The sequence below is a fragment of the Abramis brama genome (genome assembly GCF_963993115.1).
Source record: "Abramis brama genome assembly, chromosome: 14".
In the NCBI taxonomy this organism is placed as follows: Eukaryota; Metazoa; Chordata; class Actinopteri; order Cypriniformes; family Leuciscidae; genus Abramis; species Abramis brama.
In genome coordinates this window covers 17,757,470-17,817,103 of record NC_139976.1, presented here as the reverse complement: position 1 = coordinate 17,817,103, position 59,634 = coordinate 17,757,470, and the positions used below count along the sequence as shown (strand labels likewise).

The 59,634-nt window shown below is 37.9% G+C and overlaps 5 protein-coding genes across 10 annotated transcripts; 2 read left to right on the top strand and 3 right to left on the bottom strand.

Moving 5' to 3' along the window:
• Nucleotides 1–407: 407 nt before the first annotated feature.
• ep300a (EP300 lysine acetyltransferase a) lies at nucleotides 408–32,720 on the top strand. 4 transcript variants are annotated; one of them, XM_084135915.1, is made up of 31 exons: nucleotides 408–882; nucleotides 5,238–5,860; nucleotides 10,261–10,437; nucleotides 10,540–10,858; nucleotides 10,976–11,089; nucleotides 11,321–11,527; nucleotides 12,018–12,123; nucleotides 12,299–12,430; nucleotides 12,622–12,739; nucleotides 12,814–12,970; nucleotides 17,524–17,589; nucleotides 18,393–18,481; nucleotides 18,614–18,766; nucleotides 19,012–19,425; nucleotides 20,650–20,880; nucleotides 22,543–22,711; nucleotides 23,118–23,236; nucleotides 23,952–24,191; nucleotides 24,464–24,552; nucleotides 25,900–25,980; nucleotides 26,765–26,821; nucleotides 26,898–26,975; nucleotides 27,078–27,145; nucleotides 27,249–27,399; nucleotides 27,626–27,772; nucleotides 27,870–27,983; nucleotides 28,100–28,265; nucleotides 28,370–28,537; nucleotides 28,637–28,798; nucleotides 29,012–29,293; nucleotides 29,602–32,720. In XM_084135915.1, the coding sequence occupies exons 1-31, from the start codon at nucleotides 789–791 to the stop codon at nucleotides 32,584–32,586; spliced, it is 8,076 nt and encodes a 2,691-aa protein (XP_083992041.1). In that variant the 5' UTR covers nucleotides 408–788; the 3' UTR covers nucleotides 32,587–32,720. The 4 variants fall into 4 exon arrangements, with proteins under 4 accessions (XP_083992041.1, XP_083992040.1, XP_083992039.1 ...); XM_084135914.1 differs by having other exon boundaries at nucleotides 10,537–10,858; XM_084135913.1 differs by having other exon boundaries at nucleotides 596–882; nucleotides 17,509–17,589.
• A 2,124-nt stretch (nucleotides 32,721–34,844) lies between these two features.
• Nucleotides 34,845–39,151, bottom strand: cbx7b (chromobox homolog 7b). 2 transcript variants are annotated; one of them, XM_084135916.1, is made up of 6 exons: nucleotides 38,850–39,151; nucleotides 38,137–38,180; nucleotides 37,866–37,931; nucleotides 37,710–37,776; nucleotides 37,308–37,617; nucleotides 34,845–36,203 (listed from the first exon to the last, which is right to left on the bottom strand). In XM_084135916.1, the coding sequence occupies exons 1-6, from the start codon at nucleotides 39,015–39,017 to the stop codon at nucleotides 36,004–36,006; spliced, it is 855 nt and encodes a 284-aa protein (XP_083992042.1). In that variant the 5' UTR covers nucleotides 39,018–39,151; the 3' UTR covers nucleotides 34,845–36,003. The 2 variants fall into 2 exon arrangements, with proteins under 2 accessions (XP_083992042.1, XP_083992043.1); XM_084135917.1 differs by lacking the exon at nucleotides 38,850–39,151 and adding an exon at nucleotides 38,621–38,773.
• Nucleotides 39,152–41,228: 2,077 nt separating this feature from the next.
• Nucleotides 41,229–45,644, bottom strand: josd1 (Josephin domain containing 1). The gene is made up of 5 exons (XM_084135674.1): nucleotides 45,498–45,644; nucleotides 44,399–45,073; nucleotides 44,177–44,305; nucleotides 42,795–42,989; nucleotides 41,229–42,704 (listed from the first exon to the last, which is right to left on the bottom strand). The coding sequence occupies exons 2-5, from the start codon at nucleotides 44,680–44,682 to the stop codon at nucleotides 42,605–42,607; spliced, it is 708 nt and encodes a 235-aa protein (XP_083991800.1). The 5' UTR covers nucleotides 44,683–45,073; nucleotides 45,498–45,644; the 3' UTR covers nucleotides 41,229–42,604.
• A 900-nt stretch (nucleotides 45,645–46,544) lies between these two features.
• xrcc6 (X-ray repair complementing defective repair in Chinese hamster cells 6) lies at nucleotides 46,545–51,849 on the bottom strand. 2 transcript variants are annotated; one of them, XM_084134379.1, is made up of 12 exons: nucleotides 51,601–51,849; nucleotides 51,364–51,476; nucleotides 51,107–51,248; nucleotides 50,782–51,033; nucleotides 50,511–50,697; nucleotides 49,440–49,626; nucleotides 49,122–49,290; nucleotides 48,835–48,996; nucleotides 48,407–48,536; nucleotides 48,221–48,321; nucleotides 48,016–48,132; nucleotides 46,545–46,958 (listed from the first exon to the last, which is right to left on the bottom strand). In XM_084134379.1, exons 1-12 carry the CDS (start codon nucleotides 51,668–51,670, stop codon nucleotides 46,759–46,761), a joined length of 1,830 nt encoding a protein of 609 aa, XP_083990505.1. In that variant the 5' UTR covers nucleotides 51,671–51,849; the 3' UTR covers nucleotides 46,545–46,758. The 2 variants fall into 2 exon arrangements, with proteins under 2 accessions (XP_083990505.1, XP_083990504.1); XM_084134378.1 differs by having other exon boundaries at nucleotides 48,835–48,992; nucleotides 49,118–49,290; nucleotides 51,601–51,840.
• A 2,460-nt stretch (nucleotides 51,850–54,309) lies between these two features.
• Nucleotides 54,310–57,991, top strand: desi1b (desumoylating isopeptidase 1b). Its single transcript, XM_084135488.1, has 6 exons — nucleotides 54,310–54,690; nucleotides 54,879–54,900; nucleotides 55,100–55,169; nucleotides 55,681–55,790; nucleotides 56,547–56,669; nucleotides 56,762–57,991. The coding sequence occupies exons 1-6, from the start codon at nucleotides 54,603–54,605 to the stop codon at nucleotides 56,850–56,852; spliced, it is 504 nt and encodes a 167-aa protein (XP_083991614.1). The 5' UTR covers nucleotides 54,310–54,602; the 3' UTR covers nucleotides 56,853–57,991.
• The last annotated feature ends 1,643 nt before the right edge of the window (nucleotides 57,992–59,634 follow it).

The following is a 59,634-nucleotide window of genomic DNA, read 5'->3' as shown; positions in this document are numbered from 1 at the left end:
GGCTCGTTCTTAAATCATTTCTTGGCTTTGTTTTTTGTATATTGCCTAATAAGTTAAAATACTAATCAAAGTGGGATATTGTTGGTTATTTGTTCCTCTTTTTAAAGAAGCTTGTTTCAAGCCATTGCATCTAATAACTAAATCCTGCTAAGATCAACAATGTAAATCTAGTATAAGATTTTAGTGACTTTTGAAATTTTCCCATTAAAACGTGAAAGGTGTATTTTCATAACAAATTTATTCTAATAAGCTAATAAGTCTTTAATGGAAACATTTTCAGGAACTAAAATAACAACTGACGTCTGTGAAAATTAAAATGCACTTATTGACACGATTTAACTTCCATTTGATATTGACAACCTCATCCGACTCAGTCTACAAAACACACCTCTGTTGCGAACAGACATGACAGACGAGCAAAATTATTTCAAATACATCATCGCTCAATCCTGTAACTCTTGACGGGACTAGATGAGTTCTTGTAGAGCCGCTGCGAGTGTCTTTTTTATCATTTCTTGCCGAGCCGACTCCCCCTACCTCCTCCTCCGCTTGCAGAATTGTATAAAGAACAAAAATCGGACAGGGGAGGGGGGTTGATACGCTGAAGCTGAAATCGAGAGGCGAACCCAGGAAAGAGGAGTATTTTGTACACGGGACTTTCCCCCCCTTCGTCCCTAAAAAGGAGGGGGAAATGTCATATTTTTAAAAGCGATATTTTTAAAATCGAGGATTACGAATAGGCTTACGCGCCTATCTCTGAGGATATATATTTTAATTCGTTAAAAAATATGGCCGAGAACGTTCTGGACTCTGGCCCGCCTTCAGCCAAGAGGCCTAAACTGTCCTCCCCGGCACTATCTGCCTCAGCCAGCGATGGAAACGGTAAATATTTATTTTGTTTAATTTTCACGATACCGAGATATTTGATTCACCGATTGCTTGTTTTGTATGTACCGTTGCACACTCAATGCGTTTAAGCGGGGAATGTTTTTTTTCCTCTTAGTTTTGTCACAGGCTAGCAAGCTCAGGCTAGTTTGGGAAGCTAACGACGTCGTATCCGCACGAGACTTAGCTTTAGCTTGTCATTCCAGCTATGTTAGCATTAGCGCTTCTCCGATCGCTGTTGGGATTCACTCACAGCGGCAGACCATCACACGCTGTCCCTCAGCCTGGGTCTGTGCTTAGTGTCAACTGGTGTAAATGTAAAACTGACGGGTGCAATGAAAAACATAATAGTTGTACGGTGGCAATAACAGTAGTTGGATTTGTTGTTTGTTTTCAGTGAAATATCAGTTTCGGTTTGGTTCCTACTTGCAAAGAGTTTGGATCACTTCTTTAATTATAATTACAATGTACTAAGTTTTATACAAAAAAGTAACAACTAGACAATGGCTTCTGAAAGCTATGTCTTGACATTTCATCTATTTCATAATTTACTAATAATCGACAGTGATTAACATGAATTAGCCTGCTAAACTGTGAGTCAATCAACTTGAAAACTTTCTGACTGCACTTAAACACTGTTGTTTTCATAAACTGCTCTTGTGCAACGAGCACAACTCATTGCGTTTTCAATAACATAATATTCTATTCTCTTTAACGTTAATAAATGTGATTAATATTAGTTAGCTAGCTGGTCAGCTAATAACAGACTGATGCTGAAGGCCTGCACAACAACTCCCTGCCATTGTTAGCTAGATGCTTATTAACTCATTCCTCATTATTTTAAGGTCCTGAGTCTTTTTCACTGGGTTTAGATGAATTCGTGAACTCATTTATGGAGCTTGAATTGACTTCACGATTGTGTGATTTGGAGGATACAAAAGTACTTGTGTTGTGTTATAGTGAGTTCGCTTGCTGGCTCAAATAGCCCTTCGTGCGTCGGTCATTTTTTTTTTTTCGGATCTTGATTTCCATTGTTCAGCCATAACAAAACTGACGAACCTGTCTCTTAAAAACAAACCATAAAACATTTAATGCTGGGCGATGCGAATTATTATCATATAGGCGTCCTGTTGTTTCTTATTAAATGTTAAAGCTTCGAGTTATTATACTTGCACGTATCTTCAAAAGCGAACTACGTTCCCTTTGTTGATGTCTCATGTTTTCAACCTTTTGTTCAAAATCGAGTTTGATCCGGTTCTGACACTAAATGGAGTTTATTAAGTTGCACAAATGCATCAGAGTCTTACGTTTTTCACACACAGTATGCTTGGCGTCAAATTGTTTTGTCTGTGGAGTGAATGTGTCGTCTCTATCAAAGCTTCTGCACTTCATTTTAAGACCAGCACAATTTCATGGGCAAATTGACCATTTTCACCTGTTTTACCAATGGCTGATTTGTTGGAGGAGACAATGCTATATTTTTCAATAAAGTGTACATGCATGTATGTTAGGAAATTACATGCTGTTCTTGTTTATTTTAAAAAAAAAAACTTTTTGAATGGATGCAAATGGTGATTGCAATACTTCCTAAAAGAAGAATCTAAATAGTGACTACATGAATACTTCACATCATAATTCAACAACATCTCTCATCTTTGTTTGGCTCCCTGTCAAACCACAGCCTGCCATTAAATGTAAGTCATTAATAGGGATGCGCTGATGATCAGGGCCGATTATATCCTGGCAATAAAATGGAGGCGGAATTTTGTTGAATTGTTTAACGTGACAATAATGCATTAACAGTTTAAAAAATAGCAACGTTAAAGCAGGCTCTATTTGATCCTATGAAACATCTGTAGTTCAAGCAGATTTTTCCCTACACCAAACATTAATTGTAGAGCGTCTTCCATACAATAATCGCAAAGAGCTTTGTGCTTTTTTTTTTTTATTGATAAGAAACAAAGTCTCAGCTTTCAAATTCTGTCCATTTTATTAGGACTGTGCGATTAATCATGATTGTTTTTTGATTTTGGTTTCCAACGATTATGAAAACAAGATGATCAACGTAAAAAACAATTATTGTACCACTGCCACTGTCTATATTTAATGTACACAACAAAATTACTTTAAATTTTATTAGTTTATTCAATTTCTATAGGATATTATTTATCTGAATACCACTGTTAGTACATCTTGCTGAAAAACTTAAAGGGTTGGTTTACCCAAAAATGAAAATTCTGTAATTTCTCACCCTCATGTTGTTCCAACCCCGTAAGACTTTCGTTCATCTTCGGAGCACAAATTAAGATATTTTTGATGAAATATGAGAGCTGGCTCACCCCTTCATAGGCTGCTAGGTTATCGATATCTGCCATCCCAGAAAAGTTAGTAAAGACAATGTTTAAAATAGTCCAAGTGACTACAGTGTTAGTGACTACAGTGTCCAAGTGACTACCTTAAGTTTATCAAGCGACGAGAAAACTTTTTGTGTGCAAAAAAACAAACACGTATATCGATTTTATTCAACTATTAATTTTCTTCTGTGTGGGCCTCTGAGTGAGTTCACGTAGTGTAACAGCGCAGCGCTTCTGGGTTGTACATCAGAACGTAGGCTCACTATTGGCCAGCATCACACACATGATCAGCGTCGGCCAATAGTGAGCCTACGTTCTGACGTAACCTAGTATTAATTTTTGCTGAAGTATCGACAATTGTGAAATTTCACATACATTTCAAATTACTCGTATGAAATAAGACTTTGATCATATCACCCACCAATATTTGTGTTAAATAAGCGTGATTTCAAAATTGACCAAAATAATCGTGATCATGATTTTTGTCATAATCAAGCAGCCCTACATTTTATCACAAAATTCAATCAATAAATGGCGTTTTGACGCTCTTAAATGTGATGTGATCGATGTAGTGATATGACAAGCGGCAGCGCAAGTCTACTCTTTCACTTTAATACAAGTTATACCATGAAAAAACATGCATGAACATAAAAAGATGTGTTGAAAGATACAGTACAACTTACCGAAATGCATCATGTCTCATGTAATCGCTCAGTGTTTCAACTGCAGAAAGATGTCAATAAAACAGCTTGTGGACAATGCTGATAGAAAGTGTTCACAATGTTCTCTTTGATCTCATATTGAATGACAAATTACCATGTAAAAATTCTTCTGATGGGAGAATTTTTGGAGTCCTTTTTTATCCATCTCAGCTGCCCATGCTCTATATTCATGCTCTCGCTTAACGGCCTTTAAAACCAAGAACAGTAACTATAAAGATGACTATAACGATAATTATATATAGTGTCCACACCAATGTATGATAACATTCTGCTTCTAATAAGTGTGCACTGCAGGTGTTGTCTGCCACTTTAAATGCTCAAGCTCTTTAAAAATCTGGTACTTTAAAAATTCTGATTTGCTGTCAAGGTTTTTATTGTTCATCAGTCAGTCAGTCTTAGTTTTCGGTATCAAATTAGGCTAATCTACGTTTTTATGTAACTGGTTTAAAAAAGCTATGAACAGTCATAAAGAAAAAATTTGATGTCTAACTTGTAAGACTAGTATTAGAGATTTATGCAACCAGCCCCAGAGATGTCAATGAGTTTGACATATTGTTCTCAGACTGACTGTAAATCTATAGAGAGACCAAGGGCCAGATTGATGAAAATCTTCAAAGAAGGAAGTTAAGAAAATTCCTTAGATAAATTCTAAGAAGGTTGTAAGAATGTACATAACATAACTCAAATTCTTGAACAATTAAGAAGTTCTAAAATATTTCTTTGAGAACATCTTAATTTTTTTCTTAAGAAGAAAATTACAAGATTTGGTGTTAGTTGATTGAAAGGCTGGTAATGCAGAATGAAAAAACAGCTCAAAGCCCTTCTTTTTGTGCTGCCTGCAGATTACCGTAGTTATCATAATAAGCACGCAGACCATTTTCGTCGCAACTGGCTTGACGGGTATTAATCACTCAGCGGCAAGTTTTTTTTTAATGTGCCGTGTCAAGTTAAAACAGTTATTTTAAAAAAGCCTGTCTCAAGATGCAGCGGTCTTTCCCATTCATTTGCGTTCCGTCTTTTTTGTGCTCCCTTTAGAGTGAATGAGTCCTGTATATGTATGTGCTGCCTCGATAGTTCTAGCTAGAATGAACACATCAAGTTTTTGGAAATACAAAATAATCGTATTTTTTAACTTAAGAAAAAAGATGAGAAAATAGCAGTTAAGAAGAAATGTATTCTTAAGAATGTTTTCGTGAATCCGGCCCCAGGACCAAAAATATAACTTAATATTCTCTGATCATTAATCTCGCTTCTAATTTCTCATTTCCTGCTGTAGATTTTGGCTCGCTTTTTGACCTGGAGCATGACCTTCCAGATGAGCTGATCAGTTCCTCAGAGCTGAGTCTAGAAAATGGAGGGGACCTTGGCCAGTTGCATGGCAGTTTGGGTAGTGGGGGCGGGGCCATTGGAGGAGTTGTGTCCAGTGGCCAGGATGCAGCGGCCAAGCACAGGCAGCTCTCAGAACTCCTTCGGCACGGACCCGCACCTGCAGCACCGCAGCAGGGTGCGATGGGCAGCCCAGCAGGAGCCTCGATGGGGCTTTTTGGGAATTTGAAGGCTTCTCCGGGTACCCAGGGCATGGGCCCCCAAGGGCAGCAACATCTTACCCCACAACAGGCTGCCCTTATGCAACAGCAGCAGATGGCAGGGATGGGCAACATGAACAGGAATATGCTCGGACCTCAGAAAGGCAATGGACAGCAGCAGCAGCCAGGAGGGCCCGTACAGCAGCAGCAAAACATGCTGGGAGCACAGATGATGAACGGATCGCCCAGAATAGGACATCACAACCCGGGCATGGGCAGCAACAGTAACCTGTTAGCAGAGGCTCTTCAGCAGCAGCAGACAGTAGGAGGCCAGGGTGGACTGAGGGCACAGCAACCGGGAGCAATGAACAAGGTAATGACATCATCATAATCAACATTGACCCGAAGTGTCGCACACACCTTAAAAAAATGCTTTTAGTTTAGCCATGTTGGAACTATACTGTTAATTTATTAGATATGCACAATAGATCTTTATCATGTTATTAGTATTGGGCCAATATATTTAAGACTAGGGATGCATTTTATATATCAGCCACCACCATATCGGTATTGGCCGATATATGTTCATTTTAATGTTATTGTTTTCGGTCTGTTAATCTTTTTTACTGTAAAAGAATGTTGTGAATTCTTTGTACGCCCGTGTTTTACCGTGTTGATACGGGAAGAGCGCATCCACAACGGAGTTACACAGTCATGAGACTAGCACAGTCAAGTTTGCTTGTGCATTCGGAGCCTTTTGTTTTGTGCAATTTTAAGTTGAAATATGTTTATTTTGTGTATATATATATATATATATATATATATATATATATATATATATATATATATATATATATATATATATATATATGATATATATGAAGAGTTCAGATGCAAAGCCTCTAAGTGCCATCTGAAATTTTCTTCTAGAATGATCATTTTTATCAAGCTCGTATATTTAAATTCAGTAATTTCATTTAAATGGCAATGAAAATGACCTATTATTGTCATTTAAGTGAAATTACTGAACTTAAATATAGAAGCTTGATAAAAATGATCATTCTAGAAGAAAATTTCAGATGGCACATGTATATGATTTCTCTCATATAGGAAGTGTTTAAGTTAATTAACACGGTAGTAAAGTGCTTACCGTGATCATCTTTAGCTAACAGTAATGAATGACGACATTAATTACTATGATTAGGAATGTCATATTACGTAACATTATAAAGAGAACACTATTGTAACAAAACGCTGTGAATTATTTCGGTTTAGCTGCCATGTTTCAGCGCGTTGTTACGGGAAGAGCGAATCCACAACAGGAATTACGCATTCTGACTAGCAAGTAACTTAGTTAAAGTTCACTTGTGCATTTGCATCATTTTGTGCAGATATAAGTTGTAATATTATGTTTATTATTTATAAATATCTGATTGTTCTTATATAATGTATTTCATTAAGTTAAGTAACCTGCTACCAAATCGCTTCAGTTTCCCGGTGTTCATTCAGCTCTTCAGCTTCAGCGCTCGCAGCTCAAACAGAAATGCTGTTATTTTTAAGCAGTAATATTAATTTTAGATTTTTCTTTTGCAAAAACATTGATGCATTATTAATAATAACTAGCAGTTTTTTATTTTTATGAACAATATGGTTTAATTAATATAATTTCATTATTTATATGCAAGTAATGATGTCCAATAACTTGTTTGCATTATTTTATTTATTTGCAAGGCAATATTTCTTTTATAAACAAAGTTTGGCCATAGGAGTGTAAAATTAATTTTGAAACTTGCACTGGTTCAAACTGTATTGTATGTTTATGTTGAAGTACTTGGGACATGGCTTTTAAAGGGTAACTCTCGCCAAAATGCAACCTAGGGTCTTTTTGTTAATCTACCCAAGGAAAACTTCAGTTTAAAAGCATAATTAGAATGGAAACGCCACTTTTAAGTTTGACCGTATTTTCGTTTTCGGTCAGATTGCCTTTTGAATGGGAGTGCTAGGGGCACTTCTTATAATGGCATCAAAAATCGCTATTTTTAAAACACTAAGAAGGCTCGACAACATGAAACTTTGCTCGAAGTATCACCAGGGGCTCTACACATAAACACGAGCATTGAGAACATTGTTTGTGTACACAGAGTTGACTACAAAGAAAGATTTAGAAACAACTCACTGTAGCTGTGTCCGCTGGCATTTTGACATTTTGAAAAATAGTCGATCTCCGAATGCAACGTAACAGGGAGGAGAGTAAAGATGGAAAGCTCCTAAAGCTTAGTTCCATATAAATTCACGGATTATTTGTTGTTTTGTCGCTAGTGAAAATCAATATTGACCTTGTATTTGAAAAAGGATGCTCATATAAGAAACAATACTAAAATTCAGAGTCAGTTCATTCACATTCAGAGGTTGACTATTTTTGACTGTCAAAATGCCGGCGGACACAGCTACAGTGAGTTGTTCAAAATCTTTCTTTTTAGTAAACTCTGTGTACACAATGTTCGAGTTAACGAGTTAATGTGTAGAGCCCTTGGTGATACTTCCAGCAAAGTTTCATGTTGTCGAGCCTTCTTAGTGTTTTAAAAATAGCGATTTTTGATGCGATCATAGAAGTGCCCCTAGCACTCCCATTCAAAAGGCAATTTGACCTAAAACGAAAATACGGTCAAACTTAAAAGTGGCGTTTCCATTCTAATTATGCTTTTAAATAAAAGTTTGCCTCGGGTAGATTAACAAAAAGACCCTCGGTTGCATTTTGGTGAGAGTTACCCTTTAATGGTGAGACTTTTGTTTTTGTAACCAGGCTCTTAAAAATTCTTTTAAAATTTGGATTTAAATTTATCAGCCAAAATATTGGTTATAGGCTTTCAAATATCAAGAATTATCGGTCTTGGCCTAAGTTTTCATATAGGTGCATCTGTACTTTTTAAGCAAAATAAAATGTATTTTTAGATTTTATTTACACAAAACACTACACAAACAAATAAAAACATCTTTATGTCACTCACATGAGATCACAGCAATTAGCAAAAGATGACAATCCGACATTGCAATCAGTTCCTGATGGACAGATCAGTGCTGCGTTCCAGTCCACTTTTAGACACGCACTTGCGAACTTCCCTAAGCACTTCCCCTCGGGGGAATCCCTGCCGCCATTTTTAAGTGCGTTCCACTTCGTGAAGTGGACGAGGGAAGTTTATGTGGACAGACCCTCGTTCCCTCGATTTTGACTGAGGGAGCGAGTCTACTTCATATGTACACTTCAGGCACCTATATGTCCCACAATGCAGTACGATTGTGACGTCACCACAGATCTCGTCTAATCACCATCACAACAGACAACTCTATGATATATTAATTATATATTGTTTTATTTAAAACAACAGAAACACACATATAAACATTTGGATGCTGCATTAAACAAATTCTTAAAGGAAAAAAAATGTAAATAATAAATCAACTCCATAGCTGATTCCAAGTGATCAAGGGCTTAGGGCGTTCCAGTTCAGCCCATTGCAGTTTCCGCCAGTAGTGGGCACTCGTGCAACGTAAGCAATGACGTACATCTGAGTGAACGAGACGGAGGGAAGTTAGCGAGTGAAGGGCATGACAATTTTGGACTGGAACGCAGCACAAGTCCCTTTTTCAGGTGTATTCAAACAAAGTTCCAAGAGGTTGGGTATCTCTATATTTCCTTCACGGCGTTGGTCCAGATAATACTTTTTTGGAATAACTATTCCAAAAAAAGTATTACCTGGACCTCCGCTGTGAATATATTTCCTTCTGGGCCGCAGTAGTGCTTTGTAAAAGGAAAAAAAAAAAAAATCCTAAATAGTCATCAGAGATGAGGATATTGGGTGCCGAGAGCCAAAGCAGTGACATCTGAGAATTAAAAAATATATTTCATCAGTTGAGCCCATCTGAAAATGTATTAAAAGGTAAGATCAAATGTTTTATCAGTCTGTTATTTTTACATTTAGATACCAATGTATGGAAGAAGGCCATGTGACTGATAAAAGATACTGTATGGATGTTCAGGGTTTTCCTTTTTGAAGTCTGGACATTTTATCTCGCATTCCGGTTGGACCAAACCGGGGTCTGGGTCAAATGAACAATTCCTTTCAACCTATTTCATTTTTTTTGGCAAACAGAGCGCTGCACAATATAGGTTTACGGTAAAAAAAAAAAGTTTGATATGATATACCTTAAATGTTTTAAGAAATTGTATTTCTTAATACAAGAACATTCTTCTGTACAATAGTTAGCCTATATTTCTATTATAATATATAATTTCTTCAAGTTACACCAACCTTTGTTATGGTGGGTTGTAGTCAAGACCTTTGAATTGCTTTGTGTATCTGACAATATAGTTTTAGTGAAATGCTGAAAAGTAACATTTCAGAGCAGCTCTGGAGATGAAGTTCTTATAAAGCATCCTCATATAGAAAGACAGCACACGTTAAAACACCACAAGTGTCACGTGCACTTAAGTGTCACACAAAGAGCAAAGACGTGCAGAACATGCATACTTCATATTTCAGTAGCGGTTTAATATTAACAGACACTAGTTCATATCACAATTTGATTAAGTTTACAGCCCTACTCTTGAGTTATTCATTCAAATTTAGCTAAATGACATGACCTCCATGGAAGTAACTTCCATTTGTATGACTGGATTCCGCAATTCTATCAGTGTTTTCTCTACTACTTTCATCCAGAGGTTTTTCTTTTCTTGGAAAAGTGTTGTTATCTCCCTCTGTCTGTGTGTTGCAGATGGGGATGAATGCAGGTTCAGGCCCCTATGGAGGCCCATATGGTCAGCCTGCCAGTCAGGGTCTTGGTGTTGCAGGGCTGGCCCCTCAGCTCCAGAACAAAGTAGGTCTGTCCAACAATCCGGCCCAGTTTAACCTGGACAAGAAACCTCAGCCTATGCAGGGCATACCTGGCATGGTTTGTATTCGTTCAGAGCCTTATATGCAGACATTAGACTTGTTCCTTTTAAAGCAATCACAAGATATCTTAATGTGTGTTCATTTGGGATTTCCACAGCAGGCTTCTCCGCTTTCCCCAGCGGGCGCTGCCGGAGGCGCGGGAGCAGGCGGCATGGTGCCTAACGCCCAAGGAACTCTCGGCCCCGGATCGGGTGCATCAGCCGTGTCTGCAGCAGCGGTGGGAGGTGTTCCTCCAGCGGCTGATCCGGAAAAGCGCAAACTCATACAGCAGCAGCTGGTGCTTTTGCTCCATGCCCACAAGTGCCAGCGGAGGGAGCAGGCCAACGGGGAAGTACGGCAGTGTAACCTGCCTCACTGTCGCACCATGAAGAACGTCCTCAATCACATGACGCACTGCCAGGCTGGCAAATCTTGCCAAGGTGAGTGTTTAAACTGCACAGAACTGAAACTACGCGACACTTTTGTTTCTGTTGTTCTGCCTATTTAAACAACATGGCACTTACTAATATTGGGTTTGTGTTTTTATTGCTTTTTAGTGGCGCACTGTGCCTCTTCCAGACAGATAATCTCTCACTGGAAGAACTGCACGCGGCATGACTGCCCTGTATGTCTACCTTTGAAAAACGCAGGAGACAAGAGGAATCAACAGAGTGAGTGTTTGTATAGATTCAAAACATGCTGTTTCATACATCTCAACCCATCTCACTTTTTCAAACATAGAAAATTACTTTGTAACTTTGTAGTGTCGTTGCTATTAGAATCTTTTCATTTAATGTAGCAGAATTGGACATTGCAACAGTTTTATTACTATTTTCAAATTCCAGCTCTATGGTAACTGTCTCTTTTTTCGGTTTATTTCTGCTTTCTTTACATGGCTTCAGCTCTGCTAGGCACTGGAAGTGTGGGGTTAAGTTCTTCTTTGGGTAGTGTAACTGGTGGTTCGCCCAGTGCCCCCAATCTCAATACCCAAGGTCAGATAGACCCCAGCTCCATCGAGAGGGCTTACGCGGCCCTGGGTCTCACATACCAGGGAAACCAGGCTTCCCCTCAGCCTGTCCAACAAACACAACGGGCAATGAACACCATGGGTAATGACAGAGGCTTCAGATTTTATTTGAACTATGAGTTTGGGGTCTTTTTTCAAGAAATTAATATTTCTTTATTAAGCAAGGACACATTGATCAAAAGTGAAAGTTAAGACATTTTATAATATTACAAAAATCTGTTTCAAATAAATGCTGTGCTTTTGAACCTTCTATTCATGCAAATATTTAGCAGCACAACCATTTTCAACATTTGATAATAAGAAATAGTTCAAACAAATCATAGTAATATTAGATTTATTTAAGAATCACTTGACACTGAAGACTGGAGTAATGGCTGCTGAAAATTAAAATTTAAAATTGATAAACAGTTATTTTAAATTGTGATGTTATTTATTTCACAATATTACTGTATTTTTGGTCAAATAATGCCTTGGTGAGCATGAGAGACTTCTTTTTAAAATATAAAATATTACCAACCTAAATTTTTTATTAGACTTGTAGTTTTCTCTTCTCATGACCTTTCTTGTTACAGGAGCGAATTCCATGGGCGTAAATGGGGCCGTGGGTGGTCAGTCTCAGAATCAGCAATCTAACCTTCTCCAGGATACAATGCTGCATCTGAACATGAACTCACAGAGGTAAACAAACCCTTTGGTACATCTCACGTAACTAGTCACCATTCTATCCTCTGTGTTCACAGGGTCTTAAAATCTCACAGTAACACTAATCCGCTGCAGCAGGCGTCTGTCGGTTTTAATAAGTTCATATTCAAACATAAAGTGGTCCTTATTTGTTTCTATCACCTTTCACCAGTCTGATGAATGACAATGCTGTGGGCGGTGTGGGGTGTATGCCTATGGCCAACCCAGCTGCCAGTGCTGGCATGAGGAAGAATTGGCATGAGGACATAACCCAGGATCTACGCAACCACCTGGTCCACAAACTGTAAGTTGTACACTGGTTTGAAAATTATGAAATAAGTTACAGTAACATTTGTCTTTTTTATTAGTCACCTTTTATAGTGGAAGATCTTTAAAACAAGTGCTTAATCAGTTATTTATTCATTATAACCACCGACCAAGGCTTTTGATTAATATTTCATTTCGGTGTCCCTTGCTGTTGTCCTCTTTCTTCAGAGTCCAAGCCATTTTTCCCACCCCAGACCCAGCTGCACTGAAGGACCGGCGGATGGAGAATCTAGTGGCCTATGCGCGTAAAGTCGAGGGGGATATGTATGAGTCTGCTAACAGCAGGGTGAGTCTATTGTCTGTTAATGATTTGTCTTTTATCATAATCACTGGTTTATAAGTCACTATCACACTTCTCAGGCGGAGTATTATCACCTGCTGGCGGAGAAGATCTATAAGATCCAAAAGGAACTGGAAGAGAAGCGAAGGACACGGTTACAGAAGCAGGGTATGATGCCCACTCAGCAAGGGCCCACTGGGATTGGTCAGCCAGGGCCACCCACAGGACTGCCTACTAGTGAGTACTCGTCTACGAAAGTTGCCTCCCCCATAGTGGAGCTATAACCATAGATTTTAGTTATGGGGTGGACGTATCACAACTCCTTTTCGCAAGTAGCAGTCAACCGTTCCAGTGGAGATTACAAGAACAATACCATTAATAACATTTTAAAAATCTAATTCACTTAACCAAATCTAGTAATCAAAACCCTATGTAAGCATTCGTTGTCTAGAATAAATTCAAACAGAACAGTAAATAGCTGTGTTTCCACTGTCGGGCCAAAAGCGAGTGTACTAGTGCGTGCCAGGCAAGGTTATAATCGTTAACGAAAACGAACGAAAAAACGAAAACTAGGTGCGAAAAAACATTGTCGTTAACTGAAATAAAAATAAAAACGAGGCATTACAAAAAAACGATAACTAACTAAAACTGTAATGTGTGTTTGGCAAAACTAACTAAAATTAAATTTAAATTATAGAGTAAATGTCCTTAGTTTTCGTCTTTGTCAAGGTCTTTCATTTTTTAATGCTATTTAAAACACGCAGCGTATTCCCTGCTCACCCTCCGTCTCTCTGTCACTCATGCGTCTCTCACATGCGCGAGCGCGCACACACACACACACACACACACACACAGCCCCTCCCCTCCGTGCACACCGTCTCCATGAGAACGAGTGTTCGTTCGACGTTGCAAGTACGCGAAAGGTTGGTATCTCCATCTCGTGAACACCTTTACACAATCACACATTAAAAAGTGGTATAAACATATTTTAAATTCTGAATATAATTTTGTCAGTGTGTTAATGTTGACCCGAGAAGCGATTGCGCCTTCTTTAGAAAGTTAACTAGTCGCAAGTTTGAGGTAAAATGCACTTTTTGGTTGTGGTTGTCGATGTCAAAACACTAACGTTATAGGCTATAAGCTGTGATTCAAATATTAAATAATGTTATGTCATTTTTTTACTTTTACACTGAATGTTTGCTGCTTCAATCCAGATGAGTAGGCTATTGACTATATAGGATAAATTAAGTATAGGGTGTGAAAATTGTACAGCTGTGGTATTTGTATAGGGTGTGATTTCTGTATAGAAGATGTGTAGATTTCTGGTACAGCGTGTTGATTTTGTAAGAGGTGAAGGAATTTCAATGGGGTGTGAATTTTTTCCTAAAATTGTATGACATTTTTGTTGAGTTAGTATTACACAATACTTTTTCTGACCTTTTTGAATCTTGCCCCTGACAAATAACCCAAATTACAAAAAAAGACTAAAACTAACACTAAAACTAATAAAAACTAAACTAAAACTAAGCATTTTCAAAAAATAAAAACTAAACTAAACTAGCAAACCCACTTTAAAAACTAATTAAAACTAAACTAAATTTGAAAACAAAAAGTCAAAACGAAATAAAAATAAAAACTAATGAAAAATGCAAAACTATAATAACCCTGGTGCCAGGGCCAGTTGCATTTCCACTGTCACTTCCGGGGCTTGATCGAGCTTCATCTGTTTCTCCTCGTGGTCAACCGCCAGGGGTTTTTGGCCCGCCAAATACCTTGGTCCAAAGTGGGCCCACTGGGGCTTGAGGACTGGTTTACCTCAAAAGAAGGTCAATACCACTGTTCATTTCCCATGTTATGATATCAGGCTACTAGCAACCTTCAACATTTAAAACATTTCAGCTTAACTCACTTTCAGACACCAGCGAGTGTTTGAAATAACTTCCTTGTGATCTGATGGGGATTCTGATCACTGTGTGAGGCAGAATATATTTATATGCGATGCTAAAGGCTACTTGTGCTAACCATTGCGATAATAAATACACATATGTTTATGGTAAATACCAGAGACTGCTTGAAGAACGTAGACTAATCATATATGATTATAATCGTGTATTAATTTGGTTTCATGTTTTATCTGTCTCTTCCCTGTGCTTTTGTTGATACCGGACTAATGCATCCTCATCCTCATTCTCATGCATCCGCATCTGTTTAACTCGTATAACTCATAACTCCTGTTTTCTTCTCTGTTGATCTGACTGAAAGGATAACAGTTATAGGGAGATGACAGGGATCGCTCAAACCTCCTCAGATCACATAATTTTGTGGAGAATTAATAGAAATGCTCACTCTTTCTAAAGAAATGTAATGTAAACATATTTTATCAATATTGTTCTAAATGTGTGAGCCTTTGGACTTAAGGCCTTAATGGAGTTGTTGTGCATTCTTGTAATCACAAATAAATGGAAGCAGGTGCAACCAAATAGGCATGTGTTCTCTTTTTATGTGAAATGGTAAATAGCATGATTCAGAATGATTGATGTCCACTCTTGACTCAAATTAATAAATTACTTTCACTATAAATTTTTTTTATTGCAAAACATTGCTCAAATATTGATGTTGGAATCTTAAGTCTTCAAGCAAAAACCAAACTTTCGCTTCTGTCAGGTTTCAGTCAGGTGGTGAAATGGTGGGGTTGTGTGACGTCGTTCTATGGAGACATGTTAAAGGGATAGTTCACCCAAAAATGAAAATTCTGTCATCATTTACTCACCCTCAAGTTGTTTCAAACCTGTATGAATTTATTTTTTCTGCTGAACACAAAAGAAGATATTTTGAAAAATGTCGGTAACCAAACAGTTGATGGACCCCATTGACTTCCATAGTAGGGAAAAAAAAATACTATGGAAGTCAATGGGGTCCATCAACTGTCTGGTTACCTACATTTTTCAAAATATATTCTTTTGTGTTCAGCAGAAAAAATAAATTCATACAGGTTTGAAACAACTTGAGGGTGAGTAAATGATGACAGAATTTTCATTTTTAGGCGAACTATCCCTTTAAGGGCGGATTTTAGGGAAGCGCTGTTGGAATACTGGCCCGACTGGAAAAGCAACTTGATTTTGGTCTCGGTGCTTGAGGTTCAAGACTATTGGCGAGACGTTAGCCCTGGTTCACGCTGGCTCGATAGTGGAAAAGCGCCTAATGTCAAAATTGTATTAGATCTGTGCTTTTTCATGGGCTGTGTGCAGACTTTATAATGCAGTAGGCTACTAATACCTCAAACTTCATTATAAATTAAATCTTAATAACTGTTATGTTATTTTCTCCTTGCAATAAAATAAACTATAGAAAATGTGAATTATTTAGGGCGGCTACACATTTAGTTGTAGACTTTGTCAATGTTGTGACCACATTATTTAATATTTGTCACAAATAAAAACGTTTGAAATGTACATTTAATTAGAAAAAACTTTCCAATGCTTTATTCTTTGTTATTTTTATTAGTAGTGTTTATTTTAATTGATACTTAATGACAACTTAAATATAAACTTATTTGCTAAATATTTGCTCTTAACTGATGTTGAAAGACATGTTGTTTATGCTGTACCATTCTTAGTGACATTTAGAAATAAGAGACATTATTTGACAGATATTATTGTCAAAATAATGGCAAATTGCAACATTACAATACATTTTCTACATTCCATTAGAGACTGTTGCGCTGTACCACAGCTGACAAAACCTTCTGAAGGAGCTCAATGTATCTGTTGCAAGCAGTTTTTGTCAGGCGGTTGCACAACAAAGTCGCAATGGCTTGAAGAAGCTTGTCTTTAAACCTCTAAACTATTGTTTTGTGAATCACTCATGAAATTGAGAAGATTAACAGAATTTCAAATTTCAAAATAGATCTGTGCATTAAACAAATTGGCTTTGGGTGAATGTTTAGTGTAGATTTAGTATAGCCTCTAATCACTGTCAACTTAGAACAAAAATGTTTAGATGCATTTATCTGACTTGAGCATGTTGCATTCCTTATGTGAATGATAAATAATATATCAGTTAAATCTGTATATTTGTTTTAATAATTGTTTTAATAACTTTAATAATTTAATAATCTCAGTTAATAAGCTGGAGTAGGCTACTTAGAGGTTAATCATTAAGACTAAAACGAAAATAAAAATGTAATAATAAATAAATAGTATTGCTATAAATACATTAGTCAACATTTGAAGTGGATCAAAAGCTTTCATCAAAGTTATACATGAATTTTGAACAATACCCGTTCTTGTCTTAGGACAACTTTGAACTTTTTTGATCCACTTCAAATGTTGACTTCTGTATAAAAAAAATAATACAAAAAATGTAAGATGCTAAAACTGAAATTCGGTTGAAAACCGAAAATGATATAAAAAATAAAACTAATTTAAAGAACCAATACTATAACATTGGTTAAGTTTACATAAAGTCTTGGAAAAGTTTTTTTAGGCTACTTATTTATTACAGATTTGCATATAGAGTTTAGTGTTTGTATTCCCTGTGCTTTGATGCAAAATGAGGAAAACCAAATCTTATTCTTATTCTTACTGCATTTTTAAAATTTGTATTGCTAAAGAAACTGAAGTGTTGCTGCATACAATTAAAAAATATTACAACGTACTATTCAAAGCCTTTTGATTGTTTCCTACCCAAACCTCCGACCCTAATAGAACACAACAGAACATAAAATCTGCGATTAAGTGATTTCATAGACTTTACTTGTTTATTTTTTTGTTTTGCCCCTCCACCTGTAGATGGTCCCCTCTCAGATCATTCGATGGTGCGGCCTGCTGGTCCAAACCAGATGATGAACAGGACTGGTGTGTATATCACACACACACACACACACACACACACACACACACACACACACACACACACACACACACACACACACACACACACACACACATCTATAGTATGGGACAAAAATATGGAATGTCAATTTACACGCAATGTAAATGCTGACTAATAGATTATAATAGACCAATATATGTTAATAGACCAATATATTGCTATTCTTGTTATGGTGGAGCCGTTGCTCATTAGGCCTACATCTGCATGTTACTAGAACACACACTCATTTCAGATACTCAATGATTTGATTGTTAATTGTCCCTCTGACAGTAAAATTAAAATGTATGACTGCAAATCCATTAAAATAATTTACAACAACTGCACACAACTAATGAATTGTGATTTTTATCGCAACATATTGTTTATTATGATACATAAATCTCAATTTGAACAGTGAAAAGTAACATACAGACATCATGCAACAAGAATGTGCATAGTTCTGATCTACTGTCTTAACATAATATAACTTGAACATAACTCGGTTAGTTTCTATTAATATCGAAGGCTATATGCTTAATATGTAGATCTGTTTGACACATTTTGTATCGGGGGTCCCTGCTCCTTGTCTCTATTGCCTAAGGGATCAATGCCCTGAAAAACATTGAAGACCCATGTTTTACTGTTTTTTTTTTAATCAAATAAATTCAGCCTTGGTGAGCATAAAATACTTCTTTCAAAAACATTAAAAAATCTTACCGCCTCCAAATTTTGAATGGTAGTGTATGTACATATGTATTAAGTCTCTCTTCTGCTCTGTGCTTTGCAGGCATGAATCCGTTCGGGAATCATATGGGAATGCAGTCCATGGGCCAGAGATCTACACCTCCTCTTCCACTCAACACGACTCTTAACCAGGTTATTACTGTGACTAGAAATGATAGCTTTTGTACTTTTGTTATTTATTACTCCATAGTAGTTCCGTGGAAGATTGTTTTTAAGTGTGCACAAAATATTTCTTCTAAATGCTGAATGTTTTGACTGTTTCAGGGAAGCATGGGCACTGGGAGGATGCCACAACCGAATGTTGCACAGATGCAAAATCAGTACATGCAACCTGGACAGTTTCAAGGTTCAAGTCCTGTTCTTGGTCCTGGATCTGTTGACATGGCACACCAAGGAAATGATGGCACTATGACTCAAGTAAGAGAGTATAGATTTTGTCTGAATTGTATTACTTTGACTTCATCCTATCTGTAATAATAATCATGTTTTTAATGTTCCATCAAATTATGAATTCTTATTGCTATCTGTTGTTTATTTTTTGTATACATGTGGTACTGGTTTTTGTCATTAAACGTTCTAGAGCTGTAATGCATCATGTATGATATTAGTTCAGAACTGCTTCATGAATGCATTCTCAATGTTTGCTCTTTTTCATTTGACAGCAGGGGCAAATGCCTACTTTATCATCTTTACCAGTCGGCAGTCCTTTAGCCCAGCCTGGGTCTGCTGGAGGGGCAGGCAGCGGGTCCTCGGGTCCCAACAGCATAAGTGGGGTTCCTCCAGCGTCCACCCCAACACAGTCCATCAACCTCCCCCACTGCCCGCCCGTCCACCAGAATTCTCCTTCCCCAGCACATAGCCGTACACCCACGCCCACTCCGCGCTCCCAGACACCCCAGCCCCATACACCCGGTCTACCCCAGTTAGCCCCGACTGGCAGTCAGCAGCAGTTACATCCGTCCAGCAGTTCTGACAATGCCATGCAACCACAGCAGCAGACATTAGGAGGAACTCCTCCCGCTGCTTCTCAAAGTGGCCTCTCCACACCAAATGCCAGCCAGCATCCCCGCACTCCAGTGAGTACTATTCCTCTGTATACAACAAAAATATAAACGCACACGTAGAATGGTCCTAAATGTAAACGCACAACCATTTCTGAGATGTTCCTATGAGCGATTTATAAAGCTTGATCCATATTTTCATATTACAATATTCTAGAATACATCCTGCTTTATAAATTGCAGTTCATCTTGAAAGCAATAGGGCTGTAATCAACCAAAGAAAATCTTGGTCGACTGAACTCCTGAAATTTTCGACTAAAAATCGACTAAAAATTACGTTAGAAAAAAAACCTTAAATTAATTAGCTGCACACTGTGCGCAGTACGTGGTAGCCTTGTTGTCCGCCTAAATGAATTATAAATAAACATAAAAAACTAGTAGGCTATTTGCAGTATATTTTAAAAAAATGCTGCCACACTGCCGATGTCTTTGTTGACATGGTAGAAGAGGACTGACTGACTATGAATTAAACGCTCTCACAATTAAATAAATAATATTCAGCAAACCTTCTAGTAGCCTACTTTCTTCAATCTGTCTCTCTTCTCCGGTGGGTTGGGCTAATCCAAAAGAAGTGAAAACAAGGGGGGTGTTCTGAAGACAGACTGTTACCTGTGAAACAGGGGTACTCTGAAAACACCCCCATTAGCAATTAGTGCTTTCCACCTGATGAAATGAACACGGCAAAACTGATGAAATGAACGCGGCAAAAAATCGACCAATCAGAATTTTGGTCGAGCCAGAACGTATCGACCAAATAATCGACTAATCGACTGGGAGATTACAGCCCTAGAAATCAAAAGCGACGTGAACGTGCATCAACTCCACCTATATGTATATACACATATGTTGTTAATTTACTCATAGAATAATAATAATGCATATTGTTATTGTCTAATCATCTTAAACGTTGGATTATTTTAATTACTCAAATATATGAGCACAAAAAGTCTGTACACATGCTCTTCAGTTGGTGTATGCAAAAGAACATTTTCACGTCACTTTTGGCCTGTTATAAATCCTAATTTGTTCCTCACTTTTGACAGGATGAGATCCATGGAATTTAGGATCAAATCCAATTACATGTAAATTTAAAAATTGATTAAAAAATCGAAAAGGTTTCAAAGATGTTCTTATTAATGCTGATCGTATTTATTTAGACTGTATTGCGTTTTCACTTGTGGTCTTAGATTTTGGATACTTAATTACCTTTTTGACTGTTTTTGTCTTTTCTTTTTTCAGTTGTCTCATAAGGGTTCTCTGCCAGTGGACGGCCAGGCTGCTACCCCTGCCTCCGTCAGCAGTGCAGATGGATCATTTCAGCAGGGTCCTTCAGACTCCACAACCCCCTTTGAGCCCAAGGCGGAGGTCAAGCAGGAGGAGGATGATGAGGATGAGGATGAGGATGAAGAAGCCATGGTGGGAGGAAGAACTGGAAAGCAGGAAGACATTAAATCTGAGGAAAAGCCTGAGGTAAGATCCAGAAGTTGTATTTTCAGTAAATAAGAATTAAAGTCTGAATGGTGTTGATTATCTGACAGTCAGACATGTTGTTATTAGTAACAGGGCTCAACAATAACGGAACAGAAAAAAAAGATGAGAAAGAAAACACATGTGTAATAGTATATTGTATCCGTGCATTTTGGTCTTAAAGTAACAGCAGCCTAATATTCCTGCTGCTGTCTGTCATTAATGTTAATCAAACAAAAGACAAAGAGAAAACCACTCACTGATCTTGACTAAACAACATTTGTAGCTTTAACAAGGATTAATCTATATTTAATTTATACTGTGAAGACTATGTAATGTTATTTTACATTTGATTATTCAATTTCTGTACCTGAATATTGTTAGACTTACCTGAAAAACTTAAAGCACGGTTTATTTCACTTGTATCTTTGTTCTGTTGTATTTATTTGAGCTGTTGCTTGTAATTGGTTTTATATGTTTTTATTTTATTACTGAATACTCATTTGTCTTCAACAACCCTCTACAATGTGATTAAATCACATGCATATAAGACCAAATTTCACATTAGGCAAGTTAAAAATGTCTTTAATTATCAAATGGCTTGTAAATTGTACGATTTCACTCACCTGTGATTGAGTTAGAGGCAAAAAAACGTTTAGCGCCGATATAATTTCATTGCCTGCTGAGCTTTATTGCTTAGCTGAGATTGCCCTCTGTCTATTTATCTTACACACACACTCAACGTGAGAGAAAACGCGCTAGATCTAAATGCAGGGCTCAATAAGGACTGCCCGATGGCGAGGAGTTGACGAAACTGTCACTGCACAGATTGGCCCAGTGCTGCGTCATCATGAAAGTTTATCATTTGCAAAAAAAATTAAGCCTTGCCAATTTAAACATTCAAGCACAAGACGACACGAAAGAGAACTCCATTTGAGAAGTTTTGTGCGCACATCCGAAGCGGGCATCCTTAAAGCCGTGTCTGACTGCACGCGACTACTGAATTGAGTTCTCTTTCGTGTCTTCTTGTGCTTGAATGGACAATTTTGTCTTAAGTGAACGTAAATGTCGAGAAAGGCAACGCATGAGTAACAGCATCAGTAAATTGGATCTGTGCATTATGCCTAATATTCCTACTTCTGTCTGTGTTTTTAATGTTAATCAAACAACAAAATACTTTGTATCTGTGCTCTGTGTTTATTTGTGCTATTGCTTGTAGTTTGATTATTTGTTCTTATTTCATTACAGACTGTTTACTTGTCTTTACTGTACTTTTTGTGTTATATTTATATAGAATTGTTTCATTTGCATTGTTGCATTCCTTGTAAAAAGTCTGGCGAGTAAAATAAAAAATGAACTAGCCATTGGTGACTCGAGCTTCAGTGTGTCCGTAGAGGGTTGTTCAATAATATTTGAACTTTATATTAGTTAGGCTAGTAACTAATATCGAATATCGGAATTGGAATCAATTGAGAATTGTGAAATGTCACCAGTTTCTAACATTTTTGGTGGCTTATTTCTTAGAATACAGTGTTACAATGGTCAAAACAACATTATTTATTTTGGTGGAGCAAGTGAAAATTTTAAGCACAGTAGAAAAAATCATTGGACCCTGTAGATGATCTTAAAATCATTCCATGTGAATTGACTGCTTTCTTTTATCAGATAAAGAAAGAGGAGCCATTCGGTGATGGTGTGCCAATGGAGACATCTTCCACTGCAGCTGGGGAGGACAAAAAGCCAGAGATAAAGACTGAGCTTAAAGAAGAGGAAGAGGGTTCAGGGTCCACAGTTACCCACAGTTCACCTTCTGGAGTCCCCAACAAAAAGAAAAGTATGATCAGACTCCACTTGGGTATTTTAGCTGCTAGGGTTGGCTTCAGTACAAGACCAACTGCTGGTTCTTTGATAATGATACTATTGAATAAAAATATAATAGGCAACAATTTAACAGCCATGCAACATATTTAATGAATCTCACACATCAATGGATACGTTTTACTGTCTTTTTGATGCTTGTGCTTAAATTGCTGCCATCACCAATGGCTGAAATAAATGTCAAACAGGGCAAATTTTTTAACTGGAGAATTTTTTTAGCCAGCTGAAATATTTTCTTGTGTGCCACAGGTTAGGTACCTCTGGATTACACTGAATAGCTTAAATATTCACTGTTGTGTTTTTGTCAAAGAATTTAAGAATTGATGTAATAATTCTGTGTATCTTGCTTGCTTTTTCATCAGTTTTTAAACCTGAAGAGCTGAGGCAAGCCCTGATGCCCACACTGGAGTCTCTTTACCGCCAGGACCCCGAGTCTCTGCCCTTCCGCCAGCCTGTGGACCCTTTAGTGCTGGGAATACCAGTATGTGTGCTGTCTGGTGCTCAGCCACCTTAATATAATGCTGTTTTTGGTTAAACATGCATAACCATACTAATAATATACACTACCATTCAAAAGATTTTACAAATATTTTAAAGGTCTCTTATGCTCACCAAGGCTGCATTCGTTTGATCAAAAAATATTTATTATAACATTGACATTATTATAATTTTAATTTAGTTTTCCATTTTCAAATGTAATTCATTCTGATGACGGCAAAGCTTAATTTTCAGCAGCCATTATTCCAGGTTTCAGTGTCACATGATCCTTCTGAAATCATTCTAATATACTGATTTGGTGTTCAAGAAATATTTCTTATATTATCAATGATTAAAACAGTTGTGAAGCTTAATGTTTTTGGAAACTGTGATTTTTATTTTTTTCAGGATTCTTTGATGAATATAAAGTCATTTATAAAGTCAACATTTTTTTTTTATATAGAAATGTTTTGTAACATTATCAATGTTTAATGTGTCATTGCTGAATAAAAGTGGTATGGTAGTGTTTTTTGAATGATATGGTAGTGTTTTTTGAATGGTAGTGTATATATATTTTCCATCGTGTATAAAATTGGGAATGTTCATAATTTTTCGAATATCAAATACATTTTCTAAGTATTAAGGTCATTCTCTCATTTATGTAAATGTACAATTCTACTGAACTGATATTTAACGTTGTCACTTTTGGCAAATCACAGGACTATTTTGACATTGTGAAGAATCCTATGGACTTGTCTACTATAAAACGGAAGCTCGACACGGGCCAGTACCAAGAACCGTGGCAGTACGTGGATGACATCTGGCTCATGTTTAACAACGCCTGGCTGTATAACCGCAAGACATCACGAGTCTACAAGTACTGCTCTAAGCTGGCGGAAGTGTTTGAGCAGGAGATCGACCCGGTCATGCAGAGCCTTGGCTACTGTTGTGGGAGAAAGGTAAAACAGAGGGTGCAAGAGTGTTTGCTCACATTAAATTGTCCTTCTAATATGATGCCTGTTTTATAAATCAATACTTTCCGTTGAGCAAACCAAATTAGCTTTCTCATCCAAAGAGTTAGTCATAATATGGGATTTTGTGTCATAGCACAGATCAAGTACATTTTGATGTGAAAGACCTGAAGTTGATCTGTTTTTACAAATACAGGCATTTGTCTGTGTTCTCTGCATTTTCACCATGTTCACCAAATGTTTTATGTTTTCTCTCACAGTTTGAGTTTTCTCCCCAAACTCTGTGCTGCTATGGGAAGCAGCTATGCACTATACCACGAGATGCTGCTTACTTTAGTTATCAGAACAGGTAAGGAACTTACGACCTAGGCCAACATCAACGGACACGCAAGCATATATATCTGAACGACCCATGTTATGATTATTTATTACATTTGCATGTGAAACGGCTGTTTTTCCACTGTACCTGGCCACATAAAGTGAACTGACTCGCACCACTGTTGATAAGAGTGTCTTCTTATCCCACCTTTTCCACCAATCAGTCCTTTGCCATTGTAAAATGCTATGTGTGTGAAAAGACCTGGCATTTTAAAGTGTGCTCCTTTTCTGCTACATATAGTCATTAAAATGTTTTAAGGGGATCGTCAGGGCTGTTTTTTGCACATAGCACTGGTGCTACAGAGGTTGCAAGTTTTGTAACACAGGCTACACAATTGTAGCATAAAACGTCTGTTACATCTCTGAAAACAACCACAAGTAGTGCAGTTTATCACTTAAACAAGCATGTGACTGAGGACATTAATGTTCTATACATGGCACACAAAATACAAACCTTAACCAGAAATGTTTTCATACACAAATAATATTATTTATTTTACTCCACTTATAATTTGTCAAAAGTTTCTTGAATCAAAAATAGTTATTTTTACATGCCCATTTTCACTCTTTTTGTGATCCTTTAAATTAAATGGCCTGTTTGTGCTGGTTGACCTAAATGTGGTTAGTCATGTGTTAATGTGTCTTCATAGTACATAGAAAAAGTGTATGTTAAAGAGTTGTATATTTCATGATATGACCACTTTGTCATGAATTTTACAATATGTACGACTTGACACTGATCAGTGTAACCATGACATAAAAGGAGTAATTCTTATCTTGTGAAAGAGCACCTTTAAAATGCCTGTTTGCTTGACATTGTGGCTACGGTCTTTTTGTTCATGTTTAATGTGCTCATGTGTCCATAAGTCACAACACCCTTCGCAACTGATTCTGCTCCAGTTTTGCTATAATGGTTTTCTCATTATACATGTAAATGCTAATCTGTGCTTTGCTTTGGCTTTCTGCTTGTCTGTTATTGTCTCCCTCCTTATCCATTCATTTCTGTCTTGTCTAATGTTTTTCTTTGTCAACCCTTTTCCTCTCCCCTGTACTTTGCCATTTGTTGTGTCCGCTATCGCCTGCTTTCATCTGACCAATCATCTGCACCTAAACCCCTCCCTGCTCAAAACCCCTGCTCAAAAATCCTGCATCATGATTGGCTCCTCTGGCGATGACCCTGTCCTGCGCTCCCCCTTTGGCCTGCCTGTCCTGCCTTGTCCTGCACTGATTGGTGGCTACCTCCTCGTTGCCTATCTGTGATTGGCTGTGGTGTTGGCGCATGGTGTAGTTCACCAAAATATGGGCTTCTTGCTGACAGGTACCACTTCTGCGAAAAGTGTTTCAATGAGATCCAGGGTGAGACTGTGTCCTTGGGAGATGACCCATCCCAACCTCAAACGTAAGCGTCTCCTCTTTCACACCATATTTAATTAGTGTTTTATTACAGCATGATCTTTTTTTTCTTTTCTTTTCAGCTGTACAACAAGAAAACAAGTTTGTCTAGCCTGTCTAGTGTTTGCAGTATCAAGACCCCCCACCCATATTACGTTTGATTGTATAGAGATCCTACTGCACTTATCCGTTTTAAAAGAACAACTCTTACATATAACATCAGAAGTTTCCGTAGAATTTTCTTTTATTTACCAAATGTTTAAAAAAAATTAGTACATTTTAGTAAGGCTAAAAAAAAGTTGTGATATCAATGTCACTTTAAAATTACTTAGTTAAAATATATTACTGATTGATAAAAATGGAAATTTTTCCATCATGTTCTGTCAGTGACCGATCATTTTAATTTTTAAAGTAACTTATTATCTGCATTCAACTACACAAGTAAAAAGGAAGGACAAGCATTTAATCCATTGAATGTGTCCAGAATCTGTCCCTTGCCACCCCATAATGTGGATGTATCCATCCAAACATAAAAATCAGGTGTAAATACACTCAGAATGCATTATGTAGTAAAGTGCCACCCGATTGCGATCTGAACACCGAAAATGTTTGTGAATTGCTATGTAAAGGGGGCCTTAGAGTTATTGTAACAAAACGTCAATGTCTTTAACTTCAACTTCACTTGTTATTGAGATTTTGAAACTTTTTTTGAAGACTGTAAATGCACCCTTTGAGTCTTTTCATATTGCATATCTTGTTTTAATTGTGCTACTATATGCATATATTTCTAGATCGATCAACAAGGATCAGTTTGAAAAGAAGAAAAATGACACACTCGACCCTGAGCTGTAAGTCGATATAACCTTTAATTTAAAGTTTTGTGATCTCAGCAAAGTATTAATACTTTTTTTTTTCTCTCTGCAGATTTGTGGAATGTATGGATTGTGGTCGGAAGATGCATCAGATCTGTGTTTTGCACCATGACACTATATGGCCATTAGGGTGAGTTTTCTGCACTGAAATTGAATACAACTGACTGTGGATTTTGAAAGGTGTTTCTAACACCAACATGTGTCCTACCTTTTTCTCTTTTCCCTCGTTTAGCTTTGTATGTGATGGTTGTCTGAAGAAGTCTAACAAGACCCGTAAAGAGAATAAATATGCTGCTAAAAGTATGTGGTTCCATTTCAGTGTTTTATTAAATTGTAGAAGTTGTCAAATCTTCTCCATGTATTTACTAGTAATGACATTTAAACAACTTTTTTTTTTTTTCAGGGCTTCCACAGACCAAACTAGGCATGTACTTGGAAACACGGGTTAATGACTTTCTGAAGCGACATAATCACCCAGAGTCTGGTGAAGTTACTGTTCGTGTTGTTCATGTCTCGGACAAAGTGGTGGAAGTCAAGCCAGGCATGAAGTCTAGGTCAGACAGGATGATTAAGAACAGACACTGGTTTAATACAACACATTTATGTTTTAAATGTAACAACATACATGTGGACATTTCAAGAATAGTTACTTTAATGCACATTTTGTCATTTATATTCTTGCCGTGAAGCCTCATTTGTTTACTCTGATTTATAATGTAATATACCTCCCATGCAGACTTTTAGCATTGCTTGTTTGTCTGCTTGGATTCCTTTTCACAGGTTTGTGGATAGTGGAGAGATGTCAGAGTCTTTCCCATACAGAACGAAAGCTTTATTTGCATTTGAGGATGTTGATGGTGTTGATGTCTGCTTTTTTGGGATGCATGTGCAAGAGTATGGCTCAGATTGTCCACCCCCTAATCAAAGGTCAGGCATATGTAATTGCTTTTCTTATTATTTGATGGGCCTGTTTTTATTTCCTGCTAAACTTTTTCTTACTTTTTTCTTATCCTCAATCCTCTAGACGAGTTTACATATCCTACCTGGACAGTGTCCACTTCTTTCAGCCACGCTGTCTGAGAACAGGCGTGTACCATGAGATTCTTATAGGATATCTGGAGTATGTCAGAAAACAAGGGTAAGATGATACTCCCCTGTCCTACTTTTTCAGCAGTATTTTTACTTTAATAGATGTTCACTATTTTTGCCTTGTGAAATTTTGAATTAAACCTTTTTGGATTTTGTTTTTCTTAGGTTTACCACAGGACACATCTGGGCTTGCCCTCCTAGTGAAGGAGATGATTACATCTTCCACTGTCACCCTGCAGACCAGAAGATACCCAAGCCCAAGCGGTTGCAGGAGTGGTATAAAAAGATGCTGGATAAAGCCGTAGCAGAGCGCATCGTGCATGACTACAAGGTACAATTTAAACATTGTGTTCTTGTAAAATATTTCCATTTTTTCAGTATAAAGTATATTTTCAGTATACATTATGTATATGTATATATATTTTTTGTTTACAGGACATCTTCAAACAGGCAACAGAGGATCGTCTCACCAGCGCCAAAGAACTGCCCTATTTTGAGGGTGATTTCTGGCCCAATGTGCTTGAAGAGAGTATAAAAGAACTGGAGCAAGAAGAGGAGGAAAGGAAGAGGGAGGAGAACAGCACATCCAATGAGAGTGTTGATGTTAGTCTTTAAGCTCTTACTCATCTCAGGTTTTGTTACCTTCTAAAAGTGCTTTTTCACACAACCCTTTCACACAACAAAACTCCTCTGTTTTTCCAGACAACAAAAGGTGACAGCAAAAATGCCAAGAAAAAGAACAACAAGAAGACGAGCAAGAACAAGAGCAGTTTAAGCCGAGCCAACAAAAAGAAGCCGGGGATGCCAAATGTGTCCAATGACCTTTCACAGAAACTCTATGCCACAATGGAAAAGCACAAAGAGGTATGAGGAAGACTAATGCCTGATTTCAGCTTTTTTTCCTTCACTATGATTTAGTTTAATCAAGGTACATGGTCAAACATTTAGCGTTTGTCAAGTATGGTGGCATCCTAATCAGGTTTTTTTGTACAATGTTCAACATATTTCATATTTTTTTCACATTTCATATTTCACTTTTTTTTTTAATCCAATTTTTTTTCCTTTTTTTTTTTCAAGGTGTTCTTTGTTATCCGGCTGATTGCAGCACCCAATTCCAATGCTCTTCTGCCCATTGTTGACACTGATCCTTTGATGGCGTGTGATTTGATGGATGGTCGTGATGCCTTCCTAACACTTGCACGGGATAAACACCTGGAGTTTTCTTCAATGCGGCGCTCAAAATGGAGCACTATGTGCATGCTGGTTGAACTGCACAACCAGAGCCAGGACCGCTTTGTGTATACCTGCAATGTGTGCAAGCACCATGTTGAAACTCGTTTCCATTGCACTGTGTGTGAGGTGAGGACTATAGAATGGGAGGAGTGGGGAGATAGTAATGATTTACGATGTGATCTTATACCATTTTTATTTGTTATATGTGTAAAGCTTATATGGCATGAGAAGATAACCAGTTTTTCTCAGGACAGACTGATTTTTTTGCATTATCCTGAATTACTCAAAACTTGTGCCAGGAAAAGCAGTGTCTGGTCACCGCAGTTATATAAATTATCAGTCGTACTAGTAAATGATGTCCTTTTGTACAGTACACAGTACACAGTACACAATAATAACTTTGCCATTTAATGATTTTTCTAACTTCTCCACAGGACTTTGATCTCTGCATCACTTGCTACAATACAAAAGGTCACGAGCACAAGATGGAGAAACTGGGCTTAGGGTTGGACGACGAAAGCAACAGTCAGGCTGCTTCCTCAACGCAGAATCCTGGAGACTCACGGCGTCTCAGTATTCAGCGGTGCATCCAGTCTCTAGTGCATGCTTGCCAGTGCCGCAATGCCAACTGCTCACTTCCATCTTGTCAGAAAATGAAACGTGTAGTTCAACATACCAAAGGCTGCAAGCGCAAAACCAATGGTGGTTGTCCTATTTGCAAGCAGCTCATCGCACTCTGTTGTTACCATGCAAAACACTGCCAAGAGAACAAGTGTCCTGTGCCATTCTGCCTCAACATCAAGCAGAAACTGCGACAACAACAGCTCCAGCACAGACTACAGCAGGCCCAGATGGTGCGTAGAAGAATGGCCAGCATGCAAAGGACAGGCCAGCAGCTTCCTGGAGGCAATGGTGGGCTGCCATCTCCTGGGAACAGTAGTACTACTGGTCCGAGCACACCAACACCAAGCAGTCAGCCTCCTACCCCACAGACGCCCACTCAGCTATGCCAGCCTCCAGCAACTCAACCTGGGGTTGGAGGTGTTCCATCAAAGCAGCAACAGCAGTTGGCAGGGATGGCCCATCAGTACCAGCAAATGTCTGGTAGTGGTGGGATGATGAACTCCCCGCAACAGCCCATGATCCCACAGCAGCAGCAGCAGCAGCAAACATCAGTTCAGCATCTTCAGCATGCCAACAACCTTCCTCCATATGTGCAAAGACCTCCAGGCTCCTCTCCACTTTCTCAGTCAATGGGAAAGCCAGGAATGGTGCCAGGCGGCTTCCCTCAACAGCAACAGTCGAGCCTAGGGCAGCCTGTGTTGCCGCAACATCAGCAACCTGGCCCTCCACCTGCTGCAGTTGAAATTGCCATGAAAATTCAACGAGTCGCAGAGACACAACGGCAAATGGCTCAGCAAAAGATCCTGCAAAGAAACCAAGCTCCTGGCATGATGCCTCCACATGGCCTGCATCAGGGTCCCCAGACACAAAGCCAGATGGGCATGAACCTTCCTGCAGCTGCAATGGTTGGACCTCAGGGAATTCCATCCCAGACACAAGCAGCAGTGGCACGAACTCACATGGATCAGCAGCAGGGAATGATTACAACAGGCATGCAGCAGCACCAGACAGGAACTCAGACTCAGCTCCCTCAAATCCAGTTGCAGCAGGCCCAGCAAGGAGCACCCCAACTTCAGGGGACGCCACAGCAGCCGTGGACTGGTCCTGGCATGCCTCCTCAGCAGAGACCTGGGGTAATGAACCAAATGGGTCTGCAAGGAATGGTTGCACCTCAACAACAGCAGGCAGTTGTTCAACAGCAGCAACAAGGGCATTCAGGTCTAATGGGTATGATGAGTGGCCAAGGAGGGGCCGCACTTGCAGGTGCTGGCCCTGGAAGTCACTCTCAGGCTGCCTTAATGGAACTCGTAAAAACCTTAAGGTTACCCAACTCTCCCCATCAACAACAGCAAGTCCTGAATATACTACGTTCAAACCCTCAGCTCATGGCAACCTTTATCAGGCAACGAGTTCCTAGGTACCTTGGTCGAGGAGGGCCTGGAGCAGGTGGTGTGGGTGTACCAGGAGGACCTGGTGGAGGTCCAGGAATTATCGATGGCCAGCAAATCAATGCAAATCCTGGGGCAGTTCAAGGAAGTATGCATATGGCACAAGGAAATAGCATGCCAATGAATCAGCTGCAGCAGCAGCAACTTCAACAGCGGTCTATGATGAGTGGAAATTTGCAGCAACAACAGCAAATGGCAGCGTTGCAACAGCAGCAGCAACAGCAACAACAACAGCAACAACAACAACAACAACAACAGCAACAACAACAGCAGCAACAACAACAACAACAAGGTGTTATTCCCAATCAGGGTGCCAACATGTCTAACATCTCCCCCCAGTTCAGAGAAATGATGAGGCGGCAACTGCAGCAGCAACAACTGCAACAACAGCAGCAACAACAACTGCAGCAGCAACAACTGCAACAGCAACAACAACAGCAACAGCAACATATGGCAAACCATGCACAGTTTCAGCATCCTCAACCACCCCAGCAGCAGGGTTATCTTGGCCAGTCTGGAATGCCCCCACAGCAGCCTGGTCAACCTCAGCCTGGCAGTCTCCAACAGCAGCAGGGAGGGACCCAGCCTGGGACCCAGCAAAACTACTCTGGGTCTGTGTCCCATCAGCAGGTTGCAGCTGCTTTGCAACAGAGACTGCAGCATCAGCAGCAACTCCAGATGCAGCAGCAGCAGCAGCAGCAGAGCGCTATGGCAGGACTTCAAGGTCCTGATGGCGGTCCTGGAGGCGGAGGTTCCCTCCAGCAGCAACCGATGCAATCCGCTCCCATGGGTTCACAACCTCCGGCCATGCTTCAGCAAGCTTTGCAGCAACGGCTCCTCCAGCAGCAACAGTCACACCTAGGAGGAGGATCTCCTGCTCAACACAATCCCATGAGCCCTCAGCAGCCCCAGCAACAGATGTCCCAGTCTCCCCATTTGCAGGGCCAGCAGTTGCCTAATTCCCTTAGCAACCAAGTCCGCTCACCCCAGCCGTCACCTCGGCCCCAGTCACAGCCGCCAAACTCTAGTCCATCTCCTCGCTTGCAGCCTCAGCCATCGCCTCATCACATCTCGCCCCAGACCCAGACCGGGTCGCCTCACCCAGGTCACCATCCTCAGCATCACAGTGGCATGGCTGCTGTGCACCCTCCACAGCAACAACCGCTGACATCCCAACAGCAGCAACAGGCTAATGCGATGGACCAGGGCTCATTTGGAGCAGACCAGAGTGCCATGCTTTCACAGCTAGGTGGGATGGGAGCCTTGCATGGGCAAGGGACAAATGACATGATGACAAATAACCAAGATATGGGGTCGAACATGAATCACTCGTTAGATTTGATGTAATGTTGCAGAGCTCAAAGAACTGTCCTGATTGCCAGAGTTTGGTAGCAGATCTAGGATTGACAAAGGCTGTCATCGATAGTATTATTATTACTATTATTATTATTATTATTATTATTTAATATTTTTCTTATGTAATTGAAAAGAACTGAACTTCCTATGGGAGATACTACATGTGCAAGTCAACAAATTAAGTTAAATGAATGGTAAGTTATTGCTGTTAATATATAAAAATATATAAATATATTTTTTGCCAATTGTGTTCAAAGGGTTTTGGGTTAAGGGATGGGAAATATTTCCTCTTGGTATATGACCAGAAATATTTTTGGGGTGAAGAAGTCTGCCTTTTTTTATAGATATTTTTTAAGATTTTAAAAGTGGCATGAAATTAAAAAGCAAAATGCGTAAACAAAATTGACTATTTTGTTTTCTTTTTCCTCTAAATAGTCAAAAATGTCATCGGTTTTGGAGAGTATTAGAATTATTCTCACAAATGTAATGATTATGATGGCATTGGTAATAACTGTTATTTATTACTCAGCTCTTTTGGTTGGCTAATAGATATTTTCTTGTTCTTTTGTTTTGGACAGTTGATGGCATATGCTATTTGAATCTCCTACAATTCTTGAAGAGTATATTTTTGTTAGTGATAGAACCTGACTATAAATGGATGAATTTATATTCTTATTTTTTATTTTTATTTTTATTTTCTTTGCGCTTTTGAGGGGTGGTTGGGGCTTAAATTAAGTTTTGATAGTGTTTGGGAAACGATAATGTGTTTTCTGATGGCTTGTTGCATGGGAAATATCTGTCCTCCTATGCATGTCGCAGTTTTCCCACCCTCATACACCCTGTCCCATGAATGTTTTCACTATGCCCTCCTCCTCAGTAATGGAACCTGATTGACACTACAGGTGTGCGTAGGACAGTGCAGTGATCTCTACTGAGAAGACCAAATGCTGATAAGGGATTATGGATTTTGCAAATAATCACCTTGAACTACCCTCTTCCATCGACTCAAAGTCCTCTTTTTTTCTCCCCGTCTCTCCAGTAAGGAATTGTTGTTCTGACTCTTCACGCGCATCTCTAGTGTTCCTGAACTTTGGGATTTAAGTGATCTCCTTAATGTATAAAGAAAATTCTGAACTGAAAATAAATGACTGAAAATGAAATGTCTTTGTAAAAATATATATATATATGTGTGAATGGAGGTAAATGGACAGATGTTTCTTCTTGATTCAAGATGCTTTGAGCTGAAGAACTATGGGCAGCTTACACTTAACCTGTGAGATTTTTATACATAAATGGAGCTCAAATCAGACAAGCACCAATGCGCCTTTGTATGTGTACTTCGTTACAAGGATTTCATTAGTGTGTACTAAACCAACACTGTCTGTCATATCTTCATCCTGTGCACAAATACAGAAAGGAAGAGACAAATAGTTTTAGATAAGGAAGTGGATGGTCTTTTTGATGGTATATGACAATAACCTATAAATGAATTGTTTTCTCTTGGTTAAAGGGGTGCTGGATGACTACACAACAGAGGCAATACGGCGTTAAGACTTATTTTATAAAAATGAGGAGAACAATATTTGTTTTATAAATATAGTTATATAGATATATTTAATTTTATTTTTGAGAATAAAAAACTTGAAGCTAATTCAAGAGTTGATATTGAATTACACTTTTTCAAAGATATTGATGATGCAACATGACACTGCTGTTATACCATATATACATCCCTCTTTGGGAATAATGAGTAATATGGCATTTTGAGGAAATGTCTTGTGAGTGCGTATAGAAGTATACCGATTATGATTCACTGTACAAACCATGGCAATTTGCTTTGATCTGTAAGTTTATTTTTGTTATTCTTTTCTAAAACGGACTGGAAAACCAATCATATAGTTTTATGGATCCTAGTTTTGACCACTTTTCTCTTGCTAACACTTTGGTGCTTGCTGAGAGGAGCAAAAACTGTTGCTCTGATTTCAGTAGTTTTACTGTTTTTTGTTTGGTTGGTTGGCTGTTCTTTTTTAAATTTATTATGGTGGTCAGACGTTTTGCCAATTATTTAATTGTACATTAAAATATGTTTGCACCATTCAAAAATAATTGGCTTTTGGTGTGGTGTAATTCTTACATTGTAGAAGTGGAGCTAAAACAATGTCAAACCAAGATGGCTTGAAACAAAATGTATCAATCCACAGTACCACGCATTGATGATTAAATATAAAAAAAGCATTTGTAATTGATGATACAGTAACACCAAAGTTTTATTTATGACATCATAATACTAGGTTTTCCATTTTAAAGTGCAAATACTCTGAATAGCAAAAAGCAACCACGAACATTTGGCACAGACAGTTTATCAAATGTATACAGGTCACATGAAGTCAGATATTAAACAGTTGAGCTTCCAGAGATGGACATTCATAGAGGCTAAATATACATTCACCTCAATATAGAAAAATGTCTTCAGGTCTCAGTTATCATCTTGGACTAAAATAACACCAAAGATTAACAGCAGTCAAGTTAAATCTAACATTGTAGACTACTGTGCAAGATGGTGCAGAGTCATACTTGGCAAGAATATACACAAGAGGACCAAAGAACATGTCAAAAATTGCACAAACACTGAGATAGATGAGATATTAGCAAGCAATAGTGTTGGGAAAAAAATGCAACTTTATTTCATACACGCACACTAAAAGTAGAATATTGTGCAATGACAAATAAAACTTTTTCACACCACAATATTGTTTATTAAGTCTCAAATGGCACACAGTGTTGAAATGCTTTTCAGAAGTTGTATTTTACACATTTTAAGTATTGGGAGACCACTAATTCTAATTACTAATTCGGTAATTATTTACTGCGTACGAGGTGTGCAATTTAAGGTCAAGATTAGAATGATATATATGCGTTTACCAAGTATATCACATATACATATATCTAATGTGTATATGTATGGACATATTTGTGATAGATTGGCTTTTCAGAATATTTCGTTGTGCAAATTACTCTGTACCAGCATTATCATTTTATGTAAGTACAAGACCAGACTAAATTAAGCTCATCTCGGCTAGTTGAATCTGTAAACTACAAAACATGGCAAAATCAGTATCAGAGAAACTAGCTTGATTTGTTTCATGGCCAGTACAACTTCAAAATCTCATAATACTATCAGGATTGTAATTCATTGAATCATTGTCACTGTGATTGATTGCAATCACAATCCTGAAATGTTTTAACTTAATTAGAACTAATAGTGCAAATAAATGTAGTCTGAAACAGTGGTGGAAGTTGTGCAAGCGCATAATCAAAGCAAAAAAAAAAAAAAAAACATTTAAAAAATGGATGTACCGATTCCCTTTCCCCCTCTGATGGCTCACACCATCCTCAGTCTCTGTAATGTCAGATCTCCAGCTCCCAGCTCCTGAAGAACCCCCTTGCTACCAAAGCCTCTCTAAAAGTCACAGTCAGTGAGTTGATGGTGATATCTGTCACAGTTACCTCCTCTGGGCCCATAACTGGACTCCAGTCCTCAGATAAAGGAGATATTGTCATTGCCTCTGATTCAGTGGTTGGATTCCAGGCTCCCCTCCTGACGTGCTCTGAAACACAGGGTAGAATTTGTACATATTTACACCTTCATATGATATAAATGTTAAAGAATCATGACTGAGAACAATCTAGCATTGTAAGAGATACTGTTTTAGATTATTTTAGACATTTAAGTCTTTTAAACCCCTGTGTGGCTGTTTAGCTACCGGAATATGAATTTTAAAAAGGTAATTTTGTCATCCAGCATCAGAGTCTGATTGCCTCTTCCCTCTATGTAAGGAAAGCTGCGACAGTTGAGTGCATGAAGTGTCCAACATTCCACACTTCATTTTTCAGTCTTTGCATTGACTTGTACTATTAATAATAAATATAAAAATAATAATAATGATGATGAATATACCTTTATATTATTATTAGTGGTAGAAGCAGTGACAGTAATATATTACTATTGTTGCAATATAACTATTGTAAATTTTAAAATAATAATAAATTGTATTATTTTACTTTACAATAGGAAAATTACAATACTTTTATTTCACTTGCAAGAGTTAAACCCTGTTATTTGGCGAAAACCAGCAGTTTCAATGAAAACAAATGTCAAATGTTACAAATCTGATGAAATAATGCGCAAGTAGTGGCCACTGTTCCAGTCAAACTCACAGCGCATGCAGAGATGGAGTTCCTAATTCTACATTCACTGTGTACTGAGCCGTTCTGATAAGCTAAAGCACAGTGTGACCAAAGTGTGCGCTTCGCTTAGAAACACGCAGCGCAAAATCCTATATTAATTAATTAAAGCGCCACCTTTTACGATTTGACAAGGGCATCAAGTCATACGTTGCTTTAGTTTTTTGTTCGTTTGACATACTTTGCCAAAGCAATGGCGCAAAACACAACGTCAAAGACATATATATATATGTTATTACTTTGCCTACAGCAACAATTGAGCCAAGACTGCCACTGGTGCTCTTCAACAAAAAATTAAGTAATTTAAAAATATATATAGTTGCATGATGCCCCTGCTTACTAGTTTATGGATCTATTCCTGTTTACTTGCTGTTCTGAACAAATGTTAGGACAGTTTTTTCTATAAGGCTGACAAAGAACACTGCAGTCTTGCCTATGTCTGTCCTTTGGCCAGCTAGCATACTTACTGTTTAAAGTATTACTGCTAGTTTTAGTTCCTTCTGGTCTTGTGTCCTCCTCCTCTTCCTCCTCCATAACCCCCTCATCATCATCATCATCATCTTCTTCTTCTTCTTCATCCCTTCTATCCCATTCTTCCTCAGAAGTCTCTCTGGATGTTTTCTTCTTTTTCTTGTGGTGGGCTAATCGTCGATATATACAAGTCCCTGAGGACTGGAACCTTGGGTCAAGCGACTGGGTCAACGAGAGCGGCAGATGCGCTGAAGATTTCTCTGTATCTTTGTGTGTGCTGCGTAGATCCATTGTGTAAATGTTCCTCTTTGAGAGAGCAATATGTGGATAGACATGCCTTTAATGACAGGTAAGCAGGGAAACAGTCACAGAAATGAAGATGTTTTAGGGGTCATTACCTGCACGAGGAGTCTTTTCGGTTTTGGCCCTCTTTTACGCCACCCCACTGATCTGTCTTTCTGTTCTCTGTGCGCAATCAGAAAATGCAGTGTGATGAATTCAGATACTAGTGGTCAAAGAATGAACAAGGATTTTTCATTTTTATAATTGCTCACTTTTCCTCGTATGCTAAAACCAGTCGAGGGTCTAGGATGTGCTCCTCTGGCTCCCATGTGCTGTACCTTTGAAATTATAAAAACATTAAAAAAGGTCACATATTCACATTGACATGACGTAAATAAATACCACAGCTGCTAGATAAATGATTGTAAAAACTAAATTAAAAGAACACAAAAGGATAATTTAAGACATTTAGAAATAAAGCTTATTCTGTCATTTTCCTTTTTATTTAAAAAGGGCTAATAATAATAATAATAAAACACTTACTTTGGAGGCCAGCCCTTCCACTTCAATAAATACTCCACATGACCCTTAAACATAAATAAATATAAATATAATATTTTCATTATATTAAAATATCTGGTGATATTATATCATCAGTTAACATTAATAAAATGTTTCTTTACACATTTCTAATGATTGTTTTTTTTTTTTTTTTTTGTCTCGAACGTGTGCGATTACGTAATTATACGCTTGCGTCATAAAGAATTATGAAGGGACAACCCATAAACTAACAGCTCCTCCTTTTTATTTTAATACAGTCCTGACATTTTACATATGAGGATAAAAGTAACGGTTATTTAACGCGCGTCATTTTAAGCTGAATGCATATTTTAATATTAGTTGAAGTAATTGAGAGCTGCGTCTGCTCGCACCAATAACCTCACATGCTGTTTTAAGATCAAACAAATCTCATATTCTGTATCAAAATGGCCAAACTTTACGATAAACATTAGTTATTAGATCCCACCGGGAAACATAACTGCGTAGTCTCCATGCCTACGAATAGGATAACCACCCAATTCCAAAAGCGTGCTGTGAGACATGCGTCATCATCGAAGTTATTAGACCACACACACACTTCCACGTTGTTGTAAGGAGACGAGTGTGAGTCCTCGCCCCTTTAACATGTTGTATGTGTGCAGCGGGCACGGATTTAACTGTCAACAAACGCACAGCTACACGCGCATGGCACTTACCTTTCTAAGTCTTTTCTTTATGATTGATTCCACAGCGAACACTTGCTCGCCGATTGCCGACAGTTCCATTGGTAAAGTTATTCCTCTAAAAAATAATGAAGTAGCTGTCAATGTATCTTTGTATTTTTCCTTCTTGTCGTTAAAATAAATGTGATGTGCAAATCCCATGCACAGTTATAATGGCTGCACACGTTCCCTCTCTTCCGCTGCCTTGTTTACAATTCAGTATTTTATTCTTTGCACTGCTCCATTTCCTTGTACTAGAAGAGTACAGTGACTTTTTAAATCTGCGACACATCTGCAGCGCGCAGCGCGCCCCCGTGCGCCTCACAGCGGATTGACTTGCGCCACTGTTGGTTGGACAATAAACCACCAGGTACCACATTAGTTTTGTTTCACTCAGGATTTATGTGATTTACTTTTCAGATTCAAATTATGAAATAGAGAAAAGAAAGACATTGATGTGTATTACAAAAGCATTACAATGTTATCCATGGGCAACTGAAATCTAATCTCTCCTATCCAAGATGTATACCTCCTGTTTCTGAAAAACAATGTTTTTTATGCTATTTGCATTTATTTGATCAGAAATAATATTGTGAAATATTATAATTTAAAATCACTATTTTAATATATTTTAAAAAAGTCATTTATTCCTGTGATGGCAACGCTGAATTTTCCAGTCCTCAGTGTCACATGATCCTTCAGAAATAATTCTAATATGGCGGTTACACTTTATTTTTAACGTGTCCCAGTTGCAGTGTAATTATACATTTAAGTACTAGTGCTAGGTAATATTAATTAACTACATGCACTTACTATATGGTTAGGTTAGGATTAGGGTTTAGTTTAGGGTTAGTTACATGTAATTATTACTATTGTAAATGCATCATGTAACGTCTAACAAGGACACATTCAAATAAAGTGTTACCAATATGTCGATTTGGTGTTCAAGAAACATTTCTCATCATTATCAATGTTGAAAACAGTTGTGCTGCTAAATATTTTTGTGGAAACCATGATATAGAGGGGGTTAGTCTTTGCTAGTCTTTACTAATTCAACCTTCCCACTCTGCTCTTATTGATGGAATGTTAAATCAGTAGAGCGATAGCACAGCTGTACATAACATACTGCAATCCACACAACATAATGGGAGACATATCAGAGTTCAAAATAGGACAAATTGTTGGTGCGTGTCTCGCTGGCTCATCTGTGACCAGGACAGCAAGTCATTGTGGTGTATCGAGAGCTATAATATACAGGGTAATGTCGGCATACCACCACAAAGGACGAACCACATCCCACAGGAGTAACTGTCGACGCAAGAGGAAGCTGTCTGAAAGGGATGTCTGGGTACTAACCCAGATTATATCCAGAAAACATAAAACCACAGTTGCCCAACTCACTCAAGATCTAAATGCGCACCTTGACTCCTGTTTCCACCAAAACTGTTTGTCAGGAGTCATGGCCTGGCTGTTATAGCCAAACCTTTGGTCACTTGTGCCAATGCCAAACGATGATTTCAGTGGTGCCAGCAGAGGAAATCTTGGGCTGTAGACAATGCAAAAACATATATTGTTCTCTGACGAGTCCACCTTCACTGTCTATCCCACATATGTGGGAGTTACAGTGTGGAGAAGCCCCAAAAAGGCTTAACACCCAGAGTAAAGTATGGGGCTGGATCACTGATGGTTTGGGCTGCAATATCATGGCATTCCCTACTGTGCTTGAAGGGCACGTCACTGCCAAGTACTACTAAACCATTCTGGAGGACCATGTGCGCCCAATGGTTCAAACATTGTACCCTGAAGGTGGGGCCGTGTATCAGCACGATAATGCACAAATACACACAGCAAGACTGGTATCAGAATGGTTTGATGAACATGAATTGAAGTTGAATATCTCCCATAGCCTGCACAGTCACCAGATCTGGATATTATTGAGCCACTTTGGGGTGTTTTGGAGGAGCGAGTCAGGATCACATAATGACCTGGCACTGTTCTGGAAGAGGAATGGCTCAAAATCCCTCTGGCCAATGTGAAGGACTTGTATCTGCCATTTCCAAGATGAATTGATGTTGTGTTGTTGGCTGCAAAAGGAGGTCCTGTACCATACTAATACATTTTTGTGGTCTAAAATCATGTGTTTCAGTATTATTGGCCAACCCCTGTATTTTGTCAGGATTTATGGTTGAACAAAGTTCAGATGAACAGCATTTATTAGAAACAGAAAACTTTAAATTCTAAATTGTCTTAACTGTTACTTTTGATCAATTTAATAGTGCTCCTTTCTTTCAAAAGAAAAAAGATGAGAGCAAAAACTTTTTAACAGTAGTGTAGATGATGTGAACAAGATTGATAAAGCAGCACTACATTGTATACATACAAATACATTTTTAATGATGTCACAGCACATTTTACATCATACATAAAGTGCCATCATAAGCATTTTATTTGAATGGAAAACAATGGCATGAGCACATGTTGTCCCCATCTCCCTGAAAAAGGGACGTGGGGATTTAGATTGTCATGGCAAAAGAATCTATTCGTCTCTACAGTATTACAAAGCACCCTGTGTATGGACATGTGGAATGTTCCTTTTAAGTTGTACTATCTGATTTGAGTGTCTATAATCTTTTTGAAGTGTTTTACACAATGCGTTGGCTTTTAATAGGTGAAACTGAATAGAGTTGGATCTGAAGATAACCTGAGATGTATTAAACTTCCCTTTGTGTAATCTGCTCCCTCTGTAAACAGTTTAAGGCCATGTTAATCCAATACCAATCAAAGATGAATTAACTTGAAAGATTTTAGAGACCTCAGCCTTTTCGAACTATTAGCATTTTCTATGTAAAAGTACATACAACTTTCATTTTTGGCAGTTGACCTTTTTTTTTTTTACTACCAACCAACACTCACCTGTTCTATTTTCCAACATGCAGTCTAGGATTCAACAAGTCTAACCTTAACCGTTTAACAAGAAAGAGTGTCGAGAGCAACCATTTAAGGTAAGAGATTAACAAGTGACCGTTTTGGTAATTTATGTTATAGGAAACTAACAGAAAACATCCAATTACTGTGGTGCCATGCTGTAACTGTGATACACAGGAAACATCTCATCTGTCACAATGCCATTAAATATGTAGGGAACGGTTAAGCAGGGGCTACGGGTGTTCCTTCTCTAAATCTTCAAGTACATGCACTAAATAAGTACATATGCACCCCGTGTTCAAAAAATCCAGTTGAACAAATATCTTTTTACGGTGACCTGCAATGTGTGACGGACAGTTCAAACGATCACATGGATGCACGGGAAATCACATGGAAAGAAAGAAGAAGTGAGGATGACAGGTGATGCACAAGGAGAACACATCACTAAGAATTCCATAACCTCTCACTTTCAAGTCAGAAAACAGTACAAAGTAAAAGAAATAAATCAACATATAAAAAATGCATCAGAATCCCAAATACCAAACAAAATTCTCTGCGTAGTGTTTAGTTGTCTTGTAATATCCCTGTTTGTGTTCTTTGCTGCTCCAGTCTCAATGGCAAGAGTTCAGTGGTGTGTGTGTGTCTGTGTGTGTGTAAACAAAGTCTGAGCAGTGTGCTTTCATGACTGGTTGAGTGCAACTCCATTTGCTGCTCTTTAAATGGGTCCCTGATTGAACCTCATATTTCCCTCCTGAGCGTGAACTTGAGATACCTCCAAAAACAAAACAAAACATAAAAATAAAAAAAGCAATCCAAAACATTCATCAGTTATCAGACCTCCACGTCTGGTGGACTTCCACCTCCTCTGGCACGACCAATAGGAGTTCACAGTTCTTCCCTCGAAGCTGGTGACGCAAGAACTTCCTGCGAAATTATCAGAATGACAGCTAGAGATAAAACAGACCTTCGCGTTAAAACAGGCCGCTATTTTCTCTTTTAGCATTTCACACCTACCTCAATTCATCAGCTGTTCCGATAGCATGAGGACTGCGCAGTTTGGAGTCCAAGTTATAGTAAACTCCTCCCACTTCTCGAACTCCAATCCAGTGCTGCCGTTTGAGGGGCAGTCGCAACGGTCCCCAGCGCAGATTGGATGGCACATTCAAGATGAAACCAGTGACGTTCGGCAGTGCAATGCTGCCAACGTCCCTGTGGGACAACAAATACATAGGACATAAAAAACAAAACAAAACAAAAATCACATTAAAGGCAAAGTTCAGCCAAAAATGAAAATTCTGTCAACACCTGTATGAATTTCTATCTTCTGCTGAACACAAAATAAGATATTTTGAAGAAAACGGTTAACCGAACAGTTGATAGGCTCCATTGACTTCCATAGTATTTTTTTCCATACTATGGAAGCCCATGAACTGTTTGGTTACCGACATCCTTCTTTTGTGTTCAGCAGGAGAAATAAATGCATAAAGGTTTGAAACAACCTGAGGGTGAATAAATTATGAAAGCATTTTTATTTTTGGGTGAATATCCCTTTAATGGCCCACATATTAATTTATTAAACAAAAATAGATAAAAAATGCAATTCATACTGTACATACAAATGACCCTCTTCTATGATACACCTTTTCTAACTTCTGGGGCATAAAATTAAAGGGACAGTTCACCCAAAAATTAAGATCCTGTCACTATTTACTCACACTCACCAAACTTTTATGACTCTCTTTCTTCTGTAGATCATGAAAGAACAAACTTGGAAGATATCTGATTCCAATTGACTTCTATTGTATAGACATAAAATTGCAATACAAGTCAATAAGAACCAAAACTGTTTGATTACTGCCATTTAAAAAAAAGAAACAGGTTTGGAACATCATCAGGGTGAGTAAATTATGACAGAATTTTATATTTTTTTATATATATATATATATATATATATATATATATATATATATATATATATATATATATATTATATTTCATAAAAATAGTTATACAACTTGGTAACATAATGGGAAAAAAGTCAAAAGTCAAAGTAAAAGAAATTCTTGAGAAGATTTTGCCTTAAAAATAAAAATGTTTCTTTAACAGAAGTCCTTCACTGCTTTTTTGTATGAAGATTTTTTTGTATGTCTAATCATGTCATGTGTTGCACAAGAAGGAAATGATATCAGGAGAGGAACCTGATAGATACTCATAACTTTGTGTAAAGGTCTCTTAAAATATCAAATTTTAGAAGGTTACTTCAGGGCAGGCAAATAATAACATGTGGTGCAACTTTTCTGAAATTATTTGAAATGCTTTCAAAAACCAATTCTTGGCACATGTGATTCAAACTAGATTCTTGAAATGCTTAAAACTACAACCGTATAATAAAATACCTTCTCTTGTCCCACCAAACAGCCTCAAACCCCCGAGTCTGCAATGCAGCCATGATGACATTCACATCATAGTTCCCATTACCCAGCATGTTTTTCTTGTGGGGTGTGACCAAAGTGCTAGGCGAGAGCCTGAAAAAGAAAGAGGAAGCAGAAGTGTGCACAAAAAAAGAAAAATCCCACAATTAGATAATTTCAAATATAACAATACATCTTAGCACTGACCTCTGGTAGATGTCCTGAAGTGCATCACGGCTGAATGCTGCTCCGTCCTGGAAGACATTGTTTAGGGCATGCAGAGCGCACAGCTCTCGATGCTGCTTTTCGTGATAAATGGCGGGAGGTTGTGACGAGACGGGGGGCGTTCCAGCATTCGGCCTATCCTCTAGCTCAGACCCACGTCCACCAACGGCTTCTCCTTTCTGCTTGCTGACCTTCCATGGCATACAACCCAGCTCTTGAAAACCCCCGACCCCCCTCCCCTTACCAGAACATGGAGTACTCCCCATTCCTGCTGCTATGTCACCACTATCATCTCCACAGCAACCTCTCAGCTGCTTGGGATGAGTGGCAAGGGGAGGGGAGTTTGCTACTGGGATGAAAGGTGAGCCAGTGCCCCTCGCAGTGAATCAGTGAAAATAAGAAAAGCACAAGTGGAAATCTTCTCAAAAGCACACTCGGTTGTGTCCTCTTTCTGTGTTCTTCATGTTGTTATTGCACAAAGACTTGCTGAGCACCATAGTAACCACTAGGGCAGAGAAGTTCTTTCCATTTTGGCTGACACAGGGGTGGAAAAGACAGCTTGACTGGTACAGCTGACCACGACTAAATGGGTCAGCAGTGCAGGATCCTGGCAACTGCCATAGAAGACCACTGTGAGAACTGCAGAGATAACCTTGGCTTTAGAGTAAGAAGGAAACACAAGAGACCGATTATAAATCAGATATAAAAAAACAAACCAGCAAATGCTTCAGTACTGAGCATTAATTAGCGTTTAACCGAGTGGCAGGTCTAAACAGGAACCCTTTTGACACCTCTAAGGCTAATGTGAGGTTATGCCCAGGATGACTGCATTGGGAATGGCTGTACAAAACTTCCTGCCAGCTGACAGGATGGGTGTATATGACTTATTAACGGACAGAAACGATATTCAACACTTCGTACTCAAGTTTAACAAAATATTTTAAGACATGCCCTTTTCCTCTTTGAGCTTCTCAACTACTACGTTCAGACCAATTTGACACTCTGGCTACGTGCTACTCGTGATAGCAACGGTTAAAACGGCATCTTTCAAAGTGTCAGCGTAATCATTCCCAGCACATACCTCTGTCTGCAAACGATATGATACAGTCTAGGTTGCTTTCATTCCTCAAACTTGGTGTTTTCGCGTCCACACCGTGAGTTGTTTATTCCTTTGTCTCTTGTACTTTTTCCTTGCAGCTCTCTGGCTCAACGTGAGCATGCGCAAAACGTCATTGGCTTTCCGCTGGCTTGCGTCACGAGCAGGTTACATCCCATGGGACTGTCAAACTGGCTCTTTTCAGTCTATGGTCAAACACGTATCGGTCGCCCACATGACCCACGTTAAGAAATTAACAAGACTCCCCAAACCTTTTCTGGAGATATTAATTTTCCTCTTTTTTTAAATTCCTAATATAAATCATTTTAGGATTGTTTGTGGAGTCTGTTCTGGGCTGTATAAACAGCCCTCTAGGTCTGCACCGTATTGGTTTAGCAAATCCAGACATCAACATTTAGATCTGCTGTGATTTCAAACATCTGTGGCAAATGAGTAGTTACCCGCCTTCTGTTTGTTTTCATTTCGTGCTAATGAGAAAACAAATGACAAGGCCAGATGATTTCATTCCAGATGTTCTGGAAACTACTAAATGGTTTATTAATGGCATAATAAAATAATAAGTACCATATTTACATATATATTGTATATTAATATATACATATACACTGTATAGTGTGCCTAATCTGGAGATGGAATCTGTACTTTTCTCCACATTGATTTTGAAGGAAAATCTGTGGAATTTATTTTAAAATAAGTTTAACAAAACTGAGAGAGAATTAAACAAACTAGTTGCTGAAATCATAATTAAATAAGCTGAAATAATCAATAAACATACATTTAAGAGAGTGGATTACTGCATTAAGGACAGGAGCTCAATTTATCAGGCATCAATTCTGTATTCTACAGTATCAACCTCCTTAATATCAATGAACAATAATAATAAAAGTTTTCATACTAATTCAAAAGTTGAACCAAAGTGTATTTTGAGGTGTTTAATTAAATTTCTTCATTTAGTGTAATGTATTAAATCATGCCAATACTGGCTTAATAAAGATTAAATAGCAAACAAAGTGAAATATTCAAGCTTTTATTGCATGTTATAACAACAGTCACAATGCTGAATGAAATTGTTACATGCCCTAGATAGGCAAGACTGAGTAAAATTGACAGTGACTAAAAATGGGCAGACATACAAATCTTTCTGTATTTATTTTATGAACAAGTATGTAATCAAGGTGTCACGTTTTTTTCCCCCAACTATTGGCAAGGCCTTAAGAACATTAGCTTATTTAGAGAGCTGCATGGTCAGGGCATCTATAAGCTCCTGTTTCTTGGTTCCTGTTGTACGTATTCCAAACTGCTTGCATGCATCTTTTAGCACAGGAACTGTCAGTTTGCCCAAGGTGCCCTTTGCCACATGGTTTTTCATCTCTTCCTCAGACATCTCAATTTTTGGCTTCTTTTCAGCACCACCACCGGATTCAGCTGTGCGAAAGGATGAGACAATTCAAGATTCTGTCAGTGTCATCCTTCAAAGTTTATGAAAGTAGTGGCAACAGTAGTAAAACGAAAAATGTAGTAAAAATATTTTGGATACTGCCAGCCTCAGGAAGTTAGTATACAGAAGTAATACACTCATTTCCAATGCATAATGAACTATGCTGCTCTGTCTTTGCACCTGCAGAATTTCATAGTGTTATTGTTCATTAGGCATGTTATCAGAAGGACAAAAAAAAGGAAAACTTATTTTCTCCCATTTATTATGAATATAATTTTTTATATATTTTTTTATATTTAAATGAAACCAATAAAGAAATATATTATTATTGCAATAATACTGTACAATCAAAAACAAGTATTTCATAATTTTTTTATAATCTAAATCATTTTTTATTTTATTTTACAGACTATTTATATATTTTACTAATATTTATGGCTGTCTTGCTTCCTTTCCTTTCAAACGTTAAACTATAGAACTTTAAACTTAAACTTAAGCTTAAACTTTTACATTTTATTGACAACAAATTATTTTTAATATGAATTTGGCAAGAGAGTAAATTGCACGTGTTGCAATTTAAAATGCATTTACTGAGTGACCAGAGATAAAGTTTGTGTGGAGTTTGCTGTGAAATGAGCTACTCTGAGGCACTGGAAACGCCAGCTCATGAGCTGCTCTCGCTTAAATGGACACAGTGCCGCGCTTCAGTGGCCAGTTATCGGCCAGCTAGGGAGAATCACCATTTCATTTACTCGCGAGCGACCGATTTGTTAATTGTTGACCCTGGCTGAGACTACAAATATGTTCTGAATCCGAACATAGCTGCTCATTGGCACCGCTAGCTTGTGCAGTGCTGTCGGTGCAACTATATGCAATAAATAAATGTATTTGAAAACAGCATTTTTTCAATGGGATTTACGCAATTCACGTGGGTCATACATTTTAGGTTGAAAAATACATAAATCCGTATAATTATGAAAAAAAATCAATAAATACATCCCACAATCATGCTTTAAATAAACATAAAACCATCTGAAATCTCACCAGGTTTGCGTTTAGCTGCAGGCTTTCCCTCTGGGTTATAATCAGAAGGATAGACTAAATCTTTAAACTCTTGAACCAGCGGGCCAAGACGATCATCTATCATTTTTACCTTGGGCACTGAGGGAGCATAAAAAGTGTGAGAACATAGTAGGATAAAAAAAAGATAAAAGTGATCCATTTAAAACAATCAAAACACAAGAAATACTTGTCAAATCCTCAATGGGCTCAGGTGCAAGCATATCAAGAGCCAAAGCCTCCAGATTCCTGTAGTGCTGTTGCAGCACTGGGTTTTCAAATGCATCACTCCTGTAAATACAGAAGACTTGCAGTAGAAATCAACTAAAAATCCATGATTGAAAAATGCACTTACGACTGGTAGAAAACCACACACCTGTATTTAAAGCGGAGCTTATGCACAATCTCTTTCATCTTATCCACCTGCTCATCAGAGGCTGTGGGACCCTCGTGAACATCCAAAGTGCGTATGTCATCAGCAAAGGGAAGTAATATCACATGGAAGCCTAAAATATAGGATCCCACAATTCGATATTTCTTGTTGATATCAATTACCCATACAGTTGAATGTAACAGTTCAGTGTAAATCAGGGATGGGCAACTTCGATCCTGGAGGGCCAATGTCCTGCAGAGATTAGCTCCAACCCTAAACAAACTCACCTGAACAAGCTAATCGATATCTTCAGGATTACTAGAAAGTTACAGACAGGTATGTTTTTATCAGGGCTGGCCCTCCAGGACCGAAGCTGCCCATCCCTGGTGTAAATGAACATATCTGACAAGTCTTGACTGCAGTTACAGTACCTGGAGGTGTTGCCTGGGTTTGACTCTGATCCAGTTCTTCTCTCTGGGGAACTAGTGCTACAAACCGAGGCGGCGTGTTACGACGAGGGATGTATCTGCACAATGCAAATACATTTTTTTCACTGCACTTCAAAAGCAGAGCTGTAAACATACAGGAGCTTCCTATAATAAACAAAAGAAAAATAAGGAACGGCACATCAACTTTCCAAAATATGAAAATAAACTGTTAAGAAAATATATGGGTTGAACTGAAAGAGATGCTTAGGCATCAACAAATGAAGACCAGCCTGATATCTGCTCTTCCTCAGGGTAAATGAAGAGTGCGGGTCGTAAATGATGGTGCAGTTTGAGGCGGTCCATGGGCTTAAACCCCATCAGCACCAAACCTGGATCATCAAACTTCTTAATCTCATCCACCTCATCCTTTTCCATCACAATCTGTTTCTTCCCATAAACCTGCATAGTTAAGTATTAAGTTAATATAGTATGATTAGAAAATATAGTAACTTTTAAGTAAAGGGTCACTTACAGCAAGTAAAACCTAAATTATAGTGTAGATTTGTTCTAGTACTGATTTTGATTCGAAGTGACATCTAGTGCTGTACCTGTGCCCTCTTCATATCATTTGGCAAAAGTATGCCCCCATTATGGGTGTGAAAGTAGCGGGTTTTAGTGCGCACAGGTTCGTTGTTATCTCTGTAAAGTCTGACGGCAGGAGGTTTGGTGGCAGTCCTGGCCAACACATATACACCGACTGCCAGATTGACACCTTCTCCGAGCGAGAATGTTAACCTTGAAAACAAATAGGTGTAAATCAAAGACATGCACTCTTTTGTCCAAGAAACAATGTTGCATTTTTTTTTCCACCATGAAATCAATGTTTTTTCTGGAATAATACAGTGTTTATCATAAATGATTTATCAGTAAATTATTTTTAATCATTTAATCATCACGGCAATTAGCAAATGACAATGATTCCAACGATCCAATCAATTCTCAATGTACAAAATCTAATCCCACCATACATTTTTTCTTGTTTGAAAAGCCTTTTTATTTAGATATGTCACAGTAGAGAACAATTTGCAATTCGAATTGCAATTTCCATTTCATGCCAAATATAGATTGATCTTTGACATGCCCGAAGCAAACTGCATTAAAATCCTTTAAATTTGAAACATTATTAATGCTAATCAAAAAAAAAGAAGAGAGAAAATCTCTCACTGCTCTTGACTGAATCATTTTTGTAACTTTAATAAGAATAAAAGTATATTTAATTTTCACCGTAAAGACTACCTATGTATTGTTTTTTTTATTCATGTGATTACTTTATACACCTTATGTAGCATTATTTCTTGTGCTTGAAGTTTTTCAGGTAGGTCTATTTCATTCGTGTCTTTGTTCTATTGTAGTTTTTTTTTTTTTTTGATCTTTCTTTGTTTACTTGTCTTCAGTAAGCTTGAGAGTTTTTTTAGGCTAGTATTAGTTTTTTAATGATATTGAAAATGATGATAATAATTATGAAATTTTATTTAAAGCAAAAATAACTATGTTGTGTGATCTATATTGTTTTCGTGAAATAAAATTACTAGATTTTGGTCATATCGCCCACCCCTACCTGCGACCCTTCATAAAACAAGTAGTTTGGAGAATGGATGGACATGGTGCAGTGCATTTACCTGCTTTGAGCTCTTTTCTTCAACTCTTTAGCTCTGACCCTCTTCTGCAAGTCCTCGAGTTTCCTGGAGGGCTCCGTCTGGACGCCAAGCTCGCTTTCATCCTCTGGAGGGCTTACAATATCACAGAAGAACAGGGAAACATCGAACCCTCCAGGCTTTGTGAGGTGCATCAAGTCTATGACCACACCTGAAGAACAAACAGAACATAGGCTATACAATGTCCATCATTTGCCACTGAAACCGTGTCATTTTACCCCTCTATTCGGCCTACCTGTCTCTTTAAGATCAGCAGCTTTTGTACGAGCCTGTCTGTCTTTAGCACCGTCTCCTCCGTGAGGGTCATCTCTGCAAGTGAAGATCATGAGGCGCTTGTGCGACAGGCGTAACTTGATGTCACTGTAAAGGTTGGAGCAGCACCATAGAGCCTCTCCAAGGGAAGTTTCCCCACTGCCTATGATCTTTCCAGCCAACTGAGCTCCTTTCTCACCCAGCAGTTTATCAATATCTTGTACACGCTGAGCTCCTGAGAAGGGAATCATGAGATAGAATCACCATCATATACGCAATCTGAAAAACAAAAAGAGTGAGTAACCCACCAGGAGAATCCAAGTCGTGGTAAACGTAGACATGCTTGAAGGAGTTCCTGGGGTTCTTGCTCTGCTCAGTCCCATAGAACACCAAAGCAACCAGATCTTTGTCACTGCTTATGATCTTACTAGTGTACACACTGCGCACACACTAGATACAAGGGAGAATAACGTCTATTAGACATGCACAGAAGTTAAACACAGGAAAATGTAAAGCAAATAAAAGATAATAATGAAAAAACAAAGCTTGTTAAAGTTAGACTCACCTGCATAGTCATGTCAAAATTTGATGGCTCTCCATCCTCACCCTTGATGAACATCTCTTTGGACGCATCGATCAAAAACACCAGGCTGTCACGGCCACTAACTTTGTAATCGCCTATTAATCAGAAAGTTATAAAGGATTTATGTGTAATCACATCTTAATTTCATACATGCAAGTTTAATGGAGGAAAAAACGAGCAACTTATATAGATTCAATAAATGCAGTTAGCTTTGCTAACCTCCAGAATCTTCTTCGTCCTGCTCAACATCATCGTCTTCGTTTTGATAGTACTCTTTCCAGTCCGCCATTACTCTTTGCTTTATCTAAGAACCGCGTCAGGGTTACTTTCAAATACAGTTGGGGAAAAAACAAAGCAGTTTTTCTTAAACTTGAATCAGGCACTTTTATCTTTTGAGCAAGAGAACTTTGTATCCATTTGCGCCCGCGCATGCATCCAGTGCGCCACAATTTGAGTGACAGGTCCACTAGCGTATCACAGACGACTATTGAATAGCAAGAACCAATGACAAGACAAGAGCGAAGTGATTGGTTAATCCAAGCAAGAGGAAGTAAACAAACGTCTCTGAGAACCGCTTTAACAGTTTAACAAATACTGTTTACAGTGTTTATATACGTGTTTACCATTTGTAATGGTACTTTGAAGCAAGAATCTTAAAAAATATTAAATATTTTTTATTTTTTTTAAATAAGGAGGTGATACATTTTCTGTCCGTGAGCGAATCGTTCTTTTCACCCGGATCTTTTCTATGAATGTATTGAGTCGGATCTCAAAAAATGGCCTGAACCAAATGGGTCTGAACAATTTGTTCACGAATCAGACTTCCCTTTCGAACGTGTCCGGCTGCAACAAACGGAACTGGAGCTGATTTAGAATAACAACCCTAATAAAACGTAATCGAAAATTGGCAATAAACAGCAATATGTGCCATATATGGTTTTACTGAAACGTTTTAGAGCATGTTAATATCACGACGAGATGTCACTTCATGATGTAGAAAATCGCTTTATCGGCATTTTGAACCGGTTTAATGAAAACAACTGTTCAAACGAACCGATTCGCGAAACTGACTACTAACGTTAGTTGATTCAGTGGTGAGCTTCATAGATATATACACTAGATGTCGCCTTGTATACGGCAGTTCATTGGAACGAATCATAGGAACGAATGCGTCAATAGAGCCGCCATCTTGGAACAGGGGAGCCCCTCCTCTTTAATGCATCAGCGTCAATGTAGGCAAAGGTCTAACGGAAATAAAATCACCATAAATCGTCATGAATGCGATTTTCTAGTTTTTATGGTTCGTTCCAACGGTCAGACATGTATTTATCATTAAGTCCAGAGGAAATTTAAGGTTTTGATATTAAGATAATTACTTCTTTTTCAAAATATAATGCATAGTGCTAGTAGGCCTAAGTTTATTAGTCACATTCTTCCACTTGAGTAAACTTAGAATAAACTATTGCTATATAATACATATAAATGAGCAAAACTTGGCCACTAAATATTTAATATTCATTTATTTTAATGATCACAATTAAAGTTTTAATTCTATTAAATTGAACAAGCGCAACATTCAGCATTCAATCAAATATTCTAAAAGATGTTTTATTAAGAATAATGTTATTTCAACATAATATCTCGTTATTTCGACATAATATGTGTGCGTGCAACAAGCAAGAAGTGCATTTGTAAATCCGGTGACGCGTGCATTGATTTTTATTAATAAACTTCTGACAGTGTCGACTCGGCTGCAGAGATGAAGTTGACGATCGCCATCTCCGTAGTGAACGCGCCTATAGAGAGAAATGCACATTACATAATCAGAGAGTAGCCTAGCTTTTTTCTTTCGTTTTAAATTATTTCGTTTAGACTATTCAAGCTTTGTGTATTTGATGTATTTCTCATGTCTCTGTGAGGCATAGGCTGAGTTTCGTTAAGTTAGGATGAGATGCGCTCCAGTTAACGTGCAATAAGTAAGTGACCGCGCGGACGCCTCCATGATTATATTAACAGGCAATTTGTTGATGAATAAAATTTATTAAAATTAAGATACAATTTATACAAAACGAAATTCACTTTAAAGAAAGGCTTTAAACAGTTGACATTTTCACAAATTCCAGTGTCCTTCCACACCTCCATCCCCAGTTTGCAAGGAAAAGAAACAAGCCCTTGAGCCCACTGTAGCCGTGTGCAAAACTCACACATACATAAGATTTGTGGAATTCTATGTATAATAATCATGGATGTACTGTTTGAAGATTGACAGGGAGAGGACCAGCATACTATTAGGACTGTACTTACAGGATACAAGCGTCACACGTTTTCTTTTTTTTTTTTTCGTTAAAAGGTTTGAGTACAATCGGTAAAAAATCAAAAGTTAGGAACAACACAGCACATCACAGCCAAAAGTGGGTATTGAGGATCAACTCCTGCATATTGTACATTTTAAACACAAGGGTCGCTTATTTAGCATAATATCTAAAGAGTACAGCACATTCACAGTTCATTAGCTGTGCGAGAATCACAGTTCATTTTCTTCCTCCAAGCAGAGAAATGTACACTGAACTTATAAAAAAACAACTTGACTACTACCATCCACAGAGTAAATGTAATCCCATGCTGTCTGGTTTAGATTTCGTTCGTGTGAACATCCATACGCAGCACAAAAGTCCGGTATCATCCATGAATTCGAAGTACAGGCGGAGATAGCAGCCTTACCTAGCTACTTCCTATGACAAGACCCCTGTTCCAAGATGGCGGCGGTTTTGACGCATGTTTAGAACCCCAAGGCGACATCTAGTGTATATATCTATGGGTGAGCTTGAGCAGTCGTGCGTGTTTTAGTTTGCCATCTAGCGTTTTGGAGGTTATTACAGATGTTTGGTAAGTTAATGTATCTCTGCTACCATTGGTCGGGTCCCCGATGAATAAGCACATTTGTCACAACCGGTATTAAAATATTTTGAGTCACTCTGTGACGGAGCTGCCTTTGAATGCTGCCTGCGTCGGACCTGTTCAATATTTTCTTGAAATAATTTAAACTCAACACGAATGCGTTCCTTGTATGAATGTTTAATGCGATGATGGAAATTTGATCCAGAAAAACAGTGAAGTCTTGTTTTTCGAGTTAAGTCAGAGTGAGAAAAACTAAGTTTCAGTTTGCTAGCAGTAGCATTGGGTTTTTGTTTGTAAACACACGTTTGTCTAAAGTCGTCGCGATGGCTGATGGAAGTTCTTACAACGTAAATTTGTACATTTATGACCTGTCAAAAGGACTAGCCCGTCAGCTGAGTCCCATGATGTTAGGTGAGTTCTTCAGATGGCCGGAGGATGTTGGTGATGCTTCTAGAATAGAGCTTCATGTTTTTGTGTTGAGATTGTTTTTGTTTATGACAAATATTTTTCATATATTTTATACATGGTAAAGCAAATATACCTTATTTAAAATATGTAAAGAAATACTGACAACAATTCTTCTATATCTAAACTGACAGGAAAGCAAGTTGAAGGAATATGGTGAGTATTTTTAACCTTTTTTTTTTTTTTGCAAACCTTGCTACTTATTATCAGGCAGCAGATTTAGATATACATTGGGGTCCAAAGGTCTGAGACCACTAGCGAAAATGCTTATGTTTTGATTTTGATTTTCTTCTAATTTTATAAATAAATAAACCGTCTTTATTTGATTGTATTGTTCTTTGGTAACTTAATGAAGGCACACGTCAATAGTGGCTTATGGGGAAGAGTTTTTCTATGGAGGAGGGGGCATCACAAGCTGCTATCCGGTAAGAAATGATCATTGGATCTGTATGCATTAGATTACAGTTTATTTCTTAAAGTCGCCATGAAATCAAAATGGACAATTTTATGGAATATTATAAATGATTTGTCTGTGGTCATTATTATTATTTTTATTCATGTGCCCTCATAATCTTTTATCAAAACTTCCCCTCCCTCTTGCAAGTTGCAACGTCATCTCTTCATTTTCTTGAGCTTGAGGGCGGGACAACCTGTCACTCACATGAGATAACAGCAGTTAGTAATATCAAACTGCAATGATCCAACGATCTAATCAATTCCTAATGGACAACATGAAGTCCTTTTTTTTTTTTCTTGTTTGAGAAATCTTGTTGACTTCACACAAAAGGGAAGTAAAGACTATCACAAATTCAGTTTCATGTCAACTTTAAGAAATCTGCAAGTTGAAGGCTACTTTATATATTTGGAGGCATTAAAAACATAATAGGGTCTAATGTTTGTAACCCATCATAATCAAGAAATACTCTCATGTTTCAGGGTGGTACTGTTCTAGGCGTGCCCGATTCCACAGTGAACCTTGGAGACACCGAAGTTCCCCGGGACCTCTTTTTGGAATATCTGTCTTCTCTCAGGGAGTCTACTTACAGGTCAGTAGCCTATATTTTTGCATTTAACAGGAAACTAGGGGTGTAACAATATATCGTGTCACAATATATCCAATACAAAACTGCAAAAATATGTATCGTGGATAGTTCACCCAAAAAAAAATCTAGTTTTCAGAGTTTTAGTGTCAGTACTACATTAAACTACTATATATAATGTTGAATATAATGTATAATAATGCAATGGGGGAATATTTGTGGGTCCTGATAATGCCAAATGTCTTATGTTACCAGTAAAAAGTGGCCTACATTATTTTAAATATATCTAGTCAGTGACAGAGTGCAAGCATATTCGTCTAAAATAATTCTGCATTTTCAGCTTCAGAATCATGAATATTTTTTATTCTAGTGTCACTATTGTCCTGTGCATTGGGTTACCAAGTCCAAGCCTATTCATTTAAACCCACAATGTAATATCAAATTTAGCATTTTAGTCAACAGTACATTTTTGTTAACCTTTTATCCATATGTCTTGGAGTATCGCAATAATATTGTATCGTGAAATGTATCGAATTGTGACATGAGGGTATCGTTACACCCCTACAGGAAACTGCAAGTACTGTTGAAATTGTCATTTTTTTATCAGAATATTTTTCTAGTTTAATATTAAGAGAAAATATGGCAGATGTGTTTGAGAAAACCAATTTTTTTTTGCTATTCTGTTTGCAGTTTGCACTAGTGGTACAGAAATGACACCTTACACACCCAACTCTGTACTACTTCCTCCTTTTCTTTCCACAGCCCTGAAAAATACCACCTTTTTGAACACAACTGCAACACCTTCAGTTCTGAGGTTGCACAGTTTTTAACAGGATCAAAGATTCCCTCATACATCACTGACCTCCCATCTGAGGTGCTCGCTACGTAAGTTTGCCCTTACAACTTTGCAATCAAATATGTCATTGACACTAGTATTTGTAATAACTGGATTGAATTACATGATTTCTTCTCCATAGACCTTTTGGACAAGCGCTCCGTCCTTTTCTAGATTCCATCACTATCACTCCATTGGGGAACAATGGCATGAATGGATATGGCCAGAGGTAGATCTGGCTTCATCTAAGAATGTGTTATTACAACAGTCATAAAGAGTCACATAGTGCCTTTCCAGATAAGAGAATCGTGTAAACAAAAATAGCTCTTATTTAACAGCAGGTCTTCCAGTTTTTCTGCTCAGTGCCTTTTCATAAAGTGACAACTTTTCAGTCTATTGAACTTTTGAATGTTTCCTTCAGTGATTTGTGATGCATACAGTTGCACCTATTAGTCTGTATAGTTGACTTTTCAGTACAGCATTTACAGCTCCGCTGGCAACAAAACCAAACCTAAAAATATATTTTATTATAATAAATAGATTTAATGTGCCAAAGCAAATTCTAGCAGGATTCCCCTCATCGGTCTGCAGGTGTCTCTGTCCTACCTCAACATGATCTGCAACTTCAGATGCTTTGAGAGCAATAAAGGATGAGAATAAGGTCATTGATTCTTAAAAAATATGCTATTTTGATTGATGTTGAATGTATAGACAATTAATTCTCCTTTACTGTTAACAGAGGTCATAATGTGCAGTACTTATTTCCAGTCAGTCCCTCCATACATGTTTAATCAGTCACTTCCTTTGTACTTTGCTGATTATTGATACTTTGTTTTGTAACTTATCTAAACCTTACCTTTATTCTGAACAGTTAACCTTTATATCAATCCTAGAATGCCTTGAATATATACACTCAAGATGGTTTAAGGTGATCAATGTTATAGGAAGCACAATAAGTGTCACAAATCTAACGAGTGTTTTTAAAGTGTGCAGGTATGACCAGCAATGGACCAGTTATTGTATAAGTCTTGACTCCTGTCATTTAAAAAAAACACCAAAAAAAAAAAACACATTTGTTACTCTGGTTGTAAAAGGTCAAACTCTCTAAAGTCCATAGAACCAGTGTAATCATAAACACATTACAGTGCCATTAAGCATTTTAATCTAAAAAAATAACACAATTTTAGATTTGTTTCTAACTTGATATTTTATATATGATAAACATTCATTATTCATAGTAAAAATTTCTGCAGTATGATTTATTTCATTTAGTTCAGGTTGTGCTGTCTGATGTATCTGTGCTACTGTTGTTCTGTAAATACTATTTAGAGCTCTTTATTCCTTTCTGCCTCAAATAAACCTCATTTATGTATTTATGAGTTTAATATCATTGTGTCCCTGTTTGAAAAACATAAAGACAATATGAAAGTATAAAGAAGTGGTGGTTCTGTTTTTAATTGTCAGGTTGCATGACTTTAGTATTGTATATTCTGATAAATGCTATTGTAATGAATAGTCCACTGGGGGCGAGTTGAAGTGAACCCATGCGCAGTTTATTGAATCCAAAAGTGAACAGATACAAGATAAAGACTTGACAACATGAACACGAACAAAAAAACTCACCAACATTGGTTTACAGGGAACAAAGCTAAACGAGACATTAGGAACATTAGGGCTATTTATACACGAGGACGAATGAGAAACAAGAAACTCCAGTGAATAATCAAACAATGAACCAATAGCAAACGGAGCAGAGAATCACATGACTGGATCACATGAGGACAAATCAGGAAACATGACCATGACTAAACTTCAGAATAAAAGACCTGAAAACAAGAACATGAACAAAACTCACAATTAAACGTGACGGTTATTGACCGTTTAAGTTTTCAGGTGTAAATGTTACCATGGTCATTTAAAAATATCCTGTATGATTGGTTTGAATTTTAAATCTATTTGGCTAGCTTTAAGCAACAATGTTTCAGATAAATGTCTAAGATAAATGAATGATTCCAGAGCCAACACACTATGATTTCTATAAAAGTTTTCCATAGTTAAATTCGCTAAAAAAAACTTTACACGCAGAAACATATACTGTACAAGTACAACAGTCTCTACTTTTAATGTTGCATTTGAATTGCATCATCTTGTTCACATCCTCTATCATCATCTTAAAGGTTCTTTATACATAGTGAAAATATGCTGATGACAGGTTAACTAGGCAGTCTTTAAAAATACAGTAAGAGAGCTTATTTGCTTAAAGTTTTCCAGTTTTTTCGTTCTGAATTTGAGTCTTGTAAATCCAACAAATCAGATAGAGAGACTCTCATTTCTATATCATGTATGGTTGGCACTCACATAGCAGTTTTCTTCTGGTAGCAGTCCGCTCACACAATCCCTGACATTTATATGATTTCATGGGCCATGCCACTAATTACCCACTACAGCTTTTCAGGATGTGATCCTCTCATCCAATATTACTGTCACACGCTGATAAAAAGATTTTACATCTAATCATGTGGGTAATGTACTTTCAGTCCCATTAAAATAAGAGGGCAGAAGGGCAAGGGAAAACGTGAGACTGACTCCATTGCTCATGAGATGAGCAGAGACATTTGAGAACATGTGTGTTTATAGTATACAAAAATACATTTATAAAACATAATCCTTAAAATGTACAGTAGGTGGTATTAAACGTAATCTGACTGTTGATGTCTTCGTCTGCAGCTTGGGCTGTGGTTTACATAAAAAAAACTGATCCGTTGTGCACGAAAGTGTAGTTGCTTGAAGGTTATGTGTGAGTTAGGTAAAGCTGAATGACAGATTGTTTTTAGTACATTATACAGACATGGGTGCACAATCACCAACATAAGAAAGAAAGAAAGAAAGCAGATTCTTCTCAGATCTTCTAAGCGTGAATGTAAAAGATCGTTTATCAATGTATACATGTAACATGCTGCTGGCCATTTAATGAGAAATAAAACAAAATGATACACACAGGTAATTTGGTCATAG

What these genes read in the sequence shown, in the direction of transcription:
- cbx7b (XM_084135916.1), bottom strand. Translation starts at nt 39,017, where the DNA reads ATGGGATTTGCACATCACATTTATTTTAACGACAAGAAGGAAAAATAC. An exon ending in CGAAAAGACTCCTCGTGCAG is followed by an intron (nt 37,618 to 37,709) that starts GTAATGACCCCT and finishes GCTCTCTCAAAG; the next exon opens with AGGAACATTTACACAATGGA. An exon ending in TAGCAGTAATACTTTAAACA is followed by an intron (nt 36,204 to 37,307) that starts GTAAGTATGCTA and finishes CCTGTGTTTCAG; the next exon opens with AGCACGTCAGGAGGGGAGCC.
- xrcc6 (XM_084134379.1), bottom strand. Translation starts at nt 51,670, where the DNA reads ATGGCGGACTGGAAAGAGTACTATCAAAACGAAGACGATGATGTTGAG. An exon ending in AAGAAAAGAGCTCAAAGCAG is followed by an intron (nt 49,627 to 50,510) that starts GTAAATGCACTG and finishes TTTGTTTTCAAG; the next exon opens with GTTAACATTCTCGCTCGGAG. An exon ending in ATGATATGAAGAGGGCACAG is followed by an intron (nt 49,291 to 49,439) that starts GTACAGCACTAG and finishes TTAACTATGCAG; the next exon opens with GTTTATGGGAAGAAACAGAT.
- desi1b (XM_084135488.1), top strand. Translation starts at nt 54,603, where the DNA reads ATGGCTGATGGAAGTTCTTACAACGTAAATTTGTACATTTATGACCTG. An exon ending in GCTGAGTCCCATGATGTTAG is followed by an intron (nt 54,691 to 54,878) that starts GTGAGTTCTTCA and finishes CTAAACTGACAG; the next exon opens with GAAAGCAAGTTGAAGGAATA. An exon ending in AAGCAAGTTGAAGGAATATG is followed by an intron (nt 54,901 to 55,099) that starts GTGAGTATTTTT and finishes AACTTAATGAAG; the next exon opens with GCACACGTCAATAGTGGCTT.
- ep300a (XM_084135912.1), top strand. Translation starts at nt 789, where the DNA reads ATGGCCGAGAACGTTCTGGACTCTGGCCCGCCTTCAGCCAAGAGGCCT. An exon ending in TCAACACGACTCTTAACCAG is followed by an intron (nt 18,482 to 18,613) that starts GTTATTACTGTG and finishes TGACTGTTTCAG; the next exon opens with GGAAGCATGGGCACTGGGAG. An exon ending in GACACACTCGACCCTGAGCT is followed by an intron (nt 26,822 to 26,897) that starts GTAAGTCGATAT and finishes TTCTCTCTGCAG; the next exon opens with ATTTGTGGAATGTATGGATT.
- josd1 (XM_084135674.1), bottom strand. Translation starts at nt 44,682, where the DNA reads ATGGGGAGTACTCCATGTTCTGGTAAGGGGAGGGGGGTCGGGGGTTTT. An exon ending in GTTTGGTGGGACAAGAGAAG is followed by an intron (nt 42,990 to 44,176) that starts GTATTTTATTAT and finishes GTTGTCCCACAG; the next exon opens with GGACGTTGGCAGCATTGCAC. An exon ending in GGAACAGCTGATGAATTGAG is followed by an intron (nt 42,705 to 42,794) that starts GTAGGTGTGAAA and finishes ATAATTTCGCAG; the next exon opens with GAAGTTCTTGCGTCACCAGC.